Source organism: Salvelinus sp. IW2-2015, linkage group LG4q.1:29, assembly GCF_002910315.2.
Source record: "Salvelinus sp. IW2-2015 linkage group LG4q.1:29, ASM291031v2, whole genome shotgun sequence".
In the NCBI taxonomy this organism is placed as follows: domain Eukaryota; kingdom Metazoa; phylum Chordata; class Actinopteri; order Salmoniformes; family Salmonidae; genus Salvelinus; species Salvelinus sp. IW2-2015.
This window is the reverse complement of record NC_036842.1, coordinates 65,553,147-65,616,153: the sequence shown is the minus strand read 5'-3', so window position 1 is coordinate 65,616,153 and position 63,007 is coordinate 65,553,147. Positions and strand designations below refer to the sequence as shown.

Genomic DNA, 63,007 nt, shown 5'->3' with positions numbered 1-63,007 from the left:
ACATGAGAGTTTATATTTTTGTTCAGTATAAGGAAAAAATTAATTTCTATTGAACATGATAGAGGAGGCCACAGGTGAAGCGAAGTCCTCAACTGTATTCACAGTGTTGGCGATCCAACGAGGAAAGCGGTTAACAGCGGTGACTAAATGTTTACTTCTAATTTCACGCGGAGCAATAAACAAAATGGCAGAGCAGCTGATGACAATGACATAACATAATTATGTTTACTATTTTGAGACAGATATTCTGTATCGCTGCACAGTCTGAATCAATCAACATTATAATGAGAGTAACTTTTCGTTGTTCCTAGAGAAGGGAACTATGAAATGTAGAGCTGCAGGTCCACTTAAAACCTATTTGATTTAAAGTCCCCTGTTTAGGGGACCTGCATGGTTCTGGTAACAGTTCCGACCGATCTGTGGACACCGTTGATTGAAATGGCTTGCATAGAGCAGTAGTCCTTATTCTAATGGACACAGGAGTGTCTCTACTGACTGAATGAAGCAGGATGTGAAATCTGACACCACTGGAAGATGGGATGAATAAAGCATATGTTTGGAATCCGCAGTAGGAGAGAGTGGTTTTGTTGGTGAAGCACATTCAGAGATTGATTTATAGCTAGTAGGCTAATCTAAAAATACTTTATAGATTTAAAGCAAATAACACTTTCTGTTTGTCATAGACAAATGAGTTCAGGAAGCTACGCTAGAGCTCTGTGAGAYATTCACAGAGATGGGGGCAGACGTTTTGATCAAGAGAGACCTTTAGAAAATATGCACATTTTCTTTAACACTAAATATTCAAATATGTGTTCTACATTTATAAGGAAGGTGAAATCTTATAGTTGTATTAATTGATTTAGAAAAAATATAAGTCATTTCAAGCCTTATTTATACAGTTTTGTTGAATAGGAAATACATCATATAAAACATTATATAATCAAATCAAATCAGATTGTATTTGTCACATGTGCCGAATACAACAGGTGTAAACCTTACCGTGAAATGCTTACTTACAAGCCCTTAACCAACAATGCAGTTCAAGAAATARAGTTAAGAAAATATTTACTAAACAAACTAAAGWAAWWWWTKWWATAAAAAGTAACACACTAAAATAACAATACATAGGCTATATATACGGGGTACCAGTACCGAGTCAATGTGCGGGGGTACAGTTTAGTYGAGGTAATTTGTACATGTAGGTAGGGGTAAAGTGACTATGTGTAATGGGTTTCGTCCTCTTCGTCTGACGAGGAGTAGCAAGGATCGGACCAATACGCAGCGTGGTAAGTGTCCATATTCGATGTATTAACTGAACACTAAGAAATACAAAATAACACCGTGAAATACAAAACGAAAACGAAACAGCCCGTATGGTGATAACACAGACACAGGAAACAACCACCCACAAAACACAAAGAAAAACAGGCTACCTCAATATGGCTCTCAATCAGAGACAACGACTGACACCTGCCTCTGATTGGGAACCATACTAGGCCAAACACAGAAATAGACAACCTAGACATACAACATAGAATGCCCACCCACATCACACCCTGACCAAACAAAACATAGAAACATACAAAGCAATCTATGGTCAGGGCGTGACACTATGCATAATAAACAGCGAGTAGCAACAGTGTMAAATTAAAGGGGGGGATGTCGAGCAGTTGCCATACCAGGCCGGGTCAGGATGCTCTCGATGGTGCAGCTGTAGAACTTTTTGAGGATCTGGGGACCCATGCCAAATCTTTTCAGTCTCCTGAGGGGGAGAAGGTGTTGTTGTGCCCTCTCCACRACTGTCTTGGTATGTTTGGACCATGATAGTTTGTAGATGATGTTGACACCAACGATCTTGAAACTCACGACCCGCTCCACTACAGCCCCGTCAATGTGAATGGGGGCATGTTCGGTCCTCCTTTTCATACTTTCCTCATCTTTGTACTGTGYACTTGAGCTTGTGTCCTCWAAAGTGACTAAACCACAGCAATTTATAAAAATAATTKTAACCTTTCTTGGAGTATGCAGCATTACTGGTTATTGTTTAGTTATTGTTTATGTCCCTCTCATGATAAATAATTACTTTTGGGGATTACGTAGATTACACTTACAATTACATTTAGTTACATTTAAGAGGTTTTAAAAAGCATTATGGCTGTGTGCATATTGTGCATTCCACTGTGCAAAACCCTTAGTAGAATGGACAGAATCCTCCCACTGCGGCAGGTCACTGACCTGCATAACCCCTGAGAGCTGTACTTCATTAGGAGTGTGGACACTGGACAGTAATTGCCTGTAGACTGCAGCCCCTCTAAAGGCATGGCTGTAAGTCCCTTCCATCTCAAGGTCTCTAAGTYTATTTTCTCAGGCCTCTGCTTGTTCACATTAGGAGGTAGTAGGTAGGGGGGTGGCAGCTAGCAAGAGCAAACAGCACATTGGCCTGGAAAAGGGGTGGGCAACGCCTGGGAATGGCCTTGAGAGGGTGAGATGCAAGTTGACCACTAATCTCACATCAACAGCTCACAGTGTTGGGAGAGGTTTTGTAGTTTCATTTTGTGATTGGGRAAGCACATGTTTTGGGGTTGCGGTCTGAACTTAAACAACTCTTCTGTTTTTGCATTTTTCAAACACCTGAGAATTTTGCATTTTTCTAACACGTGAAACATGCCTAATTCTAATGTAAAAAAACATATTTTTTCTGCATAGTTTATCTTAGCGAAGATAGTTAGACAAACTACTCTAACTTGATTGATAGCTTGAAATAGCTTGGTAGCTAGTTATGAGGTTGTGAGATTGGGAACCTATCTAGCTGGATATCTAAAGCCAACTTCATCAAATTGTTAGGTGGCTAGTATTACAGAGAAACAAAACAGTTTTGTTTTATTTATTCATCAAGAAGGCATCAATAGGTTACATAGCTTGATCAAATTAATTAAAAAACATACTTCCTGCCCATCACCGGCAGCTARAATCAAATCAAACGCTGTGTGTGTCACTCTACTCTCTCTCCACTGGGCACACACTGGGTGAATCAACTTTGTTTCAAMGTCATTTCAATGAAATAACATTGAATCAACGTGGAATAGATGTTGAATTGACGTCTATGMCCAGTAAGTCTCCCCTCCACTGACGATACTGCACGCACTATCTAGCATCCTGCCTAGGCATMTTTTGCTCYGTGCACCTTGGAAGGAACCACTTACCAGGGAGAATGGGGGGTGGGGGTTATTCTTTGCCTGGTCCAGTCAGTGTGTYCCCTCCACAAAATASAGCTGACAGATCTTTTTATAAATAATTATGATAGAATGTGGGCTTGAAATTTAGTTTAGAAATTCATTTAACATCTTAAAAAAACAAGATGCCCCCTATGGGGGCAATGTAGACACTGTCTGCACCAATTTTCCAGAAGAAATTGAAGTACCTTGCAAGTGCCTAAACTGCTCGTGGGAGTCCGACTTCAGACCTGAGATTGTATAAATATGTGAATGTTTTTACTCAACCTTTTTGCCCATAGATTTCCTCAAGAAATGAACTACTGAGTATAAGTGCCCTCTAGTGTTCCTAAAAGGGGGGGTGCAGCGCAACGTTAAATACTTAGCCTACTGGTAATACTTCTATTATTCACAGGTGATCAGGCACTGCTCATATCAGGTGAGCAGCTGGAATGTATTATTTCTCCACACAATTTCAATATAGTAGTCTATATTTCATAGATAGGTGATATCAGTTGTGAGAAATAGCTTGAAAAACGAATTGTCAGTGTAAATCCCTTGTAATGCTGGTCCTTCACACATTTCCAATATGCTGTGCATCACAAGAACATAGTCAAAGTAGGTGGACTGGCCTGGCTAGCCTYAGATTAAGAGCTGATGCCACTTTGCTATTGGCTGACGAATTGATCGCATCATCAAACTCCAGTGTTCATCCTCTGAGCTCTTTCCCTTTCCAAAGGTGACCTGGCCAACCAKGCGTTTGGATGACTTCTTGGCTGCAGGGATCTCGTACACAGAGACCACAATGCAGCACTCCTTGATCTGTGGGTCTGGCAGTGTGAACATCATGACTTCGTTGAAGACGGTCACTTCCCTCCAGGTCTTAACAGTGGACTTCTGGTGCCGCAGCTTGAACTGGTTGCAGAGGACACTGATCTTGCCATACAGTGCTGCGAACAGAGTCAACAGAACCTTTATCTACAATGCAACAGTATGCAACTTCGGCTCAATAATGAGTTTATCACACAAGAAAAGTGGCATTTACCTTGATTTTTTTTACTTGGCTGAGGTGGTGCCCTGATTTTCAGCAGACCAACCTCTAGCCTCTGGAGGGTGGGGAGATACTTCATAAAGAGAAGCACCTYTCCAACCAGGTCCTGGAAATTATAAAAATGTATTACTGAAGTCAAGACAGTACACAGACAGGATTGATGTAATTTTTTACACATAGATCCAGATAGAGTGTATCACCCACCTTCTGTGGTGCCTGTAGGTCCTTGAGGACTTCAAGAGGGTATGAGATTTCCATATCGCACAGATGAACTCTGACCTCTCCCAGGATCCTATGCCTGGAGAATTTATCAAAGTCTTTAACCTGCGGAAAAGAGAAAAAKATGTTGTAATCTGATCTAATTAGCTTGTCAATGTAATTCAATAATTCTCTCAGTTATGTACCTCAAACCTGATGGTGATGTGAGGGACATCCTCCTCCTCCAGAGAGCAGAAGAACTGGTCCCCAAACGTTGGGCTGCTGCTGTCCTTCACCATACGGGACTGCCACTCATGGAGCACACACTGCAGTGAAGGAGAGGACTGCTCCTCCTTCTCCTTCTCCTGCCCGGCCCATAGCAGCCGGACCCTCACAAAGGGGTCCACACTGCGGCTGAAGTCCCTCACCGGCAGACCCCAGGCTTCCAGAAGGGTGACCACCAGTCTGGACTGCAGCTGGTCATAGTAGAGGGAAAAGTGCAGGGAGCCCTGCACCACCACCTCTTCCTGCTGGTCCTCCAGGCTGAGCAACTCCACATGGCTGCCCATGGACAGGCAATTGCTCAACCTCCGCRCCTCTTCATGGAGCTTCTCCACCTGGGGAACAGATATGGTCCTACTATCTGTTTCAGTGTGTTTAAGAGTCAGTTTTTGAGATGTAAATGCACTGAATTCATTTGTTGTTGTAGGCTGTAGGGTTATTTGACAAAAACGCTACAGTCCCAAGCTAATTCACATGACTAACCCTAGTTTGTGAACTCTATCTCTCACTGTATATTACAATGTGTGAAAACTGACTATGGTAGGCAACACTGAGAGAAAACTCTCTAAACCACAGCTCACTGAGATATGCCCTCTGTTTGATTTACATGCATCCAAGAACAACATGGGTGGAAAGATACACACAGATATTAGTAGAAGCTTGTTGCTCAATGTGTCAGTGATAGCAATGTAGACAAATGAAATGGGAGAGCGTYCCTTGTGAGTAAGGAAAGGAAKTAATAGTTACAAGTAATAGAGAGCTCTTACCTTGAAATTAGGCCTCTGGGKTTCTGTGTCGAAGACCCCAGACTTTGCTGGCTTGCCATCAGATGAAAGTAACTCATCAACTGCAGTGAATAGAAATATAGCAGCATGAGCCAAAGTCTTATCCCAAAAATGTAGGAGTTTGCTATACAGAATGTTCAGTACTTGAATTAYTACTCAATCTAATTCTACTGTATATTGGTGTTTGACCTATATGGTTTGACAAAAAGCCAACTGATAACTTAGATTAGTTTTAGTTAACTTACGAGGTTTCCTTGGAGCATATGAGCGGTATCGGTATAATTGCCACACCAGAATGCTCAGAGCAATCAGGAAGAGGGTTGCAGAGATTCCCAGGATACAGTACTTGACCTCTTCAGTGAAGGGCATACGTAGGTCCCCAATGGACAGGTCCGTGGTGGCAAGGAAATTCATGTCTCTCTGCCATGTGAAGTCCTGTATAGCAGAACTCCATATAATTTCAACACTTCTAATGCTCTATTCAAATCATATATTCACTCCGGTATCCTATATGCAAAATGAGTGCAATTCTCAATGGTTAAACGACATCGGTAGGATCCAGTAACAACCTTTCGGCTAGTCTCCTTCTGGAAATGAAACTAAAATCTCACCTGTGGAAAACATTGTTACTTAAACATCGTCCTATTCTCCCATCTGTCRTTCATATTATTAATGGACATTTACATTATAGAGCAGGGATCATCAACTAGATTCAGCCGTGGGGCAGATGTTTTCTTGAGCGGATGGTTGGGGGGCCGGAACATAATTACATCTAGTTTGTAGACTGCAAATTGACAGCAAGAAGCCCAAACAGATATAATATTTGACTAAAACATTATAATTTCAAACCTTGCTTACATTTGTATATGATGACATGTATCTCTCTATTATGCGTGGGAATACTTGGGAACAGACTTCCAAAATTAGAATCACTTGGAGCTGATTCCCTGGTGTTTTCAGTCTTTTATGGCCAGCAATGAACATTTAAAAAAATACAATTATTTATTTATTTTGCTCAGAAAATGTGGCCCCCCCCTGCTATAGCGAGACAACATTCTTTAGTTAGTGTTGCTGTATAACAACTCCGTCATAACCAAGAAAATTACACTGAACAAAAATATAAACGCGTGTYGGTCCCATAATTCATGAGCTGAAAAGAAAAATCCCCTACAAAAAGCTTATTTATCTTAAATTTGCTGCACAAATTTGTTCACATCCCTGTTAGTGAGCAATTCTCATTTTCCAAGATAATCCATCCACCTGACAGGTGTGGAATATCCCCCACCTTGTGCTGTGGACAATAAAAGGCCACTTTAAAATGTGCAGTTTAGTCACACAACACAATGCCACAGATGWYTCAAATTTTGAGGGAGCGTGTAATTGGCATGCTGACTGCAGGAATATCCACCAAAGCTGTTGCCAGAGAATTTAATGTTAATTTCTCTTCCATAAGCTGCCTCCAACGTCGTTTTATAAAATGTGGCATTATGTCCAACCCGGCTTCAGAACCGCAGACCACGTGTAACCACGCCAGTCCAGGACCTCCCCATCAGGCTTCTTCACCGGCAGGATCATCTGAGGGGGGGCGGGGTTGGTGCTGAGGAGTCTTTCTGTCTGTAATAAAGCCCTTTTGTGGTGAAAAACTAATTCTGATTGGCTGGGCCAGGCTGSCAAGTGGGTGGGCCCATGGCTGCACTCCTGCCCAATCGTGTGAACGGCATAGATTAGGGCCTAATGAATGTATTTCAATTCACTGATTTATATGAACTGTAACTCAGTAAAATCTTTGAAATGGCTGCATGTTGTATTTATATTTKTGTTCAGTATATATTAGAGAAGTAAGCTAAAGATATATATTCAAAGCAAGTGGCTCCCCAATAGCATGTTATTACACATTATTTACAAGTGTATAACAATGAAGTCACCCATATCCTTAATCCTTATTCACTGTATTCTGTCCATTCTTTACAATTGCCAGATAGAAATACAGTGACACACTCTGGCAAACATAATCTGAGAGATGTACAATTATAAAAGACTAAACAGAATGTGATATTTGTGAAATAAGAATGAATACCTTATGACMCAGTCTGTCTGTCCCTCTCCTCCATTCACTGTCATCTGTGTGTTTACATTACCATACATTCGTTCTCTGGCGGACTGACTCACTGATCATTACAGCACCTGACTATCCACCACCTGGTTAAACAGGTCTGATTAGTTTCTAATGATTGTCCAAGACTGGCTTGTCTTATTCACTTCCTCCAAAAGCAGCCTTGACATTTGAAGCTATCTAGCTCATTGTTCCACCAGCCCGATTTGCAAAGCAACTGCTGGGTGAGGTTTATCACATGTAGTACCCAAATAGCCACCAGATGAATAAGATAGTATGCACATAAAACAGGGTTGAATTGTTTCAGCAGTCCACCTAGTAGTGTTTGGATGTTTAAGTGATCATATATTATTGACTTCTGAATTGAAAATGTCTTAATAGTGTTTGTTTTGTGCAGAGACATGCAGCTCTCTGAGATAACTAGAGCAAAGCAAAAGCATTCCTAACATCCTTGTTTGTTCCTCATTTCTCAACACTTTTGTGCATAACTTTTATTTCAGCTAACATCAGACAAACTCCTACTATGCGTCATAGAGGACATAACAGAGGATACATTTTATTTTCCAGGATACTGCATGTTACTATATTTTCTAAAGACACAAATAAATACTCTTCATTACTATTGTTAACACCAAAAGTTTMATTGGAAAAGAGAGCAGTAACATTCATCATCCTTTCAGACTTAACGGTGTGATATTTTTTCATAATAACTTAAGGAAGTGCCAGAACACTCACTGCTCGGAAATTAAACAATATCATTTAATATCCTCTTAGAGGTTTACAAAGACGTCTGGGAAGATACTTATCCTAAGCTGAAAGAACAACTTCCTTCAAAGACAAACAAAAGACTGTCCACTATTTGCTTCCTCGCCACTTCAACCTGTTGCACATAGGCCTACAGAACAATTAACTTGCCTCGTTTTAATAACATAGGCTAAGCATACAGTGTCAGTGTTACAGCAAATAAAACTTAATGTCATATAGAACATTACATGATGCATTTTTTCATGCAAAACTGCTATCTAGGTAGTACATTCAACTTTGCATAGTCAAAGCATAAACATGTGCAAACCAACAACTTATAAAATCATCCATGGTGATATTCCAATCACCAGGGTAGTGGCTCCCCGGTGTAGTGTAGAAATGACCCATGATCCTTTTCAGTCAATCCACCAATTACTGACAACACAGAAGATATGCTCTCCTCTGGACTCAAAGGTGCCTGGAGGCAAAGGGGAAATTATAAAGATGATTCATTATCAATGTTTCCCTAAAAAAACGACTATTTATTCTCATGGGGCTATTACTAAAATAAACAAGTACGGATGTAGGGACAGATATTGTGATGCAGTGTTATGTTCTCTCTGCTGAGAAGAGAATAGAGGCTTACTTCTGGTCCTCCCATGTCAGTGCGTACCCAGCCAGGGTGGAGGCCCATGCACAGGATGCCATCAGCCTCCAGATCCACTGCCATGCATCGTGTCACCATGTTCAGAGCACTCTGTCAATACACAACAACTTGTTGTCAGAGCCATGTCACTTATGTTACTCTGGCTTATATCTGCTCGACACCTGTCCACATTTATCAGGTTGTCAAATGACCAATGATACACATACCTTGGAAGTTCTGTAAGGATACCACTTGAAGTTCTTGGCCCGGTCACCCCAGTTGAGCTCGACTGACCCTAACAAGGAAGTCATGTTGATGACCGCAGCTCTATGGATGCCCATCCCCGTGCCTTTGGCAGCTGCCCTCTTCAGCAGGGGTAGGAGAGCCTGGCAGAGATACAGAATGTGAGAACATTTCTATTTCTCTCATGCAGGTGGACTATCATGTATTTTTGTTTATGTAAAGATAAAAATTAACAAATGAAACCTTAGTGATCATAAGTGGGGCCACAGAGTTGGTGTGGAAGTTCTCCAACATCTTCTCAGCCGTGACTGTCTCAAAATTGGCGACAACATTGATTCCAGCATTGTTGATTAGACAATTGAGGCCCAGCTCCTGAACAAGCAGGTCAACGTCTTGTGCAGCTTTCTCTATGCTCTCCTGACTGACAACATCTGGAGAGGAGGCAAAGTCAGTAAGAAAACAATATAATTTTTTATATAGCATTATATCATGCATACAAAAGTTATTGATTTAATTATTCTTACCAAGTGTTATTATATGGATATTTGGATGTCTTTCAGCTAGTTTCTGCAGTTCCTGCAAAACACAGAGAATTACTTCACACAACTACATTGCACATGACAGGTGTGCAGATCGGCATTCACCAGTGACATAGACTAGACATAAAATAGTAAATCCGGGACTCTCAAATTAGTATGATATGTTACGTTTGGTATGGTTACATAAGACAGAAGGTTACTTAAGGAAATAACACAGAAGGGTGGATGGGTAGGTGTATAAGATTGTCTAGCAACCCAAAGTTTGCTTGTTCAAATCTCATCACGGACCACTTTGGAACTACTTAGCATGTTAGCTAACCATTCCCTTAGCCATAACCCTTTAACCGTACTTAGTATGTTAGCTAACCCTTCCCTAACCTTAAAACCCTTTAACCATAGCTAGGTGGCTAATGTTGGCTAGGCTGGAGGTTAGGAGTTAAGTTAAAGGGTTAGGGAAAGGGTTAGCTAACATGCTAAGTAGGTCCAAAGTAGATAAAAAGTAGTAAGTAGTTGCTACAATGCAAAAGTAGTCCGTGATAAGATTCAAACACGCAACCTTTGGGTCGCAAGACGTTTGCATTACTTTAAGCCTAACCATAACCCCTAACCCCTAGCCTAGCTAAAGTTAGCCACAACAAATTGGAGTTTGTAACATATCATACGTTTGGCAAATTTGTAACATATTGTACGRATAAAAAATTGGGCTGTTTGAGAAAGTATGAGCAAATGTTAGCCTACATCAACATGTAAAAAATATTGAGAATATGCAAATGACCTATATGACAGACCTTACATGACATGACATACCCTCGTAAAACTGACCATCCTACCGATCCTCGACTTCGGCGATGTCATTTACAAAATAGCCTCCAACACTCAACAAATTGGATGCTGTCTATCACAGTGCCACCCGTTTTGKCACCAAAGCCCCATATACTACCCACCACTGCGACCTGTATGCTCTCGTTGGCTGGCCCTTGCTTCATACTCGTCGCCAAACCCACTGGCTCCAGGTCATCTACAAGTCTCTGCTAGGTAAAGCCCCGCCTTATCTCAGCTCACTGGTCACCATAGCAGCACCCACCCGTAGCACGTGCTCCAGCAGGTATATCTCACTGTCACCCCCAAAGCCAATTCTTCCTTTGGCCGCTTCTCCTTCCAGTTCTCTGCTGCTAATGACTGGAACGAACAGCAAAAATATCTGAAGCTGGAGACTCTTACCTCCCTCACTAGCTTTAAGCACCAGCTGTCAGAGCAGCTCACAGATCACTGCATCTGTACATAGCTCATCTGTAAATAGCCCATCCAATCTACCTCATCCCCATACTGTATTTATTTATGTATTTATCTTGCTCCTTTGCACCCCAGTATCTCTACTTGCACATTAATCTTCTGCACATCCTACCATTCCAGTGTTTAATTGCTAAATTGTAGTTACTTCGCCTCCATGGCCTATTTATTGCCTTACCTCTCTTATCCTACCTCATTTGCACATGCTGTATATAGATTTTCTACTGTATTATTGATCGTATGTTTATTTATTCCATGTGTAACTCTGTGTTGTTGTATGTGTCGAACTGCTTTGCTTTATCTTGGCCAGGTMGCAGTTGCAAATGAGAACTTGTTCTCAACTAGCCTACCTGGTTAAATAAAGGTGAAATAAAATAAAATAAAAAACATCTACCAACCCCAATAAAGAACACTGAAATGAAACAGGCAGGGAGCCGATCTCGAACCCTCGACCATTCTAGACCGAAGTCTATCGCGCTATCGACTGTGCCACAAAAGCATGCTCGTGCGACAAAGTCGATTTCCGCACTTGTAAACCCAGGGTCGTTACACTACTCCCTCCTTTCCAARAGCGCGTCCTCGCGCTAGCTTGCGACTCCATGTCTTACAGGAACGCGCTCACCGGTCAAGCACACGCACTGTCGTGGATGCAAGATCCGATCACTTTTGACACCAATGTAATAAAACAGCAGAGTCGATTTCCGCGCTTATAAACCCAGGGTCGTTACAATACTGTAGCCTAGGATACGCTCAAAACACAGCACAAGACGTATAACATTTCCGCATGTGTTTATTTACCTGGGCCCCGCTAGGGTTTCTGGCCGTGGCAATAATAATCTTGTCCGGATCAGAGCTCCCTGTCACCAGACTTTCCACTACTCGCAGACCGAGGCCTCGGYTGGCTCCTGTCACCATTACCGTTCGGCAATTTTTAAAAGCGCTAATCATGGTTATTATGAGAAATTTGGATTTGTTGTGGGCTATTTCTTCGTATCTAATGTAGTGAGTAATCATACCATGACTTACTGAAGTGGCTTAGCGCAGTCACATGATTTAAAGGCCCAGTGCAGTCATAAACGTAATTTCCCGTGTTTTATATATTTCCACACTATGAGGYTGGACTAAAACTGTGAAATTGTCAAAATTATGATAATGTACTTTTAGTGTAAGAGCTGTTTGAAAAKACCTGAAATTTCAGTCTGTTTTGGTGGGAGGGAGTTTCRGCCTGCCTGGTGACATCAAATTAGTTAAAAGACCAATAAGAAAGAGTTTCAAACCTCTGCGCCAATAACAGCTAGCTTCCAGTTTTTCACTCCCCACCTAGACCACTCCTAGACAGTCCTAACACAATTCTTGCTTGAGAAATTGCTATTTGCTAAGAAGCTGTTTTTGTTTATTTTGACTACTTTAATTGAAAACATCACAGTTAGGTGCWTTGTTTAATTTGTTAAGCAGAAAGGATTTGATATTGAAATAAAAACGTCTGCATTGTACCTTTAATGGAAAGTGCTTTAAGCTGCCTCTGTGCCCCTCTGTCTTGCAATGAATACATTTTAGGCCTATTATAGCACATTAGGAAAATAAATGTAATGTGTGTAATCATTTAGTAAAAAAATATTACTAGGCCTATAAAGCTATTAAATAAAATTAGGGTAGCCTACAATTAGTAGGCTAGGCCTAATATATACAGTACCAGTCAAAAGTTTGGACACACTTACTCATTCCAGGGTTTTACTTTATTTKTACTATTTTGTACATTGTAGAATAATGGTGAAGACATCAAACTATAAATAACATCAGTCCAACTACCAACATTACATTAAAAACTGTAATATCTTATGCTTCATGGAGTCGTGGCTGAACGACGACATTATCAACATACAGCTGGCCGTGCTGCTACACCTGCATTGCTTGCTGTTTGGGGTTTTAGGCTGGGTTTCTGTACAGCACTTTGTGACATCAGCTGATGTAAAGATGGGCTTATAAATAMATTTGATTGATATACGCTGTATCGGTAGGATATAACAGCGGCGTCTGGTAAGACAAGGGGTGGCGGACTATGCATATATGTAAACAACAGCTGGTACACAATATCTAAGGAAATCTCAAGGTTTTGCTCGCCTGAGGAAGGGAATCTCATAATMAGCTGTAGACCACACTATCTACCTAGAGAGTTTTCATCTGTATTTTTYGTAGCTGTCTACATACCACCACAAACTGATGCGAGTACTAAGACCGCACTCAATGAGATCTATTCCGCCATAAGCAAACAGGAAAACGCTCATCCAGACGCGGCACTCCTAGTGGCCGGGGACTTTAATGCAGGGAAACTTAAATCTGTTTTACCAAATTTCTATCAGCATGTTAAATGTGCAACCAGAGGGGAAAAAACTCTAGACCACTTTTACTCCACACACAGAGATGCATACAAAGCTCTCCCTCGCCCTCCATTTGGCAAATCTRACCAAAATTCTATTCTCCTGATTCCTGCTTACAAGCAAAAATGAAAGCAGGAAGCACCAGTGACTCGGTCAATAAAAAAGTGGTCAGATGAAGCAGATGCTAAGCTACAGGACTTTTTTGCTAGCACAGACTGGAATATGTTCCGGGATTCTTCCTATGGCATTGAGGAGTACACCACATCAGTCATTGGCTTCATCAATAAGTGCATCGATGATGTTGTCCCCACAGTGACCGTACGTACATACCCCAACCAGAAGCCRTGGATTACAGGCAACATCCCCACTGAGCTAAAGGCTAGAGCTGCCGCTTTCAAGGAGTGGGACTCTAACCCGGAAGCTTATAAGAAATCCCGCTATGACCTCCGAATAACCATCAAACAGTGTGTCAATACAGGACTAAGATCGAATYGTACTACACCGGCTCCRACGCCAGTCGGATGTAGCAGGGCTTGCAAACCATTACAGACTACAAATGTTAGCACAGCCAAGAGCTGCCCAGTGACACGAGCCTACCAGACAAGCTAAACTACTTCTATGCTCACTTCGAGGCAAATAACACTGAAACATGCATGAGAGCACCAGCTGTTCCGGACGACTGTGTGATCACGCTCTCCGCAGCTGATGTGAGTAAGACCTTTAAACAGGTCAACATTCACAAGGCCGCAGGGCCAGACGRATTACCAGGACGTGTACTGCGAGCATGCGCTGACCAACTGGCAAGTGTCTTCACTGACATTTTCAACCTCTCCCTGTCCGAATCTGTAATACCAACATGTTTTAAGCAGACCACCATAGTCCCTGTGCCCAAGAACACTAAGGTAACCTGCCTAAATGACTACCGACCCGTAGCATTCACGTCTGTAACCAAGAAGTGCTTTGAAAGGTTGGTCATGGCTAACATCAACACCATTATCCCAGAAACCTTAGGCCCACTCTAATATGCATACTGCCCCAACAGATCCACAGATGATGCAATCTCTATTGCACTCCACACTGCCCTTTCCCACCTGGACACAAGGAACACCTATGTGAGAATGCTATTCATTGACTACAGCTCGGCGTTCAACACCATAGTGCCCTCAAAGCTCATCAATAAGCTAAGGACCCTGGGACTAAACACCTCCCTCTGCAACTGGATCCTGTACTTGTGATGGGCCGCCGCCAGGTGCTAAGGGTAGGTAACAACAATCCACCACGCTGATCCTCAACAGAGGGCCCCTCAGGGGTGCGTGCTCAGTCCCCTCCTGTACTCCCTGTTCACTCATGACTGCACGGCCGGGCACCACTCCAACAACATCATTCAATTTGCCGATGACACAACAGTGGTAGGCCTGATCACCGACAACGACTGACAGTCTATAGGGAGGAGGTCAGAGACCTGGCCGTGTGGTGCCAGGACAACAACCTCTCTCCCAACTGATCAAGACAAAGGAGATGATTGTGGACTACAGGAAAAGGAGGACCGAGAACACCCCCATTCTCATCAACGGGCTGTAGTGGAGCAGGTTCAGGACTTACACTTCCTTGGTCTCCACATCATCAACAAACTAACATGGTCCAAGCACACCAAGACAGTCATGAAGATGGCATGACAAAACCGATTCCCCTTAGGAGACTGAAAATATTTGGCATGGGTCCTCAGATCCTCAAAAGGTTCTACAGCTGTGCCACCGAGAGCATCCTGACTGTTGCATCACTGCCTGGTATTGCAACTGCTCAGCCTCTGACCGCAAGTCCCTACAGAGGTAGTACGTACGGCCCAGTAGATCACTGGGGCCAAGCTTCCTGCCACCCAGGACCTCTATACCAGGCGGTGTCAGAGAAGGCCCTAAAAATTGTCCAGCCACCCTAGTCATAGACTGTTCTCTCTGCTACCACACGGCAAGTACCGGAGTGCCAAGTCTAGGTCCAAGAGGCTTCTAAACAGCTTCTAACCACAAGCCATAAGACTCCTGAACATCTTATCAAATGGCTACTCAGACTATTTGTTGCCCCCCCCCCCCCCCTCCCCCCCCCCCCCACCCCCCCCCCCCCCCCCCCCCCCCCCCCCCCCCCCCCCCCCCTTTTACGCCGCTGCTACTCTCTGTTATTATCTATGAATAGTCACTTTAATAACTCTACCTACATGTACATATTACCTCGACTAACCGGTGCTCCCACACATTAACTCTGTACCGGTACCCCCTGTATATAGTCTCGCTATTCGTATYTTACTGCTGCTCTTTAACGACTTGTTACCTTTATTTCTTATTCTTATTCGTATTTTTTTAACTGCATTGTTGKTTAGGGGYTTGTAAGTAAGCATTTCACTGTAAGGTCTACTACACCTGTTGTATTCGGCACATGTGACTAATATAATATAATTTGAAATTGGTTTCTAGAGCTCCCGAGACCGCTACTATCTCCAAGCAATAAGACTGCTGAGTAGCTAATAATTGGCTGCCTGCCCACAAACTATCTGCACTGAGTCTATGCACACTCACACACATTCACCACTTACTCTGCTGCTACTATTTATTATTTGTATTTATTCTGCTGCCCAGTCACTTTTACCCTGCCTACAAGTACATATTTACCTCAACTACCACTATATCCCTGCACRTTGATATGGTACTGGTACTGACCTTGTACATAGTGTATATTCTTGTGTTTTATTTCTCGTATGTTTAAAAACAATCGGACATAGTATTGATTCCGTGTTTTTTAAATTAAAGGTCTCTTCTGGATGTTTTATTTACTAAATTTGATATTGAACACTGCATCATTGAGGAAGAGTTTGTATGTCAGCATTTTTGTTGTAMTATTATTTTTTTAAATTAATTCTGCACCTCTGACTTTTTCACAACTGCTACCAGTTTAGCACCAAAACATTTACAACAAAGAAATGATATAGCTAATAAATACAAGTGTGTAAAAAATATAAGGGGTATGTCATGCTGAAACCCTTTACAGCTTTGCCAATTMAWTKTTTTATTTTAAAATCATCTTATTTAATGATTTGATCTATTTTATATTTAATAAGGCCACACCGTAGACTTAGATAGACATCGCATCATTGTGTCTGTCCYATTATGGCATCTGCGCAGCGCTGAAGATATGTATAACTAACCCAAGATTGTTCATCTGTATCGTTTACACTGGGAGCAAATTAAATAATAAGTATAGTCGGCAGAACCAGCAAGGAGGTGGGCAAAACCAAGCACGAGCTAGTGAGATCCTATTGGCGTGAAGTATTTGCATATTTCCGTTACGTAATGCCTCCTCTGTTCTCCTCCTCAATTTTACCTTGCACCCCTACACAGCTAAAATTGAGAAAACGTTGTAAATGGATGCTTCAGCTTTATAGCCCCTGTGACTTGTCTGTGTTTCCCTTCTGTTTGTGGCGGCGCCATTGAGCCCTCCATTTTTAAGTAGTATATTTTCTTCTTCTACTACTTCTGAGTTGGCAAACAAACTGAAAGGGTGCACACTGCCATCTAGTGTGTTGTTTGAACAGGTATAAAGCATCGTTTGCCTATTTACTGCCACCTGCAGWCATAGAATGTTTCCTCATGAGTATAATTCATTTGCTGATCTGTATGGAATTATGTGAGCCTTAACACATAGGAAGTCCCACCCAGTTAACTACTTCAAAATGGTTAAAGTCCTCAATGGCGCTGCCCATTATAAAATAAGCTTTTGGGCACTAGAGTTCTCTATCTCTATGGGCCACAGTGGGCCAGAGATAATAACAGACATGTGATAATCTGAACTATCCAAAAAGACCACTAGAGCTCATGATAAATTTCATAAAATTCTGGTAGTTTACTAGTAAACTTTGAAAGTTACCAGTAAAATACCCTCCCTTTGCAACCCTACTCAAGKTATTTCTACCTAAGGTTTCCAGTGTTCTGCATGCACTGAAGAGTGTCCATGTCAGTAAGTTGTAGGCCTTTCTTGAATTAAAACAACTTTTGCACTTTATCCTTTCCCCGCTGCCTTACCGATCTTTTTTACTAATACACAGTTGACATTTTTAGTGCTTGAGTCATTGCTTAAAATTAAGAAACTGACATTTACAAACTGTGCAACCATCTTTATTTTAGTGACAATAACACTGSTCAGACATAAATAATGAAATGAAGCTGACTCAAATCTGAGAAACTCAGAAGATTACAGTACACATAAATCATGATCAGATTATTTCAGAGAATTGAGTACCATTCAAAAGAACATCAGATTAATTTGAATAGTGACATTGGGCAGAAAAAGATGACCGTTCCAGTAGTTCAAAATCAGTGTCTAATTAGAACAAGCAGATGCCTCCACCAAAAGAAAGGAGTTCCAACTCCTGGGACCACATGTGGCCAGAGATCTGCAACCTCAACAGAGCAGGTGACTGAAAGGGTAAAACTTCTGACATGCTTTAGAATGTTTGGGGCCCTGCAGTCCATAATCTACAAGGTGGAACCCACCAGTAATCTTTYACAACACAAAGTAAAAACCATAAGTCAGTGGTTGGCTTGAGGGCAAGTCTGTGTTAGAGGTTGGCTGGACTCTGCTTTCCATGGCCCATCAGAAATGTACACCACTCAAAGTCAGAGGGCAATCTTAAGGTGCATTACATTTGACTTTCAATGAAGGTGAAGCACATGAGGGGGAATGTATACAAGGCAATGTGCAAGCAGCAAAACTCCCTTCATGCTCCTGAAATTGAGTCAAAACAGTATACTGTGTACAGCCCATAGATAAACATAGTTCAATTAAATGGTACAGCATTAGTGGGAGATGTGGCAGTTGATTGGTAGATGGTGGTCATCCGTTACAATAAATTACAACAGCAGAATAACATCCTTAGCACACATTGTGGCCAGTTGATAATCACAATCGTTGACTCCATGCAGCGCATATCACCCCTCATAAAACAAGTGCCATGACTCCACTAGAATTACCTAGGCAGGTTCCACTGACAAAGTTTTTCAGCACCTGATATCTTTTTGAAAGATACTTTGTAAGTTAATCATTAATAATTCAGAGACGCATATTTCAATACAATTAMCTGAAATAATTGTCTTAATCCTTATTACTTTGGTGTCCATGTCACAACCAACAGTTGAGCACAGTTCTTTTAGAGACAGGGTGTGTTCAAACTAAGTGAGAGGACTTGCTGCAATATAGACACGATTCTAAACGTGTGCTTTCATTGGGAAGTGTGATCTATAAGATATTTTGATGTCTGAAAAAGATTCAAGAGTTCCTTGATTTTTTCTCCCAGGGAACCCACAATTTTTCCAGAGGACTCACAATTAAAAGCCTAGTTAGATGGTCCAACATACAATATCTAGACAATGCCAACAGAAAATTACAACAGAAATAACCCTATGGTATCTTTACTTTTGAGTCTTTCCCTAMAGGAAAGCTGAGGAGAGAGTTCATTTTCATAAGGATTTTCATAATTTTTCTTGTCTGACTCTACCGCCCCTCTGTCCTCTGATGGTGACTACGGTGTGTGACTCCTGGTCGACCATCTCACTTGGTCACTGCATGGATACCTTGTGCAAGGTAACCCACGTTGCCAGAGGTGACACCAGCCATGGAGATACGCCCATCCTTTGTCATGTAGACGGAGAACTCCTTCGTAAGGCGCTCCACCTGCACAAGTTGAAATACAGTTATACTCATGACTCATCTGATACTTATAGTATAGTCAATGTTTCATTTGATGATTCCTTTACAAGTARGTGACCCGATGGAAATCACATACTATAGTATAAGACCGTGTAGAGACAGTTACTCTACCTGTTCAGGCTTCAGCCCTGTAAAGCAGAACATGCCAATCTGGTCGATGACGTGCTTCCAGTTCCGAGTGGAGCCCTCCTTCTTCAGGTTGGCCACCAACAGCTCCCTCATTGTGATGATGCGGTTGGCCATACCATGCACCTCCCCAAGCCTAGAGAGAACAGTCGTGACTCAACTGGGCCCATATTTATTGCTGTGAGACAATTGAAGTATGACACTGTGGATGACTGTTACTCACCACTCTTTGTACAGGTCTGGTGTATTGAGGATGGTGGCAGCAATGCGTGCCCCATTCATGGGAGGGTTGGAGTAGATGGGCCGAATGAGGATCTTCAGCTGGGACTCCACACGATTGGCCTCCTCAGCATCCTTACACACAACAGTGAAGCCCCCAACACGCTCACCTGGGGACATAACACACCACCACACAAGGTATGATGCTTAGCTTAAATAAACACAAAATAATTGGGTTCCCCCCCCAACATTATACTCAAACATGACCMGTGTGATTATCATTACTCACCATAGAGACCCATGTTCTTAGCAAAAGACTGAGAAAGCACAATGTTGTGGCCTTGCTCAATAAAATAACGCACAGCCCAGGCATCACGGTCAATATCACCACTGGCAAATCCCTGGTAGGCCATGTCAAAGAACACCAGGAGGTTCCTTTTCTGGAATAAAGAAAATTGTTATATATTTTGGCCTGGTTCCCGGATCGAATGAGGTGTCAGAGGGCTACCGAGAACTTTATATTCAGCTGTGTTAACCTTCACTAGGTCAGCAATCTCCTTCCACTGCTCTGGCCGAGGGTCCACTCCTGTSGGGTTGTGGGCACAGGCATGAAGCATTATGACACTCTTCTCAGGGATTTTCTGAATAAGAGGAAACACATTTTTTAATTTTTTTTATCTATAATACATGGACATACAATTATCTAGCAGTTTATTGTACTTTCTGTACACATTGACAGGGGGAGATTAGGCTTCTGTGCCATGTCTTACAGAGATGTCATTCAGGGCTCCCTGGAAGTCAAAGCCACAGGTCTTTGGGTCATAGTAGGTGTATGCCTTCAGTTGCATCCCAGCGTCTCTGAAGATGGGTGTATGGTTCCCCCAGGAGGGTTTGGGCAGGTACACGTCCCTGGCTTCTGTATGGAAACGGGACTGAGACGGGTGGAGGAATGAAGAAAGTAGGGAAAAGAGACTTTCATTAATAAGCCTGTGCAGATGCAAAGTTTGCTGTTTGTGCCGTCATTTTGTTACCTCAAACCTTCATTCTGTTACCAAACTTAGCATCTGCAATGTTCTTCAAGTAAATTTGTTTGTACARTTTTCTGTGGAAATTGTTAAAAGTATTCCTTGTGCATAGAGTTGTATGGTTTGTTTAACTTTACAATCATTGGTTTTTGCTTAACATACATTTTAAAGTGTACAATCCGAGTCTCAGCATCACTCTGTTACCATGGAACTACCCAGATGTAAAAAGGCAAAAGGATCAGGGCTCTTACCAGGAAGTTGGCKCCGATTCTCAAAGACCCAGTTCCAGAAATAGTTTGGACAGTGATGTTCTGTGAASAGGGAATAAACAACAAACTGTAAAAATAAGGCTTCTAATCTGTGCTGTGGAATCAGGATGTCTGAGGTTCCAGGAAAGGCTTGACTTACCCTGCCACTCTTGATAACCTCATTGTCATCTCCCAAAGCCAGCTTGGCGCATGCCTTGGTAAAGTCCCCCAGACCGCCAATAGCCAGGTATTCTTTGTCCAGCTTCTTTGCAGCAATCTGAGCTTCAGCCTAAGTATACACAGGGTCAAAGTCAAGCCAAGGTTTTTAGTTAAGTCTGTTCTCAGTGTCAAGGTGATTATAGACAGCTAGGCTGATGTCTGTTTAACTTCTAGTCTCTTGTGAAAGTTGGGAGTTTCTCGTGTTATGATGGATATGATGAGATTAGTTATCATAAACATKATGCAGTGATTGAACACACCTTGCGAACACAGCTGAGGACATATGGCTTGCCCTGGTCATCACGGTATGCTCCTACACCCAGGTTAATCTTCTTGGGGTTGGTGTCCCGCTTGTAGGCCTCCGACACCCCCAGGATGGGGTCAGGGGGACCCATCTGCACCTCGGACCACCATGAGCTGAAACAGTCAGGGAGGGAGATTGAGACATCCAGTAGAAGATAGAGACAGTAAATCACAGACTTGCTTCAACTAGATTTACACCCAATTAAGTTGTCTGATACCTTTGCACTAAGGAGGATTCAATCCAAATTAGGTGGTGGTAATCCCCTAACAATCTCAATTTGATTAGGCTGAAGTCTGCTTCCACACACAGGAATACACATACTGGATAGTCTGTGTGGCAGCATCAACAACCAACCACTAATGTTGCAAGGATGACATTCAGTAATCCTGCAATATTTCTGCCCATAGGCCTACAACATTTATTGCGTCAATTAAACTTAATTTCATGGGCCTAGCTAGCTATCTTTCAGTGGGCAGCCAGTCACCAGCAGTACAATAATGAAACATRCTTGACCAGTCATGTGGAGGGTGAACATCACTAGCTAGGATGGCCAGCCAACTAGCGTTTTGTGACTTTAGCACAGTCATATACATCTTTGTGTGTAGAAAGCTAACAAGGCTGTTTCAACTCCAAGTTCTTGCTCTTTTGCCAACTCTACTATAATCATAAGAAAGAATATTAAGTATTGACACTTCATGTATGGCTATCAGCTAACCACTTAACGTTACCTGCTAAAACACATCACTGGATCCTAGTTACCTTGACAACGTTAYCTTTACATTTATCCAGTCACTTAACAACCTTGGTTTGTTGTGAGGTTGCAAATAGCCAACCAGCCTCACAAGGCATAATGAAATCCGCTATAACATTGGCAAGGTAGATGGTTAGACTAACATGATAACTACATGGACATGGCTGTGAAAACTAGCTAGCTAGCGGTTCATATGTCTTGAGTTGGCCAGCTACAGTAGCCTGCTCCCTTTGAGGGGAAAGTCAAAGGGTCGTCTGCTAGCTAGCTAGAACTAGTATGCTTGCTAGCTCTACACGAGTTGCCTATCTATTGTTGTCAGCCTAGCTGGCCAGCTGACTAGTCAATAAAACAACAATAAAGCAGTAACGTTACTCTAAGAGCAGATKATTTACCTGGCACGAATGGAGAGGACACCCAATGGAGGGTGAACTCCGACGGTAGAAATGATCTTGCTAGATTTCAACAGGGCCATTGCTGATATTCGAGACGACACGCACGGAAAGCTGTCTCCTGAGTTCTCCCACACTGGACTAGCTAGTTGAAGTAGCTGTCAAAACCAGCACACCCCCACATGCTCGGCAGCGCAGACTGGTCTCATAGACTAGACGTAATATAGTAAAYGTAAATCCGGGACGTTCAATTTAGACTGATATTGTTTGTTACGTTTGGTATGGTTAAATAATACAATCCAGGATTCCATTGAACATTTTTATGTGAGTAAAGTACATGTCTGATAAAACATGTATTGACAGGCCTGATGGAAATAGAACATCTTCGGTAAACTGTCGACAAAACTAAATATTTTAGATAATGTGGGATCTTTTTGTGTCTGTAATATTAATTATGCRAGAAATGTTGGTGGAAACGTTTTATGCGCAAATATTTAAATAATAACCATCATATCAAAGTAAACTTGGAGTCATGTGATGACATGTTGTGTGGTCCCCCGAACTAAGACTCATCTGGAAAGCATGCATTATGCCATGTTCAAAACAACTGGGAACTGTGAACCTGGAACTGGAAAATCTCCGACTTCCAACTTCAGCGCATTCAAAACAACTGGGAACTCGAGAAAAAAATAACTCTGACAGGTAAATTTGTTTTGAAAGGTCATCCAACACGGAATTCCATGGCGGGATCTCATGCCTCTTTCTAGAGCTCCGGCTTTCTGACCTGAAGATTACCGAGTTCATGATTCAACCAACATTTTTTCAGAGTTTCCAGTTGTTGAAAGCACCATTAGGCTACAGATGAAATAAGTTATGATGAACTTCACAGGTGGTGAAAGTGCAAGGTGATGAGCTTGATGCTCCTTTACAATAAATATTGAGGGTCTTATTCTGGTGGCATGATAATCGATGTTTGGCTGCTTTTTTGAAAAATACAAATAATCTAGCTCTTGTCCATAATAATCTCATCATGTAGGCTATACGTGTGCTCTAGCCAACAACGTGCAGATAGTGCTGTTGGCTAGAGCACTCATGCCAAAACCAGAGTGGGCACACTTGCTATATAATGTATTTTTTTACGTGAGAAAACCATCAGTTGAAAATGCGATGGAAACTCATTTAACTTGTGTTTTTTATTTGGTACATGGGAATTTAATGAGTCAATTTGATGGAAACACATCTCTGGTGGGGAAATGTTTTTATGCAGATTTTAGAATATTTGCATGAATATCTTTCACCAATTGGATGGAAACCTAGCTATAGAAGGTTACTGAAGGCAAAAACAAAAATAAGGTGGCTGGTCGGGCTGGATAGGTGTGCGTATAATGTGAATGTCTAGCAATCCAAATATTTAATGTTGGAATCTCATCACAGACAACTTTARCTACTTTGCAACTACTTAGCATGTTAGCTAACCCTTCCCCTAAACCCTAACCTTAAGCCTTTAACTAACTCCTAACCTTAACCCTAACCTTAACACCTAACCCTTAGTGCTAGCTAGCATTARTGTTAGCCACCTAACCACTAAGCTAACGTTAGCCACAACAATTTGGAATTCGTAACATATCATGCGTTTTGTACATTCTTAACATATTGTACTTTTAGCAAATTCATAACATATTGTATGAATTGCAATTCGTAACATATAATACAAAATGGATGATGGACATCAACMAATTAATACATAACATATGAAATGTTCATGTCATACTAAATGGAGTGTYTAGGATTGACATGCAGAATAATACGAAATGCTCTGAGACCGTGGATGATGCACAAATACAAACATCATTCAGCTGAATGCATGCAGTTGTGCAACTGACTAGGTATCTYCTTTCCCTTCCKTTCTGTAAAGGAGTGTCTCGGATTTACRTACAGAATAATACGAAATGCTGAGACCACGTTGCAGAAGCAGCGCCATGAAGAAGTGTTCAGTCTGAGTRCACTGCAGGTTTGGGAGTAGCATGTAATATACAGTATTGGCCACTTGGAGGCAAAACAACATCATTGTACTTYATCAAAAACAAGGTCTATGCAGAAGATTTCATAGTCAAATATATATATTTTTTATGCTATTGTATTTATTATTTATCAGCCCACCCAGTGTAATTACTTTAAATGTTGACATCTTAAATAAGTTGATAATCATCTCTTTATTGTCATTAAATTTCACTTCAAAGATTGAGTAGGCTATACAGAGCACAGCCCCACTGGAAATCAAGCACAGCCTTACCTGGAATGCTTTATTTGTTGGATGCATTCACTAAACGTGTTACCATTGAAAATAAGTKTTATACCAATGCATGGAAATTATTACTGTATCTTACCATGTCTGGTATTTGCACAGTGTCTTTTAGTGTTTTMTCACTCCATTTTACAAAAAATATATCCTTATGTTCAAGAATATTAGATGCAATATTAGTGCATAGTTTATAACTATGAAATAGTTGTGTGAATGTTTGTAAATGCAATAAATGTAAAGATTCCCTCAATTCACAGAAGAGATGTTTGGAGGACTTTTTTTATGCCTGAGCGATGACATTGCAGATTCAATTTGCATGCAGGAAGGCATGCAAATTGCAGGCAGGAAGTGCATTCTGCTGTGTATAGCAAAAGTGAGGTGTGAGTTAGGGTTGGTGTAGCAAGAGTGATTGTACGTCTTACCCTGAGAAGTCTTGCCCTTTCTTCTCCCATCCGTAATTCTAGCTCACCATCACTCTCACAAATTCCTCTCCTGTCTTCTCCCTTAGTCTGCTTCTCCTCACTGATTCAAACAGCAAGTCTGTTGTAAAGGCTTGTAGGTCCCCTAGGACATGGAAGCCAAAAAAATGGATCTTAGGAATAGCCATGGAAAAGCCCTGATACCACAATGAATGTGTAAACATAATCTATGTTAGGCTATTCCTTTGATATAATTGGATTTCCTTATTGCCTTTGTTGGGCACCATTATTATTTGGGATATTGTATCTCAACACACAAGCAGTTACATATTGTAACGGCCGTCTGTTGAAGAAGGTGTGGACCAAAGCGCAGCGTGGTAAGTGTTCATGCTTTTTTATTCAAACCTGGAACACTGAGACAAAATAACCAAAAATAGAACACGAAAACAGTTCTGTCTGGTACAGACACAAAACAGAAAAGAACTACCCAAAAACCATGTGGGAAAAAGCTCTAAGTATGGTTCTCTGGTGCGGGATGTAGACCCCGCTCCACCTCTGGCTTGGCCCACTTAGGTGGCGCCTCTAGAGCGGGGACCCTCGCCGCCAACCCCGGACTGGGGACCCTCGTAGCGGGCCTCGGGCTGGAGGGCGACTCTGGAGGCTCCGGGCTGGAGGGCGTCTCTGGAGCCCCGGGCTGGAGGGCGTCTCTGGAGGCCCGGGTGGAGGGCGTCTCTGAGGCCCCGGGCTGGAGGCCGTCTCTGGAGGCCCGGGCTAGAGGCCGTCTCTGGAGGCCCCGGGCTAGAGGCCGTCTCTGGAGGCTCCGGGCTAGAGGCCGTCTCTGGAGGCTCCGGGCTAGAGGCCGTCTCTGGAGGCTCCGGGCTAGAGGCTTCGTGCCATGTCTCACCCTGGAGGCTTCGTGCCATGTCTCACCCCTGGAGGCTTCGTGCCATGTCTCACCCCTGGAGGCTTCGTGCCACGGATCACCACTGGAGGCTTCTTGCCATGGATCATCACTGGAGGCTTCGTGCCATGGATCATCACTGGAGGCTTCGTGCCATGGATCACCACTGGAGTCTTCTTGCCATGTCATCACTGGAGGCTTCGTGCCATGGATCATCACTGGAGTGGAGAGACACACAGGAGGCCTGGCTCTGGGAGCAGGCACAGGACACACCAGGCTGGGGAGACATGCAGGAGAATTAGTTCTTAGCACAGGCACAGGACTCACCAGAATGGGGAGACATGCAGGAGGCCTTGTCCTTGGCCGAGGCACCGGACACTACTGGGCCGTGGAGGCGCACTGGAGGTCTCGAGCTAAGAGCCTGTACAACCCGTCCTGGCTGGATGGTGACTTTGGCCCTGCACGTGCGGGGCGCAGGCACAGGACGCACTGGGCTGTGSAGACGCACTGGAGACACAGTGCGCAGAGCCGGCGCAGGATATCCTGGGCCGTAGAGACGTACTGGAGGTCTGGAGAGCAGGGCTGGCACAATCCTTCCTGGCTGGATGCTCACCCTAGCCCGGCAGATGTGGGGAGCTGTTATGTAGCGCACCGGGYTAAGAACGCGTACTGGAGACACCGTGCGCTCCATCACATAACACAGTGCCTGACCAGTACGACGCCCGCCACGGTAAGCACGGGGAGTTGGCTCAGGTCTCCAACCTGACTCTGCCACACTCCCCGTGTTCCCCCCCCCAAAAATTTGGGCGCTGCCTCTCGGGCTTCCTTGCCAGCCGTGTTCGTCTCGCCGACTCCATCTTCCGGTATCCCTCTTCGCACTGCTCCATAGAATCCCAGGCGGGCTCTGGCACTCTCCCTGGTTCAAGCGACCACCTCTCTACCTCCTCCCAGGTTGTCTCATACCCCTGGCCACGCTGCTCCTCCTTACCACGCTGCTTGGTCCTTTGGTGGTGGATAGTTCTGTAACGATCGTCTGTTGAAGAAGGTGTGGACCAAAGCGCAGCGTGGTAAGTGTTCATCTTTTTTTATTAAAACTGAACACTGAGACAAAATAACCAAAAATAGAACAACACGAAAACAGTTCTGTCTGGTGCAGACACAAAACAGAAAACAACTACCCACAAAAACCATGTGGGAAAAAGCTACCTAAGTATGGTTCTCAATCAGAGACAACGATAGACAGCTGCCTCTGATTGAGAACCACACCCGGCCAAACAACAAAGAAATACAAAACATAGAAAATGAACATAGAATGCCCACCCAAATCACACCCTGACCAAACCAAAATAGAGACATAAAAAGCTCTCTACGGTCAGGGCGTGACACATATATAGGATCTTAATTTGAACTATATTGTCACAGCAAAATAATCCTGCAGCAAMAGGATTTGAACGTTTAAACTAGGGGTATTCAACTCTACCSTAGGAGGTCCGGAGCCTGCTGGTTTTCTGTTCGACCTGATAATTAATTGTACCCACCTGGTGTCCCAGGTTTAAATCAGTCCCAGGTTTGAGTTTGAGGGGTTTAAACCATAATATTTCTTGATCGTGGTTAGGATGTTAGCTGGCCAAAAGTAGGCTACATTMAAAGTGCAACACTGTTAWTATAACAGTGTGCTAATGTGGGTTTTTAGTGAATTTATGTAAATCATGAGGCTCATCTGCATTTTCTGCGCTGCAGGAAAATTCTCAGAAACGAAAGAGTTACCAAATTAAGATCCTAAATTTGCATGTGTTGAGATGGCCTAAGTCTTCCCAACATATTGCATGACATTGCATTATGGGTATGTGGGAGGATAGTCCCTTAGGACAAAGACTGGGTTTGCCTATGTGCATTCATCAAAGCTGCAGTGGGATGCTTAGAAATGCCTCTGTTATGTSCTGATGGCATGTTGGCAGTGTAAAAATAAAATGATTGACTTAATTTACAGTTTGTTAGTTGTCCTGTGTCGGTTCAGTRATTAAATGGGCCAGGCCTCAATCTTTTCCCAATATGGTTTTGTTTTAATTGGGCACTGCCTGCATCTGTCTACCAGCTTGCCTCTTCCATCTACATCTGTAAATATTTCATTATTTTAAACCATCATGAAATGTAGCATTTCAAACTTGTTTGTATTTCTCACAGGGAGGGCCATCTACAGTGATGTGCWGAGAGATTATTATCTACTGTATTGTACAGTGAAAAGCTCATTTGTGAACAAGCTCAGTATTTATGTCTTAGTCACCAGTGTGTATTGGTGTTTGTGTGTGTGGTGTTCAGTGGATKTACTTTAGGGAATTTAGGCAGGGACATCCATTCAATCACTATATAATTCTCAATAACTATATTTAAAGAGTTCATTAATAAAACACCAGGGTCCCATTCATAAAGTATACTGTATGCATACATCATGAGAGTCATCTTCAWATATGAAGCTGTTCACTCTTGTTCTCCTCTGCATGTGTTTGACATATTGTCATCATATCAGTTAGTATTTAAGATCAGGATGGTGATTGCAGATTCAATGAAGCTAAAACATGTCTATTTGAATCTTAATGATATTTTAACATAATAGCATACAATAATATGTATCATAAATTATTACTTTTGGTCACTCTTTTCATTGACATCCCTACATGTGAAAACTATATGAAGATAAACCTGGTCATCATGAATTTGGAATACCTCTGCAGATAGTAAACTGAGGTAGCACTCTGACTAAATATAGACTAATATGGTTAGGGAGTGAGGGATTTGTATCTCACACACGCTTCTCTATTTGCAACAAGTCTTTGTTAATATGCATCTTATATAAATTACTACAACATAACACAAATGCTCATCTCTGTGCATTGCACGATGGATGAAAAAGCCAGTCTTTTCTTGCAAAACCTACCTTTCAATTAAACATTGAAATAGTAATGATTCATTGATAGGTATTTCTACAAGCTTGGCTGTGCGAGAGGGAAGTTTGACTGCTGAGTTATTGAGCTCGTTTTAAAAGAATCTGCACACAAATAGAGGGGATTTTCCTGGAAATATGTCCTACTTCAGAAATACCTATACAGGGAATTTAGGACTTATTCTCTTATAATGACAAAAATGTTTGAGTGTTTCTGTGTGTGTTCGCAGTACCGTTCACTGTTATCTGGTTTGACAGTAGGGCTCTCCTTATTTTGTACCCACTCTCCACCCACTTCATCTTTTTAAATACTAATTGATACTAACATAAAACAGAGGGCATCTCAAAGTGTTTTTCCAAGACACTTTTTTCAAAGCAGCGTGTCAATATTCAATTGAATGGATTATAAATTCTAAGCACAAGGAGGGGTAACGAGMGAGGTGAACACAATGGGAAAGTCAAAATGAGAAAATCTTAATCGTAAGATATCTTTAATTAATGCTTTCGATAATATCCTTATTATAACAGTATCAGCCAGAAAACCCAACATCAAAAATCTAAATGTAACAGGATAATAATTTAACGATGAAACATCAGATCAAACAGAGAAAAAAGAGAGGAGAAAAGTCAAACCAAGCATTCAGAATAAATAATCGTATTATATTCATTTTCATTCCTCTCCTGTTCACATTGCAATCATAATTATCAGAAGTACCTTTATCATCTTTATTCATTTTGTTAAATGTAGAATTTGAGGGGCAACGTAAGAGCTGGGTCAGTCTGCAGGGACGAGTGGGGACAGGGGTTATGAGGGAGAGCTGGTTTGTGCTTCTCAGTTGCACATTCATTCAAAACTCATGAAGGGAGTGACCGGCACATGCACCAGGTTACAGTCGTCAAGCAGCTGGAGGTGGGTGTGRTCTGGGGATGGGCAGATAAGGTCATGGAGGTCAAAAAACAGACAGCGATGGTTGTCAGGGTTCACAGCATGGGCTCCCTGCAGAGCACAATCTCCAGCTCGGAGCGGTACAACTTCCCCCCGTCCGACAGGGCCATGATGCTCTTCTTGTAGTCAATCAGGTTTTTGGTGTCCACCTCCTGAGAGAAGATTAGAGAAGACAAGACACCATTAACTATACAGGTGCTTCTGTAATGACACATTATAATGATAAATTCAGCGTTACGTGGGAATGAGAGCTAAGCTTCAAACCTTCCATATTATCTCACCTTTTTGTTCTTTTCATAGAGGTCACGCAACAGAGCATCGAGCTCCTGCTCATCAATGTAGCCGTTTCCATCCTGTAAGAAAGAGGGGTAAAATGTATCATATACCTGCATTAGAATTGTTCTCAATTCCATACTTTCAATTGAAGTTTTAAAAAGTACACTTCCCTTGACATTTCACTTATGAATAAAAAATATGTACTGTATATGGCTGCTTTAGAGCAAAAGCTTTAAATGTATAAGGAGACATTGTGGAGGGGAAGGGCCGTGGTACTGAAGTTACAGTGGTAGGGTGTTTCTTTGAGAAGGCAGGGAAACACACTGTCTTGGTTGCGTGCTGTCAAACATTTTGTATTTTTCAAAGCTATGCACATTTTAATTTTGGCACTGTGAGCAATGTTAGTGTTCAGTTGACCTGCTCTTTCCATTATTTTTACCCATAATTCCATAGCAGTGACAGCAGCTGCCAGTGATTCAGCTGCAGGGTGGAGGTTGAAACAAACGCTGAAATAATTATGCACGTAAATGTTAGCATTTGACACACATCATGTGTACATGGACTGCGTTTCATTTATAATTGAGCGTCTGCCCCAGTCCTCTCAGCAAGCATCTAGTCCAGACATAGGCACGCAAAAAGCCCTCTGCTCTGCTGAAGCATTTCAATTTTACTCTCCATCATCACTTTCATTTCAGTCCACATTCCAAAACTTTCAGCATATTTTTTCAACTTAAGTCACAGGCTCTAACCTGTCACTCAGAGAGTCTGTGAGCTATTTGGAGCCCTGCTAATAGTTGTCTTATGGATTGTTAGTACAATATTGTGAAACTGTTGTACGTGTAACCCTCAATAGAGAATAATGCATGCTCTTTTTGGAAAATGGAGCAACATACTTTAATTCAATAGAGAATAATGTATATGTAATGAAATATGTATCACAATACTGACATGTAGCCTACAAAGCAATGACGAAAAGAAATTAGCTGAGATACAGTGCCGGTTTTGAATTAGGCCAAATCAAATAGTCAATACATCAATCAATTCTAGGCGTATCAACAACACACAAGCGATACGAGTCGGTGTTTTACTTGTTTGAAGTCAGCTCCCTATCCACTACATGCCAAGCCAGATGTAATGCTATTATCCTAAGACATTACTACATTGCACAACAGCAGTTTGATCCTGAAATCTGGCATCACCTGTCCACAAATGATGGAATACATGTTCAACCAACACTCAAACAAGAACAGCAGGTGTACCAATCAAGCTTATTTACCTACCCGGATGAGCGGAAAGACCACTGCTTTGCAGAGAGTGAAATCAGTCATAACAACAACTCAGAGTCATCCACCAAACCTGATTGAAAGTTAAATACTGTACCTACAGCCAGTGGAGACCCACATTTTTAGCCTTTTTTGTTTTCTTGAGTAAGGCAGCTTCAAAATGCAGATGTTTCAGCCTAGCTCAGTGCTTTCTGTGGTAGTGGAGCGGGCCAGCAGAAAAAAAGGAGCATTGCGCCGTGATTGGCTCAGTATTCTGTCACTCATGGGGACATTGCGCAAATGCCTAGCTTCAGTCCTTAAGTAAGGGTAGACATCCAAAATGTCAGCCCTTTGGGTCCTACCATAGAGTTCTATTACAAGTGACCTTCCAAGAAGGCTCAAGGTCATTGGCCACAGAACTTATGTCAAATCAGGTTATATCTACAGTAGCTTTGATTGGACTGATCATGTCAACATCATACTTTCAAAATCTTAGCTAGCAGTCATCATTGTGAATCAAGTCGACAATCTACTGGCAAATCCTTTCAATCCTTGTCATATGAAGAGAAATAATGCAGAGAAAATATAGATAAATCGTTTGGTGCTCATCGGCCATTGGACATAAACATTAGACAACAAGTTGGAAATCAACAATGAGTTGTTTGGAAGGAATTGGTGACAGTGGCTAACCGCAAGCATTGCAACTGGGAAGTCAGACTGGGAAAATACGTTTTGAATGGTCATCCAACTCGGAATTGTAAATSTTTTTCTTTGATGACAAAATTTGCCAACGAAGCCGCACACAACAAGATGAGTCCAAAAATGTCTTATATGCTGCTGCATAAATTATGTAATATGCCAGGGAGATATGCAGCCATATCACCAATGTTTTTTAAAAAGGCAGTAAACGAGGCTGAATGAACTGTTYCGCTGCCAGACAAGGCTCTGCTGAAAGCCAGGTGTAGCGGTGGTAAGGATTCACTCCATGATGCTGAAAAGAAAGCTCTGCTGTTGGGACAGCTTTATGTAGGCCCTAACAGTTTGTGGGCACCGTTTGTCACCGTTATAGTGCAATTAATGTATTGTTTAGTGTTGTGTTGTGTAGTGCATCTACAAATATTTGGCAGGGAGTTTGCCCCACCAAGATTTACATGCTAAAATCGCCACTGCCTACAGTATATAGCAAACTGTACCCTTTTACAATATCCATTCCCATATCTGAATGTACCTTGTCGTAGAATGCAAAGATAGCATTGAACTGCTCAGAGGTCAGTTTGATACCCTGTAAAACACATTTTKAAATAAAAACATATTATAACAGAGCAGCATGATGTTATACTGAGTTAGATTGTGCAAGTTAATGATTGTGTTCTGAAATATCAAATGATCACATTGCTGGTATTTTTTCTGCCAAAATTACTGTGGAAAAGGGATTTGTTTGAAGGAACTATCAGTTCCTCTTGCACACTCCTCACCTGGAACTTCAGTAAGAAATTTTCCTTAACTGGGAGAAGCCTTAAAAGAGAAGAACAGAGAACAGAGAATCATTTCCATGAAACACTTGTTAGGAGTGTCGGATGCTGAAGGCACACATGAAATAGAAACATTTCTTCTCAGTTGCTGACAGTCACCTCGCCATTTCTGACAGGCCCAGCTTCCCATCTCCATTTAGATCAAACATCTTGAGCTACAGAGAGAGAGCGAGAGAGAGAGAGAGAGAGAAAGACAGGGAGGGAGGGAGAGATAGATAGAGACATTAAAGCGAGGGGCCTTCACCAGTTGTGACAACAACATGTATTATTTTTATTTAGAATGCTACTCTGTTGTCAATCCGTTGTACATAGAAGTTGCTACTCAACATTAAGACTAAACAATACAGATTGGTTTTCTCCCAAGAGTAATTCAGGTCAAGCTTTAGGCATTGAGGTTCAAACAGATGTTTGAACATCTGCTGTTGGAACACACAACCCGTAGGACATCRTGAGTCCCACTCCCAACCACATGGCAGCCACCAGCATGATGGGACAAGGGATACGTAGCTCCCTTGTTCGCATATAAAGTATATTATACAATACCTACAGACAATGACTACAGATGTAGGATTTTCATTTGATCACTCTTTTGTTGCTGACAATTTTCCTGCACCGCAGGAAATGCAGATGAGAATCGTGATTTACATAAAGTCACTGAAAACCTGCACTAACACATGGATATATATATACAGTTTTCAACTTTTCATTTGGCCTCATTTTGACCAGCTAATATCCTAACCACCAATCAAGCAACATTATGGACTAAATGTTCAAATCCTGTAACTGCAGGAAGGCCAGCATCCCGGAGTTGCCTYTTCACTGTTGACATTGAGACTGGTGTTTTGCAGGTACTATTTATTGAAGCTGCCAGTTGAGGACTAGTGAGCCATCTGTTTCTCAAACTAGACACTCTAATGTACTTGTCCTCTTGCTCAGTTGTGCACCGGGGCCTTCCACTCCTCTTTCTATTCTGGTTAGTGCCAGTTTGCTCTGTTCTGTGAAGGKAGTAGTACACAGCGTTGTACAAGATCTTCAGTTTCTTGGCAATTTCTCGCATGGAATAGCCTTAATTTCTCAGAACAAGAATAGACTGACGAGTTTCAGAAGAAWKTTTTTTGTTCTGGCCATTTTGAGCCTGTAATCGAGCCCACAAATGCTGATGCTCCAGATACTCAACTAGTCTACAAAAGGCCAGTTTTATTGCTTCTTTAATCAGAACAACAGTTTTCAGCTGTGCTAACATAATTGCAAAAGGGTTTTCTAATGATCAATTAGCCTTTTAAAATGATAAACTTGGATTAGCTAACACAACGTGCCATTGGAACACAGGAGTGATGGTTGCTGATAATAGACCTCTGTACGCCTATGTAGATATTACATAACAAATCAGCCGTTTCCAGCTACAATAGTCATTTACAACATTAACAACGTCTATACTGTATTTCTGATCAATTTGATGTTATTTAATGGACAAAAAATKWGCTTTTCTTTCAAAAACAAGGACATTTCTAAGTGACCCCAAACCTTTGAACGGTAGTGTACATGCGAGGATGTGGTCCATGTGGATCAATATACTCTAAAAGRCCAGCCACAGAAGTGTAGTTATTCCCCACACAGTTTTTTGGTGCAGGATAAGGTGGTGCTGGTTATTTCTCAGATAGGTCTGTGAGGAAGGCGTAGCCGAGGGAAGTCGTTTGGGGGTGGAGGTTCAGGGACTGGGGAGATGCAGATCATTTTTTTTGCCCGGGCTGAAGAAGTCTATATTGGTCCACTAATACAGGACTAGTAATGGCCCAGTGCACTACYTTTGTGAAAAAAAATKGAACTACATTTATTTGAGTGTTTACCAGCATTTGTAACTTGAGTCTGATAATTATCTGTACAAAACAGGTAATCTGATAATACTTGTGAAATATAAAAATACTTGCTTGATATGTTTTCCAGTTTCTTTGAATACTTTGCTAATKCAACTTATTTCTATGTGAWAACTRAAATGTTTTTTTCATTCCTTTTCAGTGAGTGCATATATTGTCATACTTTTTTGCACTAGTCYCYTGTGGGAATAGAACCCACAACCGCAGCATTGCATCGCCATGCCCTACTAACTGAGCCACATCTTCACAACCCACTTGATGTCTCAATGTACTCAATTACTGTATTGTGGATTGTTTTTCTTCAGTCTACAGGTACAAACCTAGATCACCAGCCTATGTACAATACAGTAATGTACATTTACATTAAGTGGTTTGTAAGGATGGTAAATTAATACTGCACAAAAAGTGGTTGTTTTCCATGTTATTTCATCAAGAAAAATATTTAATTTGATGTGAATGTTTTGTATCTTTGCCCATAACTTTGTACCTTTGATGTAAATGTTTGAGGACAGGGTTTTATTATTTCTGGATTCCATTGGAATGACAATCGCAGAAAAAGGGACAGGGCAACAACTCTTATAATTCCAACTATTGAATCCTGCAAGATACTGTTCTTAATTATACAACTACCTTTTTTTGCCAAAGCAGAGATGCTGAAAAAGTTTTGTGCCTGTGCTACAGCCATCTATATTAGTCTGCTAATACTAGTTACGGCACAGTGCGCTACTTTTGTGAATAAAACAATTCATATATATACTTTTACATTTTTATKGTATTTCCTTTTTTCTGATTTTTCAGGGTGTGCAGCAACCCTTCTTCCCGCGGCTATGGATAAGGGTTTGGGAATGGCACAGGAAGTGATTCATTTAGACTGAAAAGACTCACTATTGTCTGTGTGTACTCGTGAAGCTTCTGGTCATCGTAGTGTCTGTTGGCTTTCTTCAGCAGGTCTGAGAGGAATCCCTGTGGAGTTGAGAAAGGTGAGTAAACTATAATCCCCTAATAGGTCAACGAAATCCTATGATCTTAGAGAGTCTGGCTCGTCTATACTTTAGCGCTGAGGCCCCAGTTATTGGTTTTCGTCAGTCATATAAGTATTGGCTTACGCAGAGTTGGAAGTGTCACATACATTCTCAGATCCTTCATTGACAGAAAGGACCATTCTATCTACCACTACCAGCCTGTGTTACATTAACACCTGCAGTTCCCTGCAGATAAGACAGCAGAAAAGCTTTAGAAATGAATCAGTGTCAGACAACCGCATAATGGATGGTATTACAAGTCAGGATTTGTATAGTGTCCTTGTCTGACAGCCGTTGAGACGAGAGAAATTTGCATCGTTCCCATTTGCCTCACTGTATCAACACAACAACTATACCTGCAAGTTTTTGGGTGTTGGTTTCTAAACCTTCATTTACATTGTAAAGTATAATAATGCATCTCCTTGCCATCTTATATCGAATGACAAGAAGAGTTAGGAGACATTGGTTGGAGCTCTAGCATAGTTTTTACAAAATACATACTGTAAGCATGTCTTACATTGATGGTTAACAAGTGAGGAACCATACCTTCAGTTCATTAGCTTCAATGTACCCACTGCGATCTGTATCGTATCGTCGCCAAGCCTATATATGCAACCACATTAGAAGAAAAAAAAATAGACATACAGCCAATCACTTGCTCCCACAGTAGTACCAATCACTTTGTAAATGAGCCATCTCATTCCTCCACTCACACTCAAACACCCCCATAGCCAATGTCCTTTAACACCAAAGCAATCAAACTGGATTATATTAATGGGATTGCATGTGACATTCATGAATTACTCTCTGGAGGGACAGAGATCACTTTCAAAAGGAGAGGAACAGCACAAAAAAATCATATCCAATTTATGTGGCTGGTAATTGTTAGTTTTTTCTTCCCGTAATCACACTAGGGTTTTCATTATACTTTCCAGATTTCTAAATCCTATCTCCCACACATTGTGAGAGGGCAAGGAGAGAGAAATGCATTTTAATTAATGTTTTAATCTAGCAGCTGTCCCTGTTTCCAGAAAGGGCTCTTATCAAAGATAGATGCCCTCCCTCTCCAGGTCTGTTGAGAATTACAGCCGCACATCTATAATATATGATTCTGAAAATAGAAGTTTGTACTTCCTCATTCAATCCCTTTAAAAGTCTTCGCTACCACACCGGGTGATTAAAAAGCCTCATTTTCTCTTTCTCATGTAATTCTTCCTGCCCTTGACATAATAGGAGTGCAGTGGGTGACTGGATGGTCCCTCCTGGTATCACTGATAATCAAACTCTCTCCATTTGCACTGTATGAGAACTAATCTGRCAGAGCTGTCAAGTGTCTCTGAAATGTAATCTCCTTTACCAGTGAGTGATTGTGGTTTTTCTCTTGGCAGAGGACACACATGACAGAGAAAAATAACCTGTGAGTAGGATAATTTTTTTTAGAGACTTTTCTCTCAAATGATGTATTACTTGCAGTGCAATTCCCTAATATGATTTGGGTATGATTTGGGATAGGCAATGATTCCAAAATGTAGATTGTTATGTGTTTTAATTGCTTTGTCTAATTGTTTTTTTTTTTAATTCTACCTTATTACAGTATCTCTGTATTTCCAATCCCACCAACACACATTATAAACAGCCTGTACGAGTCTTCACATTCTTACTCAAACTAAATGATCCCTCAAACCATCTATTTTCACCACTCACCGCCATGAACTCAGAACTGGATCCAACAAACTCTCTGAAGCAAAGCAAGAAGTTCTCCTCCGTGGGCAAAATCTGAGCCAGCTGGAGAAGGAGAGAAAGAGAGAAATTAATTAGGGGGAAAAAAAGATAACCTTTGTTTCTCTGTGTTTGRTTGTGTGAAAAATACTGTTTAATAATAGAATCTTATCTCTTCGACGAAGATKACTCGAATGAAGCATAGATCATCGAGTCAATCAACAGTTTCAGAACACATCTACCATAACAGTGTCTGATTATTTCTGCATTGATATGCAAACTGTCTGAGATCATTGGTAATAATTCTCACTAGCATAATCAAATCCTCATTGATCTGAAAAAGAAAAAATGTCAGCTCACCTCTGACATCTCAATTCTCCCATCTGCGTTCTTGTCAAACTTCTGCATAAACTCCTTCATCTTCTCTCTGAAAGTGGAGTTTGATGGGTCCTATAACACATGCACAAATACACGCAAATATATGTTTGTCATGACACAAACATCAGTAAAGATCTGTTGTTAATTTTTTACGCAAACCGTCCTCTCGTGTTATAGGACTGTGGTCACACATATTGTTGTGACAGAGCTCGTTTTTTATGTTRGTGGTTGTTACACTGGGCAGACAGAGAGATTGTCTCTCTAAAACAGACAAGCGTCTTCTCCCCAGCTAAAGGGCTCATCATCTTCTAGTCACAGACTTTATGCAGCTACAGGGAGATGATATGTAACATGATTACTGATGCTCTCTGATTCCTGTGTTCTACACACACGAGATGTGGTGACACAAAGATTATTGCACTGACTCCTCCCAAGAAAGAGGATATCTTCCATCTGTGGGAGAACTCTCTGGAGAAATGTGTTGTTTTGATGTTGCTTAAATAATTAATTAGCTCTTGATTGGACAAATCAGTCGCATTTTAATTACTGCCAGTCCTAGATTGACTGGACAGCTTAGAGACATGAGTTCATATCTATAGGGCTTATTCCGGAACTCAATGAACCACCTACCAGAATAGGCCACAACCTTCATTAGTGAGAAAACGCCAACATRTGACTGTTGGATTAAAGAACAAACAAAATACTACCTTTACTATTGTCAGTCAAATTTGGAAAGTTGGTGGTAGAATTACTTTGTACCTTTGCCTGTTAGCCTGTTAAAGGAAACTTACGTTACACCAATTACTATGTCCAATATGTGTTTGCATGAGGTTGTACTCCTTTGGTTTCACCTAATAAAACCCAAAACATATTTACTGTTGTATTTAATGACCAGAGCATGACACTTGCATTGAAAGTGGTCAGTCAATCCAGCATTACAGTATATCTGCTGTAGCATACATCATTATACCYCAATGGAAATAATGTTACAAAATGGTATTGGATTCAGTACTGTGAAAAATTCCACATAGACCCATCAGAGACAGAATAGGGCTGTGACGTACACTACGTAATGTATGTGGGCAGTAGTTATGTAAACATAGATACTGTATAAACATTGCTATGACATGTTTGATTGAATTGAGCCCTTAGTCAAGGCCCAGGGATCATTCCCTTACCACTCCGGCCCCTCTCCGTGCAATCTCCAACTCCCTGAAGAAGTTCTCCAGTTCCTTGCCCTCAATGTAGCCATTGCCTGCAGCAGAGGAAACAGGGATTTGACAAATCAGCCCAAGACTATCTATCATACAGGCAGTGACTGTGAAGCATCAAAKATCCCCATGTAATGCATAGTAGTACCACTGTGAATGTGTGACTCTTGAGAAGTGAGATTGTACAAATTTGACAGCAAATTAGGCCAATGCTTCCCTGTTTTACAGTAATACTCCAGAACTAAGTTTGTCTGGCTTGCTTGCTGGCTGATTGGATGACTGKCTCAATGACTGACATAATAACTAACTAATTTGTTGTCCAGATGGTTWGCATGCTGCGAGGCTGGCTCTGGCTGACGTGATTTGTGAGATAGCTTGCACTCAAACGTTGGAACCTGCTTAATTAAATCCCTTGAAGGGGTCTCCCAGTCTTGAAATGCACTGCTACTCTCTCTTTCTCTCTCTCTCCCTCTAATTGAGGCCTCCAAGGCCTTTTAAGTCCAGTTATTTGAAAAGACAATGGGGAAATTTCTGCCTGGCATGACAGTGTAAGAAATCGATGCAGGAATCCCAACTTCAAATAAATGTGCCTAGTTGCACCCTTGCCAGGATTATTTGGATGTCTATAAATAATGGTGAAGGAAAYGCTAGAGCTTTAATCTTAATGTTGCTAAATCGAGGGAGACTAGTGAGATGATTATTRTAGTGGCTTTTGACAAATACCAACAATGCCTTTCCTATCAGCTTCACGATTGAAATGTCTTTCAATTGCCTATGTATTAATTTGCCTGTGGATCCTAGTGACATTTGCACAAACCTGAGTACCGGAAGTCTCTGGGGAAGCACTCAGTTTGATATTTACCAGACRAACAAGTACATATCATTATGAGCAAAGCACATTTGCGTTTGATTACACAGAWAACATAACTTGCTCTATATAGAGCGGATGTAATTTTAGCAAAATCATCATGATGCAATTTTCTTTTATTATCTCTTTATTGTATTAACATATAGGTTTGTATAATAGCTTTACATATGATTTAGTTTATCATTACATGTTAGTATGACCAATATGATCCAGTGGTTTTATATGTTCGTTGTCTATGAACTTTGTATGAACTTTGTATATGTGTTAATAAATCAAAAACAAGCTGGAGGTGTGCATGTATACTGCAGAGTATGCTGTGTATGATGATGTGACATATACACTAGCCCACAGTAGCCTATGTACTGCAGTCTCCAATTGTTTTTCAATTATCTACTCATTTACTTTTTTTCTATTTCATTGGAGAATTGCAAATAACAAATGTATGAACTGTTAAAACAAATACCAGCTGATTGATAACCTATTCCCCACAAGACAGGGAAAAGCTACAATACTAGAAAACATTATCAAGGGCCAACAACATGATCATGCAAAGTCTTTCAATGCATTATAACTGCATCATAAAGTATGCATTACTGAAATGTCAATATCAGACAGACATTAGTCAGGTATCTCTCTGTGTGTTCTCTATATCAAAATGTTCATCAACATCGTTGATTCGTCTAATMATTTCAGCACCATGGTCAGCGGCAAAATTGGTGGGCCAATCCCATGATCTGATGTTCTGGCCTAGCCTATTTGCACAAGAGCAGCAATTCACTGTGTACCATGTTCACATCCCTATGTCATGTTTTCTTTGCAGAAAATGCTTAATCCATAGAGACAGCGCAGTATAGGCCCTAATGGGTGGACCAACAGCACCAATCTCTAATTGTGCTCAGAGAACTAAACACCCAGAGGGAACTAGTACTGTAATCCGAGAGACTCTTCGCGCCTAGAGTATTATCATTCCGCTTCAACAAATGGCCGGGACGGAATGTGCAGTAACACTATCAATAGGGGAAACCAATTATGCCTAGAGGATGCCCAAGGACAATGCGCGTGGAGGGGCGTGGGCTCGTTCGCTCGAATTGAGCCGAGAACTCGTAATTTTATAGCATGTAATAGGCTACTGAAAGTAGATAGTTGTCTGTCTCCTCTGAGTTGGGGTTTCATATGTATAGTGAATTACATTCATATAATACTGGAATTTGATTGACAAACTCCCTCCTTACATTTTAGACGCACCTTTTTAAAGCAGGATTCCAACCATCAGTTATGATGCCTATGGAAACTCTTGAGTCTGTCCTGACATAATCAAGATGTGTTTATTTTGTTTAATCGTGCTTTATAAAACAATACAGTGGAATAATATTATTACAATATTTAAGAATTCAGTCAAGTTAGTAAAGCCAAATATTTTGATAGGCCTATACAAAAATGACACTTATTGTGTGGTAAGGCTACACATACGTTTTCTATGGACGACAGTGTGCCACACGGCCATCCCTCCTTTAGCTCACCGTGCACTGAGGTATAACCTAGACTTCTGATGCCTTTTGATCGATAGACTGATCTACGTTGTAATACTGATGTATTAGTTGTATCTGAATGGGTTCTTCTAGTAACTGAATAAAAGTCATGCATCCATACAACCAACCTTTTTAAATTAAATATTAAAAGGATCAATTAATACACAGGTAGCCTATTCGAACCTTTCTAAAGATACATTATTTAGTGCACACAATTATTATATATATTTTTTTCATTAGATCGAACAGAAACCTCAACAGTAACACCAGGAGTTATCCAGTTGCTTTTCTAACTGCCAAGAAAGTAAATGCACTAGAATGCTTATCCAGCATTTTTTGTCAAACACTTATTGTCTTGTCCAATCAAAATTCTAAGCATCCAGCAGTTTATAGCCCACGCTTTTTCCATCATGGCCAAAAGTGAATTTCAGTTATGATAAAACGAAAAGTATTGAAGGTACGCCTATGATATGTTTAACTTGTAAACTAAAATCTGTGATAGAGTATATGTAACCTAGTCTATTCGACATGTTAGCTTACATTTGTGTCTGCATTTGAAACAATGCCTCGTTCAAAAAAGTGCTGCGTAAAATGCAAGGTAACATTTTGGATAACTTTGTGCTCCGGTACTAACCGTCCGTATCGAAATGGTTCCAGATGTCGATGAACTGGGTGGCGCTCAATTCCGCCAGATGAAGGTGAGGAGGCTGCTGTGGTTTGTTTGCCATGTTCTCAACGACTTTTCCTCCTGTGCGCTAGAATATCCCCTGCGAACTTTTTATCTGTAGGACCACAATCCACACTGTAACCCCCCTGCGTGTTGCCAGAGCTTTTAAACCAAAGCAGAGACTGCAGTTCCCATGTAACCACGCAGGTGGCGCAGTGACACCGAGTTCAACGCCCTCACACCTCCATTCGTCTGCGTTCGCCTACTGATGCGAGGAATCGCGCAAGGCACTGGGACTCACTGTTCCATGCGGAGAGGGACGTTCAATAGTCGGAATGCAGCCAAAGCACTTCAATGGACTGAACCGTCTGTTGCTGTTCAGGTTTGAGCTCTGCCATCAAGAACCAGATTTCTAGGCTATGTGGCTTGAATTATGTAAATCACAATGAGATGCGCAGGAATTGTCTAGCTCCATGAGCAAAAAACTGCCGGTGTCATTTCCTTCCTTTATTTTCACTGTCAATTTGCATTCATGTAGAAGATGGGGATGGATTGGCATTGGATAGAGTGTTAATCCTTACTGTGTTTAAGTGTGTTCAATGGACTACATGGACACCTCTTAAATGTGTTTACAATCACAGTAAGAGACACTGGTCTCCAAGGAACTTCCCAAAGGCTTGGGTTAATTATCCTTTGGCGTTCAWGCATTGAGACTAGCTCAGTAAGGAGAACCAGAGCCCAGGGAGGAGTCGTGCCTGTGCCCTGGGACTGAGGACGCACAGCAGTAATTACTGTAGTCCTGCTGCTGCACAGCCACTGCACTGCATGGAGCTGCTGCATGCACAACTCACTCAGCTTTAATTAATGCCAATTACTCAGGCTTCAGTGAAATGATTCAACCAACGCCAGATTCATTAGAAATCCACACTCTAATCACATTTTACACAGCCCTAGAGGAATCTGTGATTAGGCTGCATTATTTGAGGACCAGAACATCAAACCAACATTACAATTATAAAAATGAATTTTCCATGCAACTTATAACATACACTACATGACCAAAAGTATGTGGACACCGGGTCGTCGAACATCTCATTCCAAAATGATGGGCATTAATATGGAGTTGGTCCCATCTTTGCTGCTATAACAGCCTCCACTCTTCTGGGAGGGCTTTCCACTAGATGTTGGAACATTGCTGCAGGGACTTGCTTCCATTCAGCCACAAGAGCATTAGTGAGGTTGGGCACTGAAGTYGGACAATTAGGCCTGGCTCGCAGTTGACTTTCCAATTCATTCCAAAGGTGTTAGATGGGGTTGAGGTTAGGGCTCTGTGCAGGCCAGTCAAGTTTTTCCACACCGATCTCAATCAAACCATTTCTGTATGGAGCTCGCTTTGTGCACGGGGGCATTGCCATCCTGAAACAGGAAAGGGCCTTCCCCAAAATGTTGCCACAAAGTTGGAAGCACAGAATCATCCAGAATGTCGTTGTATGCTGTAGCGTTAAGATTTCCCTTCACTGGAACTAAGATGCCTAGTCCGAACAAAGAAAAACAGCCCCACACCATTATTCATTCTCCACTAAACTTTACAGTTGGCACTATACATTGGGGCAGGTACTGTAGCGGTCTCCTGGCATCCGCCAAACTCACATTTATCCGTCGGGCTGCCAGATGGTGAAGCGTGATTCATCACTCCAGAGACCGTGTTTCCACTGCTCCAGAATCCAACAGCGGCAAGCTTTACACCACTCCAGCCGACGCTTGGCATTGCGCATGGTGATCTTAGGCTTTTGTGCAGCTGCTCGGCCATGGAAACTCATTTCATGAAGCTCCCCGATTAACAATTTGTGTGCTGACGTTGCTTCCAGAGGCAGTTTGGAACTCGGTAGTTAGTGTTGCAAACGAGGACAGACGATTTTYATGCACTATGCGCTTCGACACTCGGCGGTCACATTCTGTGAGCTTGAGTGGCCTACCACTTCACGGCTGAGCCGTTGTTGCTCCTAGACGTTTCCACTTCACAATAACAGCACTTACAGTTGACCGGGGCAGCTCTGACGAACTGACTCGTTAAAAAGGGGGCATCCTATGATGGTGCCACGTTGAAAGTCACTGAGCTCTTCAGTAAGGCCATTCTATTGCCAGTRCATGTCTATGGAGAYTGCATGGCTGTGTGCTCAATTTTATACACTTGTCAGCAACGGGTGTGGCTGAAACTCATTTGAAGGGGTGTCCACATACYTTTGTACATATAGTGTACTTGTTTTGTTTGGACATGTCAAGGGTAATGATATTTCTGGTTTAGCATTTCTCTATTGGTTTATACAATCTTCTTAGTCATGCTCAACTCTCCTTGGACATTCAGATGGAGTTTCAATGGTCAATAATGTAACAATGATGAATGCCTTATCTGTAGGAAGCTCAGAAATKAGGGCACACCGTCTCAATATAATCYTCTGGCTAGAACTGAAAATKGTAAATTCGCTCAGTTATTGAGGAAATATGTCTTGTAAATCATTGTATCCACAACCTGGCAGTGTCACACTTCCCCTTGTCTCCTCATGACATACTGCAGGTTGGGACTACACTGGCTCTGAGACTGGCTCTGTGTTCTGACACTGACCAGTGCAACAGACATCTTTTGGATGTCATAAAGTGCTCAATAACTCATACAACTTTTTTTATGGAAAGTCAGCTAACATAATCTGAAATTAGCGGTCAGCTAATATGATCTGCAACAGACAGTCAGCCAATAAAATCTGAACAGTTGTCACCTGAATCTTGGCACAGTTCCATCCTCCTTCATATCCAATGCTGACAGGGCGGTTTGGGAACATTGAAAGCCTTTATTCAGCAGAGATGTCTCAGGCTATTTCCACCGCAGGTCTTTTCACCATGCAATCAATAGTCTCACTTCACATTTATTGGCAAGACAGGGACAGATAGATCAGCATTCTGAGATGGAAGTTGTCACCATGCAGAGTAGGAATACAGCGTTGACCTTAAAACAATAGCAAAGGCTTTCTAGTCCTTCACCCCCTCCCTTTTCTCACTTATCACTCTTGCTTTGTCTATTCAAGGAAGGTGGTCGTTTGTCCCCTTCATGAATATAGATTGATTGGTGTACAAACAGGGAATAGCAATTGTTAATATACATATTAAAACCATCTCTGACTCATAATGTTGTATTCAGTTGTGGGTTTCCCACCTCCACTGCTCATGTATTTATTTTAATTCTTCCTTCCGCTCTACTAGTTTATGATTTTAATGAACAAATAAAGATAAACTTAAGCAAACTTTTAAAAGAGTGTGTGTTGTTCAACTGTGCACTGTTGTGTGCTGGTGGGAATCTCCCAAACTGCTTTCGGAAATGAATACTTTTAAATCCCTCTCTTATTATGGCACTCTCTCTTTACAGGCTTTCTCCCTCTGGTTGCTTAGAAGATTTGAGCCAAGTGAGTGAAAAAAAACAAAAAAAAGCTTTCCATCAACAGTGGGATTGTACTGCACTGATTACACCAAAATGAAAAAGATAAAAAGAACAGGATGGAGGAGGGGAATGTGTGAGTAGTGTGTTGTTAAGAGATATCTGGGTAGAAGACAGGGAGAGCGTGCCTCTTGATCTAAAAATGAATATCGTTTTTTTTTCTKTGTGTGTTTGTGTAGAGTAGAAAAACCACACTCCAAACTAGTATCACATTCGTCAATCATTACCTCGATTTGTTGTGAGTGATTTACAAGTTTAGTGGCTCATATGGGTTTAGTCTTAACTGAAATCAGTCATCCACATAGAGACTTTGTAAAGCAGAGTGCCCCTGAAACAGGAAATATGGGGCCTGTAACGCAAAGTGACATTCATTCGTAGTGAGCTAAAATGGARTTGGGATCTCTRGGATGATTTAGGAGTTGGTGTTTGAGCGATAGAGGGGACAAGCTGCAAAAATGGAAGGAAAATGAGCCTGGAACAGAGAAAGAGGGAAAAGACASGAGGAAACACAAAAACAATCTCTGACATCAGACCAAAGATGGAAGTGTACAATGCATGATTACCACAAGTTATCTAGCTAACTCACTGAGATATCATGACATCGTGCAATGAACTATGAGATTGCCTCAATATGCAGACCTCACTGCACACACAGCTTTGCATTATTTACACGTCTGCAATACTGTATGGCTAACTGCAATACTGTGATGTACAGGTGTTGGATCTTAATTTGATCACCCTGTTGCAGGATAACTTTAACATTTGTAGTGTATCTGAGGTTTATAAAGGCTTCTGAAGTTAGTAATTTCCACTTTGAAATTTCWGACTTGATTTTCCTTTAAGAAAAAATGTATCAACACTTACAAAAATGTCCATCAATTATAATCCACATTCCTTGCTGCTGCAGGATTATTTTCCTGCCGTAGCAAACTGGCTCAAATTAAGATCCTACATCTGTACGCACAATGGCTCATAGCAATGCCAGGGTTGTCTTCACGTTCCCTTTAGAACACTGTTATTACACAGCACGGTTTCAGACAACTGTGTTTTTTAATCTGACCTTTGCGTGGTGATCAAAAGATTTGACCCATCTGGATCATAGAAATTCAATAATGCTTATGTTGCCTCCATTTCAGGCAAGATGAAAATCATGTGTTCCTTGCTAATGTCAGTTAAATTTATCTTGGAGCATGTAGAGACAAATAACTACTTTGTAGAGCAACACCAATTGCATGATGAGAAAACAAAAAAGTAGTCACTCAAAACATGCATCACACACCTACACGCACACTGCGCACGCGCACACACACACACACACACACACACACACACACACACACACACACACACACACACACACACACACACACACACACACACACACACACACACACACACACACACACACACACACACACACACACACACACACACACACACACACACACACACACACACACACACACACTGTTATTTTATTCAGTGTAGCACTGTTGTAATGAATACTCAGGAAGAAAAAGGTGTAGATTCCGTGCAGAGCGCGAAGGGGTATATTTTGCAGAAGGCAGGAATCGTGGTCACACGCAGGCAATGGTCATACACAGGTAGGCAAACAGGCAGGTGAATCAAAACTAGGACTGAAGGCTATAACTGGTTCTCACAAACGAGCTAGGAAAAGGCTTAGTAGAGTCAAAACAAACAATACCTCACAAAGGCACAAACAGAATGAACTGAACTAAATAAGGAGCTGATGAGACCAGGTGAGTAACTAACACAGGTGAAATCAATGAACAAAAATGAAAGACAGGGCTACATTCAAGAACACAACGAAACAGGGCTACGTTCAAGAACACAACGAAACAGAACGCAAGGTTGACGAAGAAAATAAATACAGAACCTTACAACTGTAATGCCCTCATGAATGTATCTTGGAGTGACTATTATCTTGTCTGTTAATAGAGAGTAACGGGGGCCCTAGCCTGTTCTCCCTCACTACTGCTTATGCAGCTTACACAGGGCATTCGCTGATTCATTCATATTCCAGCACTGATTACAAGGGTGGTTGTAGTCTRCAGATACTGCTGGTGATGCTAAGAGACAAAGGGAGAGCATCGTGTCATCAACTCCTGAATTATTTACTGATCCACATGACATTAGTAGATGGTATTTGAAACATTGATGAACATTAAGTTCATCATGATGGGTAACTCAATATCATACTTGATCAAGCATGAGAGTACAACAACGTGTACTCTCATGTGTAGTAACTGACAACATGCATCAGTAGAGTCTTCAATTGTCATGTCACTATTTTTCCTCGCTCACTCAGGACAACAAACTGTGTTTGACCTGAGCCATTTATAGACTGTGCATTTGACCATTCTACATTATGCACAACAATGAGCGGTTATTATCGAGATTGCTACAGTGATGGGGTGAGCCAACAGTGTACTATGTCTGACACATAATATTGTTCTTAAACCATTTGAGAAAGGTSTTTTTTCTGCACTGTCATTGTCTTCATTTTGTTGCATATTTGCAGTGTGCCATAGATGGAGAAATATCTCCAAAGGTGTTTCTATTTCTGGCGGCAGTCTGCGAGGCTCACCGTGTTAATATTTCATCTCAGCTCCACTTCTACAGTGTGTTGGCAGAACTGTTGAATTATGTAGTGGATAGGGGATGGGAAAGTTCCTTTTCATTCATCACATTTTGCAGCATATGTGTTTAGTTGTTGATCTGTTCATGTCTTGTGTTTAGGCATACAGTACTGTGACACAGGTCTCTCTAAATACTGATTGGGAGGGACAGTTGAGATGGAGAGTGGAAGTGTATCCCYCTTCTATTGTTCTCTCATTTCAAAAGATTCCTCCTTTTATTAATCAACRTCATTGATGACAATCAATTTCTTGCCTTTTTCAAGCAAAGCATAAMATTCCTTTACTTCTCTAGGAAGCACCTTAAAGATGGAATCCTCACTATGGGAAACAGTGYYTCGTCYGCCCCACGGCTGTTGTTATTSTTTTTGTTTTGTTGACTAAGCAGAGCTGGGGAGCGTTGTGCATCCTGGTAAAAAAATATTGCAGTACATATGCTGCTGTTCTATTGCATGTGCAATGATGTCAGAGGGACATCATTTGTTGTTTGTAGTAACTTATTTTTTGTGGTGAACGGACGTGGCCATTTCACCATGAAGGATTACATCTTGAAAAGACAGAACTCTGTTCTCTTCCCATATTGCTGGAGAGTCAATATGAATATAAACGATAGGAAATAAAMCATTCCCTTCAAAGGACTTTCCCTACCTGTAATCTCACACGGACATTGCTCCTGCACAAACACACACTCATAGTACACAACTTTAAAAGTGTAATTTGTTGGTTTTATTTGAGTTATTATGCCTTTGTTTTTAGGACTGAAATTACAGTAAAGAAGTTAATCTCATACATACAGTGCATTACTACTCCTCAACTGTGACAAACATCTGAAGTCAACAAGCTCCTTTATATGACTACGAAAATAAGTGGGACAAAAGCATTAAGTGTGAAAAACATTAAGAATACGGCTCTAGACTGACCAGGTGAATCCAAGTGAAAGCTATGAGCCCTTATTGATGTCACCTGTTAAATCCACTTCAATCAGTTTAGATGAAGGGGAGGATTAAATAAGGATTTTTAAGCCTTGAGTTAACTGAGACATGGATTGTGTATGTGTGCCATTCGGAGGGTGAATGGGCAAAACAAAAGATTTCAGTGCCTTTGAACAGGGTATGGTAGTAGGTGCCAGGCACATTAGTTTGTGTCAAGCACTGCAAAGCTGCTGGGGTTTAAACACACGCAACAGTTTCCCTTGTGTATCAAGAATGGTCCACCACCCAAAGGACATCCAGCAAACATGACACAACTGTGGGAAGCATTGGAGTCAACATGGGCTGTTCTTATAGCAAAATGGGATGCAACTCAATATTAGAAAGGTGTTCGTAATGTTTTTCACACTCAGTGGCTTTTAAAAATGTTATACTTTTTATTCTTATAACCATAACTTATAACCATGACTAGGTATGGCGATCTCTCCATCAAGGAGATCTCTCMAATGAAAATACTTAACTCATATTAAAATGGTGGAATTATAGGTCCACCAATGAATATATACATTGTTAATTATTACTAAGAGTAACACAACACAATGATTGTTGGTCCACGTGACATACAGGCCATTGATTGGTCTTTCAGTGCTTGGTCCCTTAATCACAATGATCATGAGAATAATTTGTACCTAATAAAATGTCAATTTACAGTACAGTATTACAGTACATAGTGCAATACATTCATGTATATGTTATTGTCTGGGCACGTTTATTTCATGAAGGCAAATATGACATTTCTATGCAACAGTTGATGGTTTAGATGTATTATGCTACTAAATATCTTATAGTTTGTTCARTAGTTTGTTCAATGTTATGCATTTTCAATTTTTTTTGGAAGTAAGAGGAATATATTATTCTCATGTCTGTACCATCTCTTATCTCTTTATTATTAAGTTAACTGGTCATTACATTACTTTTATTGGCATAAGGACGACCTCTTTTCGAAGACGTGAGTTTGGTTAGTATCTCTCTTCACAGTTATTCAGTCTAGAGATGAATACTGCACATGATTATACGATGAGGACAAATCACAGCATATAAGGTGTCATATCATGCTGAGGTAGCAATACTAGAATTAGCCTCTGTGATAAGTAATGTGAACAAATAATAAAATGCTATACTAGCTAGCGTGCAATCAAATAACGTACAGTTGAAGTCGGAAATTACATACACCTTAGCCAAATACATTTAAACTCAGTTTTTCACAATTCCTGACATTCCCTGTTTTAGGTCAGTTAGGATCACCACTTTATTTTAAGAATGTGAAATGTCAGAATAATAGTAGAGAGAATGATTTATTTCAGCTTTTATTTCTTTCATCACATTCCCAGTGGGTCAGAAGTTTACATACACTCAATTAGTATTTGGTAGCATTGCTTAAATTGTTAAACTTGGGTCAAACATTTCGGGTAGCCTTCCACAAGATTCCCACAATAAGTTGGGTGAATTTTGGCCCATTCCTCCTGACAAGCTGGTGTAACTGAGTCAGGTTTGTAGGCCTCCTTGCTCGCACACGCTTTTTCAGTTCTGCAAACAAATTTCTATAGGATTGAGGTCAGGGCTTTGTGATGGCCACTCCATACCTTGACTTTGTTGTCCTTAAGCCATTTTGCCACACATTTGGAAGTATATTTGGGGTCATTGTCATTAGAAGACCCATTTGTGACAAGCTTTAACTTCCTGACTGATGTCTTAAGATGTTGCTTCAATATATCCACATAATTGTCCTCCTCATGATGCTATCTATTTTGTGAAGTGCACCAGTCCTCCTGCAGTAAAGCACCACCACAACATGATGCTGCCACCCCGTGCTTCAGGTTGGAATGGGGTTTCGGCTTGCAAGCCTCCCCTTTTTTCTCCAAACATAACAATGGTCATTATGGCCAAACAGTTCTTTTTTTGTTTCATCAGACAGAGGATATTTCTCAAAATGTACGATCTTTGTCCCCATGTGCAGTTGCAAACTGTAGTCTAGCTTTTTTATGGCGGTTTGGAGCAGTGGCTTCTTTCTTGCTGAGGGCCATTCAGGTTATGTCAATATAGGACTCTTTTACTGTGGATATAGATACTTTTGTACCTGTTTCCTCAGCATCTTCACAAGGTCCTTTGCTGTTGTCCTGGGATTGATTTGCACCTTTCGCACAAAAGTACGTTCATCTCTAAGAGACAGAACGCGTCTCCTTCCTGAGTGGTATGACGGCTGCGTGGTCCCATGGTGTTTATACTTGCGTATACTGTTTGTACAGATGAACGTGGTACCTTCAGGCATTTGGAAATTGCTCCCAAGGATGAACCAGACTTTTTTCTGAGGTCTTGGCTGATTTCTTTTGATTTTCCCATGATGTCAAGCAAAGAGGCACTGAGTTTGAAGGTAAGCCTTGAAATACATCCACAGGTACACCTCCAATTGACTCAAATGATGTCAACTATCAGAAGCTTCTGAAGCCATGACATCATTTTMTGGAATTTTCCAAGCTGTTTAAAGGCACAGTCAACTTAGTGTATGTAAWCTTCTGACCCACTGGAATTGTTATACAGTGAATTCTAAGTGAAATAATCTGTCTGTAAACAATTGTTGGAAAAATTACTTGTGTCATGCACAAAGTAGATGTCCTAACCGACTTGCCAAAACTATAGTTTGATAACAAGAAAATTGTGGAGTGGTTGAAAAACAAGTTTTAATGACTCCAACCTAAGTGCATGTAAACTTCCGACTTCAACTGTATATCATATCATTGCAATGATCCCTCTGTATTTCATGCTTGCTATTGACATTTCTCTAGTCTGKAATATATTCAACTGTACTTCCTATATAACATCACCTTATAGTAACYATGTTCCTGGGCTGATTACACAGACAGACTGGGGCTGATCTACATCTTAGCTAGCAGGTTACTGACCATCCTCTGTAGGTCCTGAGTACGCATTCCTGTGGTCTCCAGCACCTCATCGTGGTTGGCCTTCTCCTGGCTATTGTAGTCTGTGACCACCTTGTTGGTGATGAGAGACAGGCCAAAGACACGGAGACCACAGTGATGRGCCACCACCACCTCAGGGACTGTACTCATACCTRCAGAGCACAGACAGAGGGTGAGAGAAGACAAGCATTGAGTTTGGTMATTTTCAACCTGACACTCGTACATTTTCTGTAGAAGAAATGGACATGGCTATTGAGAGACTTGAAGGCCATGGTAAAAACCCAATGAACCATGCTTACCCACAGCATCTGCGCCTAGTTTCTGGAGAACTCTGCATTCTGCGATGGTCTCAAAGGTGGGACCTGGAAGCATGCAGTACACACCTTGCTGGATGAAGGMGGAACAGCCCTGCTCCTCAGCAGTCTCTTTGGCCAGACTAGAAAGGTCTTTGTCATAGGCGTCCGACATGCAGGGAAAACGGACTCCAAACCTGAAGCGATACATAAAGTCCTGTGTCATATCAGAGGCCCTCGATGTCAGGTAAAGGACAAAGTACAATCCAAGGACTCCACAAGGGTAAGACCCATGCCCTTTACTGTAATAAAATGCCAGTAATCAGGCTCCATGTATGGGAAAATGTGGGAGGAGACCTCTGGGGAGCCTTTTCCAAAGCAGAAAGAGAAGCCCATCCTCTTCAGACAGGGGGAACACGTAACGCAAYCCTTCCAAAGATCAAAAGACTGCTATTCTAACCTTTCATCGTTGTGACCACACAGTGGGTTCTGGCCTGCAAAGCCAGGCATGTTGATGTGATCCTTGATCAGCATGATGTCACCCACTTTAAATTTGGGGTTCAGCCCCCCAGCAGCATTGGTAATGATCAAGGTCTCCACCCCCAGCAGGAAGAACACTCGGACCGGGTACGTCACCTGGAGAGAAAAAGGAACTAGAAATAAGGGATCACTCAGTGCTTACATTTTTCAACAGAAAAACTGCACTGTTGTCATTATTACTAGGTGACTAGACTATAATCGTTATAGAGGGTGGAATCATTTTAACAAACCTTTAAACCTTTATAGTCTTAAAAACCTCTTAAAGATCGGACACTTTTTTTCAATTTTCGCCTAAAATGACATAGCCACATCTAAATGCCTGTAGCTCAGGCCCTGAAGCAAGGATATGCATATTCTTGATACCATTTTAAAGGAAACACTTTGACGTTTGTGGAAATGTGAAAATTACTGTAAGATAACATAACACATTAGATCTGGTAAAAKATGTGGCCTTTCTCTTGAAATGCAAGAGAAAGGCCACAATGTATTACACAGTTTAGGTGCAATTAGATTCTGGCCACTAGATGGCAGCAGTGTGTGTGTGTAAAGTTCTAGACTGATCCAATGAACCATTGCATTTCTGTTCAAGATGTTGTTTCATGACTGCCCAAATGTGCCTAATTTGTTTATTAATAACTTTTCATGTTCAAAATTGTGCACTCCCCTCAAACAATAGCATGGTATTCTTTCACTGTAATAGCTACTGTTTGAGGACAATACAGTGCCACCGACACGGCCCGCTACCAAAACCTGTGGGCTCTCCTTCACCGCAGCCAACGTGAGTAAGACATTTCAACTCGTCAACCCTCACAAGGCTGCCGGCCCAGACGGCATCCCTAGCCGCGTCCTCAGAGCATGCGCAGACCAGCTGGCTGGTATGTTTACGGACATATTCAATCAATCCCTATCCCAGTCTGCTGTTCCCAAATGCTTCAAGAGGGACACCATTGTTCCTGTTCCCAAGAAAGATAAGGTAACTGAGCTAAACGACTATTGCCCCGTAGCACTCACTTCCGTCATCATGAAGTGCTTTGAGAGACTAGTCAACGAGACGGCCTACAGGGAGGAGGTGAGGGCCCTCGGAGTGTGGTGTCAGGAAAATAACCTCACAATGAACATCAACAAAGCAAAGGAGATGATCGTGAACTTCAGGAAACAGCAGAGGGAGCACCCCCCTATCCACATCGACAGGACAGTAGTGGAGAAGGTGGAAAGTTTTAAGTTTCTCTGCGTATACATCACGGACAAACTGAAATGGTCCACCCACACAGACAGTGTGGTGAAGAAGGCGCAACAGCACCTCTTCCAGCTCAGGAGGCTGAAGAAATTTGGCTTGTCACCAAAAACACTCACAAACYTTTACAGATGCACAATCAAGAGCATCCTGTCGGGCTGTATCACCGCCTGGTACGGCAACTGCTCCGCCCACAACCGTAAGGCTCTCCAGAAGGTAGTGAGGTCTGCACAACGCATCACTGGGTGAAACTACCTGCCCTCCAGGACACCTACACCACCCGATGTCACAGGAAGGCCAAAAAGATMATCAAGGACAACAACCACCCGAGCCACTGCCTGTTCACCCCGTTATCATCCAGAAGGCGAGGTCAGTACAGGTGCATCAAAGCTGGGACCGAGAGACTGAAAAACAGCTTCTATCTCAAGGCCATCAGACTGTTAAACAGCCATCACTAACATTGAGTGGCTGCTGCCAACATACTGACTCAAATCTCTAGCCACTTACTAAAAAAAAAAATGGATGTAATAAATGTATCACTAGCCACTTTATATCATGTTTACATACCCTACATTACTCATCTCATATTTATATACTGTACCCTATACCATCTACTGCATCTTGCCTATGCCGTTTGGCCATCGCTCATCCATATAGGTTTATGTACATAATCTTATTCATTCCTTACACTTGTAAGGTAGTTGTTGTGAAATTGTTAGATCACTTGTTAGATATTACTGTGTGGTCGGAACTAGAAGCGCAAGCATTTCGCTACGCTCGCATTAACATCTGCTAACCATGTGTATGTGACCAATACAATTTGATTTGATTTGTAAATTGGACAGTGCAGTTAGATTATTGGACAGTGCAGTTAGAATAACAAGAATGTAAGCTTTCTGCCAATATTAGATATTTCTATGTCCTGGGAAATGTTCTTGTTACTTACAACCTCATGCTAATCGCATTAGCCTACGTTGGCTCAACCGTCCCGTGGACGGGACAAAGATCCTGAAGAAGTTTTAATGTCTTAGTCTTAGGTCTCTCTTTATGTAGTGTTGTGTTGTCTCTCTTGTTGTCTTAGGTCTCTCTTTATGTAGTGTTGTGTTGTCTCTCTTGTTGTGATGTGCGTTTTGTCCTATATTTTTATTTAATTTATTTTTAATCCCAGCCCCCATCCCCGCAGGAGGCCTTTTGCCTTTTGGTAGGCCGTCATTGTAAATAAGAATTTGTTCTTAACTTACTTGCCTAGTTAAATAAAGGTTAAATAAAAAATAGATAAAAAATGCTTACAGATTGTGTTTTAAGAGGGTCCCAAGATTTAGACGTGAAAATTCAACTAACACTGTCAAAGGTAAAACCAAGTTGACTGCTATGCTACTTTCACAGAGGTCAAAGCTAACTAAAGACACTAACTGTGTTATTCTAACATAATTGGATTTCTTCATAAAAGTGCAAACTGGTGAAATATCATTGAGGACCTCACTACTCATTTGAAAGAATATAGTAGCTGTATTTAAAAATAGATACCATCCCATAAGGTGTAAGGTTTATCATGGGATATACAAGCATTCCAATACACCTTTTCAGTAAATATTCATTCAATGTAATGAGGATATGGCTCTGGTGGGTGGAAAGAGTGGAGCTCACCGTGGCAATGTCATAGCCCTCGTAGAAGTGGAAGCGGCCCTGCATGCAGACACACTGCTTCCCCTGCAGCTCCCCAAATACCAGCTGACTGACATGTCCTTGTACTGCAGTGGTACAACAAGAAAGACAGGAGGAGGATTTTAATAGAATTGCTGAATGTAAATATTTCAAGGACAGGAAGCAGCAGCCACCATCGGGTGACGGTCTGGTTCTGGGTCACAGTGAAGGACTGGTGTTCTTACTTCAACTTTCAAAACATCCACCTAAACATTTCTCATCTGACATTAAATGATTAAATGCATAAGTTATCAATGATCATTATAATTTCTATTGAGCTATTGAGCTGGATGATGTAATGATGCATGTACAAACTGAAGACAGCATGATGCTGTACAGCAGGGGTGTCAAACTCAAATACCCAGTGGGCCAAAATGTAAAACCTGAACAAAGTCGCGGGCCAACATTGAACAAATGAACCTTTTAATATGGACCCAAACAAGTTTTGCTTTAACATTGAATATGTGTGTCGTCTAATGTTGTACTCCTTACTTACAGCCACGTTGACTCCACAAACAAGACAAACAGGTTTGTCTTTTACATATGTAAACAGATATTCTGCTTCCCACTTGTCCAGAAAGCTCCTGTTTTCTGCCTTTCTTTTCGCCATTTTTGGGAAGGGATAGCGCGCTGACAGTTGTAGCGTCTATGTTGCTATGACTACTGTCACAGAGGAGAGGGCGTTTCTGGGTCCTGTCCTGATTGGCGCGCGAAAACAACAGCAGAGCATTATGGGATTCGTAGTATTAGCGGTGAATGCGCTGTATAATACCGGCGGGCCAGCTCTAGTAGTAATTTGGTATTGTCTCGCGGGCCAAATATAATTACCCCGCGGGCCAAATTTGGCCCGCGGGGTAATTATATTTGGCGGGCCAGAGTTTGACACCCATGCTGTACAGTTTCAGGTGGTAGAGTGCAGGATAAGTATGGTGTCTGACCTGTGCTGTTGGGGAAGTGTGGGATGTCCTTGTAGGGAAACACAGTCTTGTTGTCCAGCAGGTCAGCAAGACCACTGAGGCCGGAACCACAGATGATGGCTATTTTAGGCCTCTGCTCAGTGTGGGACAGCAACCAATCAGCTGTCTCCCTGTAATCCTCATATTTGTAACTGAGGGAAGAAACAGATAGCAAGTTCATGCTATTCAGTATAATGTTACAATCTAAATCATCAATGATCATCTTTGTTTCTGCAGAGATGGACTACTATACACCTTTCATCTGAACACAACCAATGGGAAGATTTGTTTTTTGATTATGCAAAACCTGTCAATTACTGTCAAGTATCTTAGCAACTCCTTCAGCTACTAATAACAGAATCATAGACAAACACACCCCTTCACACCCCGGGCTCCCGAGTGGCACAGCGGTCTAAGGCACTGCATCTCAGTGTTTGAGGTGTCACTACAGAAACCTGGTATGAATCCAGGCTGTATCACATCCGTCCGTGAAGGTGAGTCCCATAGGGCGGTGCACAATTGGCCCCGCGTCGTCTGGGTTTGGCCGGTGTAGGCCATCATTGTAAATAAGAATTTGTTCTTAACTGACTTGCCTAGTTAAATAAAGGTTCAATTTAAAAATAAATTAATCTGCTCTCTTGGTACTGAATGTGTGTGTGGGGGAGGGAGAGACAGAGGGAGAGAGAGAGAGAGAGTGGGAGAGCTTATCTAATTGAATTAAATTGAATATAACAAAATGTAATTAACTTCTACACATTTAAACTATACAAGCATATCAAGTTGTATTGGCATTTGAGACATTATGGTTGTTGGCATACTCATCGGGTGGACATGGTGAATGATTGCAAGTCCTGTCATTAAAAAGTAGGCATAGACAGATTTTATAAGTGACCATAAATCCAATGAGATCACTTGGTCTGGAGGCCAATCTAACCAACATTAGTGGCATAGAAAGCAGTTTGTTCTGTTGTTTTTAACAAAATAAAAAATATTCCTTAATGTTATTTTACTGGACAACAGATACTACTGTAAACATGTGAAGTGGACTGGATGATTATATGAAACAGGACATAMAGGTGGGAACTGGAAATTACTATGTCTTATTTACGTTTTGAACCAATAATTCGCCACAGAATAAACAAAGTCCTGACCAAAGCAAACAGTTTGTCTTCCTCAATTTTCTTTGGGGGGCAATAAAAGGTGTTCAATGTTAGCAATAAATCTCGTCACCATAAACGTTCATATCAGGCATGTTTAATTTGAAGTACTGTATTGAAGCTGTTTTTTATACTGGTAGTTTTCTGCTCGCTGTAGTAAATGGGGGGAGCTCACAGGACGAATTGGCTGATTCCGTGAAAGCGCAGCGCTTCCATCACGGAGCTGTCCGTGGTGCTGCTGGCCACTGCCGGATCAGGACTTTCCATTCAACACGGTCCACGGGGCCGCGGGACTGCACACTCTCTGAACCAGGCGCTCAATGAACACGCACAATGGCCACTCATTGTGTACTTACAACGCCGAGTCCCTTTCCTTTCAAATGAGCTGGCAAAAGTAGGGCTGCTTTCAATGCTTCAATCAAATCAAATCAAATGTTATTTGTCACATGCGCCGAATACAACAGGTGTAGACCTCACYGTGAAATGCTTACTTACAAGCCCTTAACCAACAATGCAGTTTTRAGCAAAATAAGAGTTGAGAAAATATTTACTAAATGAACTAAAGTAAAACAATAAAAATATAGAAGAGTAACAATACAATTTTGCATAGGGTTTTCATGAAAAGTAAGCATGTCTCTTTAAGTGTTACCCGGGCCAGCATGTACCTACGTATTAGGATGTAGCCTAAACACTAAAATAATAGGGAGGAAAAAAAGATAAAATATTGTTMAATATTATTAACCTTATATTAGGAATAGAGATTTTCGATATGTAGGCCTATATCAGCAATTTGTATTGATATCTATCAGATAAATCTATTATACCAGAGAACCACGATCATCTCTTGCCATGAACATTCACAAATCTGCCCATTTCATGTAGCCTAATCCATTGCCACATTGTAGCCTATTAATGACTGACTGAAGCTGGCATATTGGAAGTGGAACCAGGGCCCGGTTTCCCAAAATATTCTTAAGGCCAAGTTCGTCGTTAGGAACTTCTTATGAGCATCGTTAAATCTCCGMGATTTTTCTCCAAACCATCGTTATCAGGCACAGCAGTGGAGAAGGTGGAAAGTTTTAAGTTCCTGGGCGTACACATCACAGACAAACTGAAATGGTCCACCCACACAKACAGTTTGGTGAAGAAGGMGCAACAGCACCTCTTCAACCTCAGGAGGCTGAAGAAATGTGGCTTGTCACGCAAAACCCTGACAAACTTTTACAGATGCACAATCGAGAGCATCCTGTCGGGCTTTATCACAGCCTGGTACGGCAACTGCACAGCCCACAACCGTAAGGCTCTCCAGAGGGTAGTGAGGTCTGCACAACGCATCMCCGAGGGCAAACTACCTGCCCTCCAGCACACCTACAGCACCCGATGTCACAGGAAGGCCAAAAAGATMATCAAGGACAACAACCACCCGAGYCACTGCCTGTTCACMCCGCTAYCATCCAGAAGGCGAGGYCAKWACAGGTGCATCAAAGCTGGGAYCGARAGATTGAGAAACAGCTTCTATCTCAAGGCCATCAGACTGCTAAACAGCAATCACTAACTCAGWGAGGCTGCTGYCTACWKTGAGASCCAATCMCTGGMCACTTTAATAAATGKATCACTAGTCACTTTAAACAATGTCACTCTAAATAATGCCACTTTAATAATGTCTACATATCTTACATTACTCATATCACATGTATATACTGTATTTTCTACCATCTACTGCACCTTGCCTATGCCGCTCAGCAATCGCTCATCCATATACTTATATGTACATATTCTCATTCACCACTTTAGATTTGTGTKTATTAGGTAGTTGYTGGGAATTGTTAGATTACGTKTTAGATATTACTGCACTGCACTGTTTTTTCACCCTCCCACTTCACTTTGTACACAGAAGATCTCCGCTAAACAGAATATCATGGTTTATCCGTCTCTCTGTGACCGCCGATAACTTCAGGACAAAGTTAAATACAAGTACAAAGCTGCCAATGTCTTAACAATTGATACAAACAAGCGACGTATACAAAGAAAACCGGGATGAGTGCATTAAAATATAGCCTAAAAACAGTAGTCTATATGCCAATTTAATTCATATTGAAATACATTTCATGTTCAATCAAYTGATTTCTATTTTTCTACTTGTATGCTACTGTCTGTAATTTGTCTCAATACATATTTCATGATGTGTAGCCTAACATGTATGCAATGATGTGCTAAATCGGTGATTTAGTGCATTTGTTATTGGGTAAGCATTATAATAAGCCGCCTCAATATTTGTAGCCGTAGGTGGTAATATCTCTCTTGGAGCTGATCCGTCGTYAGTATTGTGAACTAATGTTAAGGAAAGATTTGAATGGAGTAAACTGGKCCTAGAGCAGCGTTCAGTATCGACACATGCTCCAACGACGACCGTTCTTTTTGCGTGACGTTTTGGGAAACGCTTGACACATCTTCGGCTGTTGTAGGAAATATGCATCTCTAAAACACTCGTGGGCCTAAATTCCATCGCTATCCGGAAACCAGGCCCAGAACATTCATGGGTTACTGTGCGCTTCCAACCCCTGACACAGACGAATTGTTTAGCATATAACCGTGGCTAACTTGTTATAGGCTCTACTGTAGCCTACCATGAGGACAACTGTTAAACCAGTGTGCATTTCACCCCGATATAGGCTACACCGATATGTTATCTTACCTGGATGGGTTCGAAGATGAAATGTTCATTGCTGTTTGTTCTTCAGCAACTGAGTTTAGCGACAAACGGTAATCGTAGGACGAGGTCACGGTTGCGACCGACAGATGTGATGGGAGGGTGGCGTGACGAAGGAGGAGTCGGTGGACTTGCGGTTCCTTTGATAGGGTTCGTTGTCCTAATCAACATTTCTAACAGACTGGGCCCGGTTTCCCAAAGCATCTTTGAGCCAAGTTCATCGTTAGAACCTTCGTAGGAACATCGACAACGTTACATTTCCGAGCTGTTTCCCTAAACCATCGTTAGTAAAGTTGCACTTGAAAACGCTCGTTATTTACAGACTGCCTCTCAGACCATTCGTAAAACAACTAAGTGCGTCGTAAGATTATTTTTTGCCCTTCCGCGTCAATTTATACACAGAAGATCTATAAACATATTATCAAGCTGTTTATCTGTCTCTCTGGGACCGCAGATAACTTGGGAACAAAGTTGACTTAAAATGCAAAGTTGACAATGTATTTGCAATTGAACAAGCAAAGGATAAATATATGCTTAAAATTAAAACTGAGATGACTGCATTAAACAATAAATAGTCCTACAGTAGGCCTATAGGCTCCATAGGCCTATATATTTTAATCATATTGAAATAAATGTAATGTTCAGTCAATTGAGTTCTATTTGTAAGCTACACTGACTATTCATTGCTAAATATATTCTTTGCCTCAATATATTTCATGATTTATAACAACATATGCACAATGATGTGCCAAATTAATCTGTGATTGAGTGCATTATTATAGTGTAAGCATTAGAATAAGCCGCCTCAATATTCGCAGCCATTAGGATCATATCTCTCTACGAGCTGAATCGTCTTCAGTACTGTGGAATAATTATAACGTGATCAGAGAGCAGCGCGGACTTTCTTTCAATCCTATCAGTAGTTGTATTGAACAACTCACGTAATGAACGTTCTTTCTGCGTGGTGTTTTGGGAAACGCGTGTTACATCTTCGGCAGTTGTAGGAAAGATGCATCATTAAAACACCAGTAAGACTAATGTTCCATGATTGAACTTCCACCCGCCAGTCGGAGCCTTGATGAATGATAATCAATCAAATGTATTTATAAAACACTTCTTACATCAGCTGATGTCACAAAGTGCTGTACAGAAACCCAGCCTAAAACCCCAAACAGCAAGCAATGCAGGTGTAGAAGCACGGTGGCTAGGAAAAACTCCCTAGAAAGGCCAGAACCTAGGAAGAAACTTAGAGAGGAACCAGGCTCTGAGGGGTGGCCAGTCCTCTTCTGGCTGTGCCGGGTGGAGATTATAACAGAACATGGCCAAGATGTTCAAATGTTCATAGATGACCAGCAGGGTCAAATAATAATAATCACAGTGGTTGTTGAGGGTGCAACAGGTCAGCACCTCAGGAGTAAATATCAGTTGGCTTTTCATAGCCGATCATTCAGAGTATCTCTACCACTCCTGCTGTCTCTAGAGAGTTGAAAACAGCAGGTCTGGGACAGGTAGCACATCCGGTGAATAGGTCAGGGTTCCATAGCCGCAGGCAGAACAGTTGAAACTGGAGCAGCAGCACGACCAGGTGGACTGGGGACAGCAAGGAGTCATCAGGCCAGGTAGTCCTGAGGCATGGTCCTAGGGCTCAGGTCCGAGAGAGAGAGGAAGAAAGAAAGAAAGAAAGAAAGAGAGAGAATTAGAGAGAGCATACTTAAATTCACACAGGCCACCGGATAAGACAGGAGAAATACTCCAGATATAACAGACTGACCCTAGCCCCCGACACATAWACTATTGCAGCATAAATACTGGAGGCTGAGACAGGAAGGGTCGGGAGACACTGTGGCCCCGTCCGTCGATAACCCCGGACAGGGCCAAACAGGCAGGATATAACCCCACCCATTGGGCCGGGCAGATTCAACATAGGGAACTGAAAGGCTCCTATGACTAACCATATTTTTTGTAATTCATTAGGCCTACGTTAAAACTTCACCACAAAAAA

General features: G+C 41.6%; 5 protein-coding genes across 5 annotated transcripts; all 5 read right to left on the bottom strand.

The window, feature by feature from the left end:
• Window positions 1-2,870: 2,870 nt before the first annotated feature.
• syt19 (synaptotagmin XIX) lies at window positions 2,871-7,678 on the bottom strand. The gene is given in 7 exon segments (XM_023985434.1): window positions 2,871-4,162; window positions 4,258-4,369; window positions 4,468-4,587; window positions 4,668-5,078; window positions 5,511-5,590; window positions 5,774-5,963; window positions 7,606-7,678. Coding segments are annotated over 6 exon segments (1,206 nt in total). The 5' UTR covers window positions 5,943-5,963; window positions 7,606-7,678; the 3' UTR covers window positions 2,871-3,848.
• A 583-nt stretch (window positions 7,679-8,261) lies between these two features.
• Window positions 8,262-12,152, bottom strand: si:dkey-12e7.4 (SDR family oxidoreductase). The gene is made up of 6 exons (XM_023985433.2): window positions 11,902-12,152; window positions 9,799-9,850; window positions 9,518-9,705; window positions 9,259-9,417; window positions 9,032-9,142; window positions 8,262-8,863 (listed from the first exon to the last, which is right to left on the bottom strand). The coding sequence occupies exons 1-6, from the start codon at window positions 12,115-12,117 to the stop codon at window positions 8,750-8,752; spliced, it is 840 nt and encodes a 279-aa protein (XP_023841201.1). The 5' UTR covers window positions 12,118-12,152; the 3' UTR covers window positions 8,262-8,749.
• Window positions 12,153-18,373: 6,221 nt separating this feature from the next.
• LOC111962380 (aspartate aminotransferase, mitochondrial) lies at window positions 18,374-22,684 on the bottom strand. Its single transcript, XM_023985432.2, has 10 exons — window positions 22,517-22,684; window positions 21,330-21,486; window positions 21,011-21,139; window positions 20,854-20,913; window positions 20,348-20,509; window positions 20,114-20,218; window positions 19,867-20,017; window positions 19,582-19,747; window positions 19,344-19,494; window positions 18,374-19,196 (listed from the first exon to the last, which is right to left on the bottom strand). The coding sequence occupies exons 1-10, from the start codon at window positions 22,594-22,596 to the stop codon at window positions 19,074-19,076; spliced, it is 1,284 nt and encodes a 427-aa protein (XP_023841200.1). The 5' UTR covers window positions 22,597-22,684; the 3' UTR covers window positions 18,374-19,073.
• Window positions 22,685-29,550: 6,866 nt separating this feature from the next.
• On the bottom strand, window positions 29,551-42,507 carry LOC111962379 (calretinin). Its single transcript, XM_023985431.2, has 11 exons — window positions 42,328-42,507; window positions 39,264-39,340; window positions 38,068-38,157; window positions 37,693-37,773; window positions 36,535-36,591; window positions 35,852-35,929; window positions 33,192-33,247; window positions 33,036-33,075; window positions 32,789-32,842; window positions 30,304-30,375; window positions 29,551-30,174 (listed from the first exon to the last, which is right to left on the bottom strand). The coding sequence occupies exons 1-11, from the start codon at window positions 42,419-42,421 to the stop codon at window positions 30,058-30,060; spliced, it is 816 nt and encodes a 271-aa protein (XP_023841199.1). The 5' UTR covers window positions 42,422-42,507; the 3' UTR covers window positions 29,551-30,057.
• Window positions 42,508-51,383: 8,876 nt separating this feature from the next.
• On the bottom strand, window positions 51,384-61,105 carry LOC111961167 (purine nucleoside phosphorylase-like). The gene is made up of 6 exons (XM_023983264.2): window positions 60,991-61,105; window positions 57,121-57,290; window positions 56,126-56,229; window positions 53,165-53,340; window positions 52,711-52,901; window positions 51,384-52,563 (listed from the first exon to the last, which is right to left on the bottom strand). Exons 1-6 carry the CDS (start codon window positions 61,017-61,019, stop codon window positions 52,367-52,369), a joined length of 867 nt encoding a protein of 288 aa, XP_023839032.1. The 5' UTR covers window positions 61,020-61,105; the 3' UTR covers window positions 51,384-52,366.
• Window positions 61,106-63,007: the final 1,902 nt, after the last annotated feature.

Bases quoted from the DNA above. Each gene is read 5' to 3' on its own strand.
- LOC111962379 (XM_023985431.2), bottom strand. From the start codon at position 42,421: ATGGCAAACAAACCACAGCAGCCTCCTCACCTTCATCTGGCGGAATTG. The intron at 39,341-42,327 runs GTTAGTACCGGA...CCTCTGCTGCAG, and splicing joins GAACCATTTCGATACGGACG to GCAATGGCTACATTGAGGGC. The intron at 38,158-39,263 runs GTAAGGGAATGA...CATGTGTTATAG, and splicing joins CACGGAGAGGGGCCGGAGTG to GACCCATCAAACTCCACTTT.